Source organism: Onychostruthus taczanowskii, unplaced genomic scaffold, assembly GCF_017590055.1.
Source record: "Onychostruthus taczanowskii isolate IOZ18803 unplaced genomic scaffold, ASM1759005v1 scaffold55, whole genome shotgun sequence".
Taxonomy (NCBI): Eukaryota; Metazoa; Chordata; class Aves; order Passeriformes; family Passeridae; genus Onychostruthus; species Onychostruthus taczanowskii.
This window is the reverse complement of record NW_024503124.1, coordinates 2,948,846-3,020,934: the sequence shown is the minus strand read 5'-3', so window position 1 is coordinate 3,020,934 and position 72,089 is coordinate 2,948,846.

Genomic DNA, 72,089 nt, shown 5'->3' with positions numbered 1-72,089 from the left:
ATGGCAGAGCAGCCTCTGCTAAGTGGATGAGAGAATCCTGTGCCAGATATTTTATGGTATTCCTAAAGGTTTCTTTAATTATCAATTAGTCACTGCTGTACATTAGCTTCCTATTGGCTAAGTGCTCGGTGTGAGGGCCTGGATCAGCATTTGCAAACAGGTGTAAAGATATAACTGATACCTAAATTGCCTCCTTCCTGTGGGCACCTGGCTTGCTAAGAACACTTAAGGAATTCCAAGATGACACCTGCTAGCTGCTTTATTGGTGCATATTTCATGTATTCGGCTGTTAGCTGATCCACCGGCTGGAATTCTAGAGAGCTGTGCCCACTGGAACACACTGCTTTTGTTGTGGAAGCCCTGGGGAAAGCTGGATCTACTCAGGGGAGTAAACTAAAAGTATTCTCATGCCCTCCCCGTGCGTTACATGTGAGTTGCTACACGTGGTATTCCTCTAGTACCCACTATTTAATTTTTTTCCTCACCAAGAATCAGTAACCAGGAAAGTTCATCACCTGCTAATGTCCTTTGAAATCTTTTTGAACCATTGATTTGTTTGGAAAACAAGATTGACTTGTTCAAAACCTGTCCTGGCTCCCATTTATTTTACAGAAGGCAAAAAATTGAGGCTTAGCATCACTCTTCCTTGTGTTGGGTAATGTAGATTTGGAAGCACCCTCTCCACAAACCAAGTCTCTGGTGTGTATATGGGTAGAGGGTTTTGAAGATGTATATATATAAAATATGATATTTTAAACTTGTTAATCGAGACTCTCTCCTGAATGTAGCTCTGTTTTTTCATGTTTATTCATATGCACCTGACAACAATGAATTTCCCCACATTAGATTCTTGTCTCATGTAACATTCTGGGTATTTGAAGAAAGAACAATTGTCCCAAACCTGTTCACCTGTGGCACGTGTGGGGCAGGTACATCCTGAGCCCCAGCTCTGAGCCTGGCTGGTGTTGTGGGGGCTGGACCAGCACAAAGCCATGGCAGCAGGGATGGGGACAGCCTCATCTACTCCCCATCCTTGCTGTGAGGTGTGTCACTTCTCACTGTCCCACAGGGCTCTCACGAGGCTAAAAATAGAGACAACACTCATGGATGTGTGCTGGGGATGTAGCTGGATTTAGTTCCCATTCCTTCCTCTTCCTCTTTTGCCTTCACACACGGGCTGGGCCAGCCTTTGGAGCACAAATGAGGATGGTTTGGTGAAAAGCGTGAGCAGCAAGGTCCTTAGAAAAGAGATGTTGAGACATTTTCAGCTGAAATAATTGGTGATGCCCTACAGTTATTGCACACACAAGGTGTAAATTTGCCTAGGTGTTGCTGCTCTAATGCAGCCTTTCCTGCTTATTTTATCATTTTCTGTATCATTCCCTACCAAGTGCCAACTCTGTAACTGATATAACTTCAGGTCTTTTTTTCACTTGTGCCAGCGAGCTGAACAAGTGGGATGAGGTTACAGTAAACAAGAGGGAAATTATTAGAGCCAGAGGTTTTAAGAGTCCACAAAGCCCAAGAGCAACAGAGAATCTGAGACACGAGAAGCTCTCTATGAGGAGAATGCTCGGAGTTATATCCCTCCTCGGCATAAAAACGTACAGACAAAAATGACTCACAATGTGAGTCAGAGAGAGGAGGTTTTATTTACACCACAGCACTTGGAAATAACATTTCCACTGATTCTATTCTGTTCAGCAATTGTGGGTATAAGCAAAAGGCTGTTAACACTTCTGTATGAATCAAATTTTTAAAAATCACTCCGCCCTTCAATCAGAACTGTTTTCTCACTTATGTGAATTAACCTACAGAACTGGCTCATGAAATAATCTGTTTCAGTATCTATTACTGAATATGTCTTGGCCTGGATCCATAAAAGCATTTAGAAGTTGCAATGAAATCACTGAACAGAGGGGGAAAAAAGTGTGTTATTCCTGGTTACTACAAGGAACTGTAGCACATTGCTCTTTTCTCTGGGCACACTGCAGGCTCTAACTCCCCAGCCAGGCTTTGTGTCTGTGCTGGGGCTCTTCCAGGCTGGAGAGGGGAGGCAGCTGCCCAGTACTCCTGAAATGAGGTTCTTGGAGGTCCTTGGATGAGGGACCCTCCATGATGACATTCTGTGGTTCCATGTGTGCTGTGCCAGGGCAGCAAAGTGGTAAAAGGCAATTGCCACGGGATGTGTCTGTGAGATAACACGGGACAGAACTGTATAAAATACACCTGTTTGCTGTGGAAGGGGAATGGAACTGAAATGTATTCATTTTTTTACAATATAGATAGATTTCTAGTAGAAATAAACCATTTTGGAGGAATTTTTTTCATCTAGTAAAAAGTCTGCGCTGCTGAAATATATTTTGGTAGACATTTGGTTGCCATCCCCATCAGCCTTTGTTTTTCTCAACAAAATACACTATTTGGGCAAACATTTAGGGTGTGATAAGAGGCCAGGTGTGAGGAATGGGTGGAAAGGTGTGATGTCTCCAAACAGAGCCGGCCTACAACACAGTCCAGGAAAAGGCCAAGGCAAATAAGTCGCACTGAAACTGTCACAGCCCCCCACAATCCTCATGTGTGGGTTTACACAAACCAGCAGAGCCAAGTTAACCTTAATTGTGTCTTGTTTAACTTGGCTACAAATGGCTCACCCTTTCTGTAACTTGGCTCCAGTCGTAGATATCTCACCTTTCCATTACTGACCCCTTTTGTTTAAATTGTTTTCTTAATACATATTAAATGGTTTTGATCTGCTTTAATTTCCTAGGACTTTTTACAGCAGAAAATATTACAGAAAATATTTCTGCTGATAGAAAGACGTATTTTAATAGCAAATGTTTTACATTTTCAATGGCCAGACAGGTCCGTGATTTTTAAAACCTGGTTCTTTTTGTAGGAAGTAGTACCAGAAAAACTCTAAAATTTGGTGTGCTGGTTTTTCTGTACATTCATTGGCAGAGGGAACAGGAATGCAACTTTGGTGCATTTCTTAAATAATAAATATATTTAAACTGCAATAACCAGTCAGTAATTCTTCTTATTTCCCTTTTAGCATCATATTTCTTAAGAGTGGCTTTAACATGTTAACAGTTTATTACCATGGTTCTGTGAAATTCTGAGGAGATGAAATGTTTCCCTGTTTGAAGGCTACACGTTAAAACTGTGCTCCATTTAATTGCCTTTTCTGGTGGTTTTATCTGTACTGGAAGCTTTAGGGCTGCTGGTTAGCAGAAGGTTTTTGTCAGCTCTGCAGGCTGGGGAGCTCAAGGTGTGCTGCTCCCCACGGCAGCATTGGCACTCACAGCCCTGGGACTTGGCCCAGTTCTTGCAAAATTCAATTGAAGGGCTTCTGTTGACATGGGTGCATCGGCTCTTCCGTGAGGAGAGGGAGGAGTAATTATTTTCTGCACGTGGGGTGTCTCCCCAGGAACTGAGTCACTTTGTTTGCGTGGTTAAGTTTGCTCCTGAGTTCTCCTTATAACTCTCGTGCTTTAAAACCCCCAGAAATGCCAGGCTGGACTAAAGGGAGCCAATCTGTCTTTAATCCGGTGAGATACAGGTTAGGTGGTCTTGGAACTGTTCCCACTAAAGCAGGGGACAGCATTACAAGATCTACTACCATTTGTACTAATTAGCAACTTTGCTGACAGCCTCTGGTGGGTAACTCATTACTGTCTATTTGTGAGCTTGGCTTATAAATCCCCGAGCAGCCAGACTGTGGGCACTGTTGTAGCACAATATTGTTGTGGTACAAGACCTTTTTCTCGAGCCTTAGCGAGTCTCTCCAAGCAGAGTGCTTCAAGTAGAAGTAGGTCAGTGGCATGGAGACACAGCCCCCAAGTAAGGAGGACTTCCAATATTTCTTCCCCCCCATCCCCCTCTTTTGGTCCTGAAGTAGAGATGAATAAAATCTGTTCGTTCTGGCACCGCTCTTGCTGATGCTGCTTGTTTCTCGGCACATTTTAAATTTTCTCTGATTCGACCTTCACCCTTGCTTGTAGGCATGATATCACATATTTTAACATGCTTTTTTCCCCTCCCCTCCCTATCTGCGTTAGTCAGGCCCGTTGGAATTTTGAAGTACTTCTGCCACAATTCAACAAGAACGTTCTTTTTCAATTTCTGTAGGTAGATTCTGCTATTCAGTGGTTTCCCCCCATCCTTTATCATAGGCTAGGTCTTTTCCATATGGTAATGAATCATTCCCCCAGGAGGAGTATCATTTGCTCAATTCAATGGACTCCTCACAATGCAGATACATGCATTTCTTTCACCTATCATTTTGATTTTAGTTTTCCTGCAGTTTATTGGCTTCAATCCGTATTTTCTTTGTGATCTGTTCTCTTCCCAGCTCTGGTACGTATCTCCCACTCCATTGTATTGTGTGCTGCCCTGATGGCACCACCTGCACTTTCTGCCTCGCTCTGGAGCTGTTATCTACATATTTAATTCAGTCATTTCCACCATTCCCTCTCATGATTCCATTTTGTGTCTGTCCTGACCCTCTAATCTGGTTTGGTTTGGGCTTTCTTCAGCTTGCCTGTTGAGAAATAAACGTGTTGACAATATTCTGTGCTGTGAAACTATTGCTGTGTGTTAAATAGAATAAAGAGGACAAGAATGAACAAACATCTCTCAAGTGTGGGCTTGGGTGACGCTGCAAGAACAGAAAGGAGTCGCAGTTCTACAGGGCAGATTTTGCCTTTTATTTACACAGTGATTGGATGAAAAGGATGTGCCAGAATCAAAGTGAGGTGGGGATTTTTATTGTTTTCATCATTTGTCTTGTTTAAATCAGCTTTTGCACAAGAGCTGAGATGGGCTGATGGGCAAAGGCAGTTGATTGCAAGCCAAGAGTCCTATGGTCAGTCCTTTATTTCTGCCTCATTGCAAGACTGTCAACTGGAATGTTCCTTAGCTGTGGTTCCTCTAGTTTCTAGAACAAGCTGTGTGTTTTTACCCGTTTTATTCTCTTTGGAGAAATGGATCCAGCATCGTTGCAGCATCGTCCTCACCCCTGGCTTTTGTAGGGGCAGGTTTTGGAGCATTTGTCAAAGACTTGTAAATTACTTATGAGCTCTATGGACGAAAGGGAATTTACCATTAAAATCCCCTAGTTTTGGTACCTTAAAAATACCTCAAGACTGGCACCGGGTTCTTGAAAATAACAAATGATGGAGATTTTACGTCAGGATGTCCCCATGGGTTTGGCTGGATGGGTTTCTAATGAGCAGATCTTTTATTTCTGTGATATTCTGTATCTCCCTGCCACAATTACTCATGTGTGAGTCCTAGAGCCAAATCCTGCCCTGAGATGCGTGTTTGCTTCTCCCATTGGCCTTCTTGAAAGCTGCAGGCATTTTTCCTAAACCATCATTTGGCCTCCAGTTGTCCTGTGGTCATATTTGTCTGTCCAAAATGACTGTGGCTCTCCATTTATAATCTTGTAATTTGTAATCTTTATTGAGATACTGCTGCGGTTTTTCTTTCATTACTGGCATCTTATTGTAATATTGATTTTTTGTTAAATGGAACTGCATTGGTAATTTTGGCTGGCAGCTTCTTGGTTTTGCTTTCTTTTGTACACTTTTTGAAGGTGGGAAAGTATTCCCTGCACTACATTGAAGCTGATTTCTTTGATCTGACTCTCGCATCTTATCTGTCTAAACTAATTTAATTTTTGCCTAATCTGTCTATGCAGTTCCCAGTCACTCTGGTATCCAGGCACTAAATTACAGCCCTCTTCTGAGCGTTTTCTTCTCAGAACGATGCAAACTTCCTTCTGGAGTGACCCAGTCATTGTCATGCTTCTGTAAACAATCTCTTTTCTACCTATTGATTTCGGTCTAACATCAGTGACCACCCACTGTTCGGGATTGGGAGAGAAAATAATTGTTCCACAGACATCCCCAGGCGTGCAGACACAAAGCCACACACCTGCTCTCAGGGTGGACACCTCCTTTTGCACAGCAGATCTCCTGGAGACTGTCACAGAGGGGCTCACTTGGTGCTTCTGCCACCAGCGTGCTCATTTGGGCATCTGGAGGGAGTTCAAGGATCTGGACATTTAAAACTGCCCCACGTGTAAACCCTGAAATGTTTGCATGCATTTAGCAAGTAGCTGGTGCCAGTAGCTGCAGCCACCTCGGAGATTGTCACTTGCTGTGACAAACAGGAGGTAAATTATTGTTGCTCTCAAGGGGCAAGTCCAGCCCATATTTCTGAAGAAGCAGCACCCACGTTTTTTGGTCAGAAAAAGAGGATGAAGCCGTCTCAGAGCTGGTGGTGCCCCTGTATTGGCAGGAATGCAAATGCCCATCCCCAGTCGTGATCTGGAGCATGAAGGCTGTGCCTCCATGTGTGCCAGGTGTTTTTGTGGAAAGCACCAAGCCACCATTGCCGGCATTTGGTTAAGGAAGTGATTCGCACACCACAGATTTATTGTCAATTTTGTTATGCTTAAGGCAGGCAGTAATTTCAGTTTTCACTGCTATTAGCTAATAATAGTAATTAATTAGTAAATCGTGCCGTTGGGATCTCAGGGTGAACTAACAGGGAAAATGTAAATTAAGAAAAAAAAGGCCACTAATGTTTCTGAGTTCCCCACCACAGCTGAGGGTTTGTGTCTATCCCAGCCCTCCAAACTGAATTTCTGAAGAGCAACTTACATTGCCCACAGCACTGTCGGGGAAGTATTGAAAGTAAAATGAGGAGGTGCATCAGACAAGAGGTGTTTGGTTGTTTGGGGTTTTTTTCCTGATTTTGCTGACTTCCCAGTAAGGAAGTTTTGGATACAGCACTAAGAAAGAAAAAAATACTAAGATAAATCCAGGGTTTTCAATTCAAGGTCATTTTGAACCCTTTATCTGTCTGCAGAAGAAAGTGGGGGAGAAAATAATTAAAAAATGTGAATTAGGCTGAGTCATTTTCACTATGAATTGTTTGCAGCTGTCAGAATCAGATCTACATAGTTCACTATAGCTCAATTTCCTTTCTGAGTTAATAACACATTGAACAAACATACTACACCAGACTCCTTCTTTTCTTTCAAATAACCTCACAGTGGATCTGCATTCTGAGTATAAAGAAGTCTCTATTAGCTTAGGCTATTTATAGAACATCAAAGGGCTGAAAGATAGTTAAAAATTAATCGATTACCATCAAATAACAGATGCTAAAGCTCACTGTATAAAATGCCTTCCTCCAGTGGATTAATTGATGGGGAGAGGAGGAATGGGCACTGCTGATTTAGGGACTGTGCAGAGGCAGGTGGGCACTCCCCAGTGCAGCTCCTCAGTGCTCAGCTGGGGATTTAGGGCTGGCCTGGACCTGATGGGGTGGGTGGGGAACACAACGTGCTTGGAAGAGAGGAAATAAAGGGTGCAGGTGTCCAGCTGCAGCTGGAAGACCTTTGGAAGGACCAGCTCCTGGAGTTCAGAGCCTGCTGCTGAATGGTTCCTGTCCAAAGGTGGCACTGGGGGATGCACAGGTGGGAATAACTCTTTCTATTCTCAGTTTCATGCTCTTTCCTTTCCACTGAAATAGTCAAAAGTGATGGTGGGGAAGTGGCACTACCTGTGTGTGGAAGGTAAAAAACTTTGGTTTGCAAAATATTAAGGTGCTTCTCTGATAATCTTATTTGGATTAGTCAAATGCTGCTGTGGCCTTTATACTCCTTGACTATAATCATGCTGTGAAGGGAAATAAAATGTTTTATCAGGCCAATTGGAATTGTGGAACAATTGTGAAAGGGAAAAGAAGAGCTTTGGGAAACAGAAGTCATTCTTTGGGTCTGAAAGGAAGCAAAAGCTTCCACTTAGTTCCCAAGTCAGAGAAAGCCCAGGATGCCTTTGATGATGTGCTGATGTGTCTGCACAGCTCAAGTGAAGTGTAGATTAGACATGGACTGGTTTTTTTGTGATTTTTGGGTCCATCTAAGTCTGGGATAGTTTGTTATCACACCTCTGGAGAAAATGGCTAATGGATATGCTGGACCTCCTGGTTGAGAGATACCTTAGGGGAGAGAAAGGCATTGGATTAATTAAAGACCAGTTTCTAGGAGAAAATGGTGAGTTTAACATCTGCCCCTGTTGATTGCTAACAGACTGTAACACAGAGCTTACAATGCAGGGGAAGCCTTTATTTCCTCTTTTCTTGCCAAATATGCACATTTCCTAGCAGAGGTGACATTTTTGTATGTCAAAACAAAGGTGGAACAGCAGAGCCTTTGAAACATCAAACTCAGATGGAAAATGAGGATTTGGCATGGCTTAATTTGGGCTTTATTAATGCCTTTGGGGGAGAGGGATGCAAGAAAGATTAGGCAGATCAGAGCTTTAAAAGTCATAGATCATGCATTTAATAGCTCTAATTCTTAAATACTTGAAGGGTTTCATAAAGCCATTCCCCTCAAGTGCAAACTCCTTCCCACTTCTCACTGTTGCATCTGGATCTCCCAAGTTCTTAAAATTGAAAATCTCAGACCCTTCCATGCAGCAGTGATCCTGCACCAAGGGGATGTTTGGAGCCTTTGGAGGATCCCACAAGGAGGTCATGTGCACCACAGATTCTTTCAGTCGAGGTGCAGATTGCGTTCTTTTTGTTACTCACCAAATGGGATTTAAAGCTGAAAAAAACATTTTTCCATTCAGCTACATTTTCTGAAGTGCAACAGACTTAGAAAGACTGGATTTAAATGAAGTTAATACTAGATTTAAAAAAAAAAAAATCAATTCTGGTGTTATAAGAAATTGATGGCTAGATTTCAAGGTGAATTTTATCTAAAACTGAAGTATTGACTGAGGTGGTATTAATATTTTCTACTGTTTCCTTTCTTGAAAAGTGGTGTTTTACCCCGCACTGGATTTTGTCCTTTCCAAAATCTTAAAACACTTTGTCCCACATTTATTTTAAATATTATAGGGCTGTTTTTAAGCCAGCTGCACAAAGCAGTTTTAATTGTTTCTATTACACAGTAAAGGAGTTTTCTGTAATAAAATCAATATCATAGGATAAATACTCTGAGCTAAGAATAGCAAGCTACTGATAATTTTGCCCATAGTAACCATTTTTAACAGTCACAGGAGCTCTGGGAGAGGCTTTTCTACGCCAGCTCTTCATCTGCACCACCCAGCACAGACCAGTGCTCTCAGGTGTGGCTCTGGGGCCACCTGGTTCCCAAAGTTGCCTGGTTTATAAACAGGGGGTTGTTTCAGTCTTTTATTTAATTTTTTATATAGTTCTGAAGTAAGGGAATGTTGGGTTTGAGCACTGAGACTCTGGGTCACAGGGAGCCAGGAGCTTTGTTCTGCTGGTGTTGGGGCCGTGGGGCAGTGTCCCCTCCCTGGTCTCAGGGACAGAGAAAGCCACCTCTGACTGTCTGTAATGTATGGAAAAGGCAATTCCAATAACTCATTTTACAACCAAGTGATCATTTATCCTACTAGCAAAATCTGTTCAACTCTGGTTGTATAGGTTAGACAGTAATAAAAGTTCAAGTATCCATAAAATTGCCATTGAACTGTAAATTAATGTGAGGTAAAGTTGTTGCCCAAGGGAATAACTGAGCTCCAGAAAGTTGTGTCCTAAATTAATTAATGCTGAGTTCAGCTCTGCCTAGGAAAAGAATGGGGTTTTGCTGGCCTTTGGTTGTTGAGCTCAGATTTTTGTCTTCAAGCAGAAATTGCCGTTGTCATCTCCGCTCATTTAAACAGGATTTTGAAAATCAGAAAAAACACCAGGAAAAATTAGGAATTATATGACCTATTTTTTAAAATTGTTTTTTTAAATTTATTGTTATATTTGTTGGAATGGGTAACCCGCTCATTTAAACAGGATTTTGAAAATCAGAAAAAACACCAGGAAAAATTAGGAATTATATGACCTATTTTTTAAAATTGTTTTTTAAATTTATTGTTATATGTGTTGGAATGGGTAGGGACAGTTAATGTCCACATGTTGTACTGGTCAGGTTTCTTGATTAAGTACAGGTGGACATTTGCACTTCATGGGTGCTGCTCATCATGACTTGGCTGTCCTCCTAAAACTTTTGGTTTGCCTTTTTTCTTGGTTTCTTCTTCTTCATTGAAAAAAAAAGAGCAAAAAATCCCAAATCCAGTGGTACTTATTTTAATAGGTCAATTTTAGTTATTATGGATGAGGATTAATAAAAATTATGTACTCAGTCCCATTGCCTTGGGAATCAGTTGCTTTTTTAAGAAGTTGGGTAAAGAAGCAGTTGGGATGTCCAGAGCTACACAAAGCATCACTGATGGATTTGTACCATTCCCACAAGTGAGGAATCCCAAATTTTCCTGACTTCTCTTCTTTCCTCTCTTTCTCTTTCCTTTTCACCTTAACTTTTTAGTTTTTTCCCTTCATCCTTCTATTTTTCTTTCTGTTCAGTCTCTATTTATTTCCTTTGCTTCACAGATTGTCTCTCTGCTTGGTTTTCTTTTTTCCCGGCACTTACTATATTCTGTGTGTTTTTGCAGCTCTAATGCTGGCTTGTCTGCCAAAGAATAAACTCCTATTTATGGCAAATATATGCAGCTCTATGCACTGCTAAAACATCCTCAGACTGTTTGCTCACAGCCGTCCTGCAGAGACAGCACGACGCTGTGAGCACACGAGCTGAGCAGCTCCTGCCACCTTCACCAAAATCAGGGCCAAAACCACCTTAGAACACCTGCCCTCAACGCACAGACCTCTCTCCTCCTCTTGGAGTTTGGGTTTAGCTGGGACAATTCCACGGGTTAGACCTTCAGGTGTGACTGCCCTGCTCTTCCTGCCCGGCAAGGGAGAACAGTTAGTTCTGCCCTCCAGTGGGAATTCCTGAACTGGCTCCCTGACAGGTCAAGTGGTACTTTTAGAATGCCCTAGAGCTGAAGTTCTGAGCACTCGGTGTTAAAAGCTGATTTTCGGGACATTATGGAATGTGTCTTGGGGTGATTTCTTCTTGTGCCTCTCAATTAGAATCTCAAAGCAGCCTCACTCCAGCTCCAATCCCTTTTAAACTAGATTTTCAGCCTTGGTTTTACCAAGGTACAGTAAATAAAGGGGGAGAATTTCAAAGGCATGAGGAATAGTTCTGTCACTGGAAGTCGACAGAAGTTCTGTGTCTAATTCCCACTTGTGCCTTTGAAAACACACACGGCCCTGCTCTGCCCATGCCTTTAAATCTCATGCGCACACAAACACGAGCCCCACGTTCCTGTTCAACCTTCCACACACATTTTCACTTCCTTGTGGTGTCACAAACTTTCCACAGTAGCTGAAATATGTCAAGGATGTTTTTGGCAAATGGCTGAGACCGAGTTCTTCAGCTCCCACTCTGCACTTCTGGGGTGATCAGATCACGATGTTAGAGTCGCAAAAGAGCTTATTAGCAGCTGGTGCAGACACTTTCTGTGTGCTCTAAAAACAACAAGGAGAACAACAACTCAGCTGGGAAGAGCATATGCAATAGCCTTTTAATCATTGCTTCAGCTCACCATGTCATCACGCGCAAGCTTTCTCATCAATGAGCCCAGGAATACAAAACCACAGAACTTCTGAAATTTTTCAAACACCTGCATCTTGTGAAACGAATTTATGCTACCAAATTAAAAACAAAACAACAACAACAAAAAAAAAAATCCCAAAACAAAATCAAAACAAAAAACCCCCCAAAAAAAAACCCCCAAAAAAAAAAAAAAAAAGGAAGAAAGAAAAAAATCTCTTGGATCAAAAGCGTCTCCTTATCAGGAAATGAAGGACAGGAACAAAAATACCCTCCTCCTCCATCTCCTCCTCTTCTTTTCCCACCTCAAACTTGATGATAAGATTCTGTAATCTGACAACCCCCTGCCAAATGATAGCTGGGTGTTTACAAACGGGGCTCTTCGATGCAAGCCCATGATTAAAAATCCCCCCAAGCAGCAGCAGCAGCCATGTGAAGGCTGGCCAGGCTCTGCCTCGTCCCTGTTGCTCCCTGTGCCGCCCAGCTTTGTGTCCTGCTTTATCTGCCTGGAGCCTCCCGAGGGGCACAGAGGCAGCTGGGGGATGCCAGTGCCAGCTTTGGAGTGTGTTTATCCAGCAGTGGCAGGGAAGTGTCCCTGGTCACTGGGCTGGAGTGGTGCCCACGGCCGTGAAGTGGGTTGCTGCTCAGCTGTCCCGCCTTCCCTGCAGTCACAGGGATGGATTTGCTTCCTTTCGCAATCGGTCAGACAATAAGGATGTTGCTAAATCCTTTATGGAGCCCAAAGGCAGGGCTGTTGGTTGATCCTTGTTTCCTGTGCACTTATGATTTGTGTGACCACCAAGTTGCCCCTTGACTCCCAAAGTCCCGAGCCCCAATTTCAGCGCCTGCAGTGGGGGACCGGAGCTCGGCGTGGCCAGCAGATGTCTCCCAGGATATTGCTTTGCAGACACTGCTCTCCCAACTCCCTCTCTTTCCCGAGGCTCCCGAAACTGGGCTTGGTGGGTTTTGAGAAATGCTGTCGCTTTGCCCATTCTCTGCAAGTATTACAGCCCCAAAGACATAGCTTTGTGATGCTGAGGTGTTTTTTTTTTTTAAGCCACAGCCTAAATTAAGGAAATGGTTTATAAAGATAAAGAAAAGGCAAGGGAAGGGAAGGCAGCTCCTTTGTGCCTTCAGAACATTTCATGATTACTTACAGCCTTTGAGGAAAGGAAGCAATGTCAGTCATGGGGGCACACAGCATTTTAGATCACGTCTGATTGGGAAAATCATTAACATTGCTGGGATTCTGCTTCATTTTCTGTGGGAGGATTGGAAGATGGCAAGAAAAAGGTTCTGTTTGCAGGTGCAGGCTGTGTTGACACGAGGCAAATCTGCAAATCAAGCTGTACCTGCCGGGCTGCACTGGCACATTTTTCCTTGGCTAGGCTTGGCCGAAGCGTGAGCTCTTCTCGCTGGCTGTGCATTATACTCTGCATTTAGCAGCAGCAAGTGCAGCAGTGAGGATAAGAGGTTGCTCACGGCACTGAAGGAATTAGTTGTGGAGGTGGAAGGGGAGGCTGGAGCCCCCAGTCCCAGTGATGCTCACTCTGGGGCATGGCATTTTGGCTGGGATGGGCTTTGAAGCCCACCACAGGTCACAGGGAAAATGCTGGCGCTGTTATCGTTCCGCAGGAGCTCTCCGTTGGCATCAGCCATGTCTTTGAGAATACAATAGTCCATCACCAATCCAATCATCTTTCTGTGACTGAGGGGTTTAGGCAATTATAAAAAAGTGGATGATTTCAATGTTCTATCCCTCTTGTGGAATTATGTTTGGAATTTATCCGGCGAGACAGGGGAAGGGATTTTGTTTGTTTTGTTTGATCATTTCTTATCACAGAACTTTGTTTGACTCAAACCACAATGATACAAGCATTCAAACACCTCCTTCAGATGTAATATTGATTTATAAAACAGCAGTGCACAGCTGCTAAGCTTCACTGTTTCATACAGAAGGTCTTCAATTCCCAACAAATTACTGGCATTTCTACCTATTTACAAATTAATGTTTCCTGTGAACCTTGTGCATTTCTTATTATTCTAGTCTTCTTTCTTCAGTTTCTGCTTAGAAACCTCGTGTGAGTGTGCATTACGCACTGATAGGGCAGCTTTAGAGCATCAGTTAAATTGGAGTTAAATAAAAAAAAATCTAGATCAACGTTTCTCCTTAGGCAAGTTATGCACTGAGTGAAATTAAACCACTATATGTACTTGTAGATTGAAGAATCAGAGGTGGAGGATGGGTCAGAAACACTAAGATCAAAGTTTTTCTTCTTTGAAAAAAATCTCTTTGAAAAGCCCCCATGCCACCTATTCTGCTTGTTAATGTTTTGACTGGAAGTGTCTGGCAGTGTCATCATCAGCAGAATATTTTTAAAGACTTTTTTTTTTTTTTTTGAGCCGAGTCTAATAGCAAAGCAATGGATCCTTAGCAGCCTCTGTTATATGTCTCTTAAGGGAATATTTTTGTTAATTGCAAATATTTGATTGACAAACATGGGATGCAATTAGTAGGCAGGCACAGTAGGAATGTGCAGTGAACTGGATCTCTGAACCAACAGATCTCAACTCTCTCAGCTTGATCTGAAATAGGCTAGAGCCTTTAAACCATATGTTTCCCTCAAACTTTTTCTTTCCTCTGAAAATTCCTTATTTCCCTCAACTAACCTTCTTTCACTCTCTGCACCAAGGGAGCTAATTCATCCACTATGATCACGTCAAATAAAGACAGAAAATTCTACACAAGCTGCAGACTTGTGCTGCTTTTTGACCGTGGCAGTAAAAATTAATGTGGACAAGACTATACATGCCAGTTGTGCCTTACAAAAGCCCTAGGTGAAAGAGAATACAATCTAATTTAACTTTAGACATTTTGAGCTTAATGGTCTATTTAAACAACCTGGTACCATCTGACTACATTTATCAATTATATTTCTTTTTATTTATACAGAGTACTGTCTTTCTGGAAAGGCTGTAATTAAAACTTATCTAGATAAATTGTGCTCAGATTCTGTAGCATGAGAAGGAATTCAAAGGATTTCAGTGTTTTTATGTGTTCTTTTTCATTAAAAAAAAAAAAGGTTGCTCTGAAATCTTTAAAAGGAAATAGATTTTCATAATTAGAATAACCTAATTGCAATAGTTTCCATAATTACAGCTAAGAATTGCCAACAGGAAATGCAGTGTGGTCTTCACAGTGAAATTCTGGCACCCTGGATGTTTTTTTCCTGGGTAAGCAATCCCTTTTCTTTCAGAGGTGGGGCACTTGGTTCTCCATTTCTCATTGGCAGGAAAACCACCTTGGGGGGTTTCAGCCAGAATTTGGGTTTTCAGGAGATTTCAGCTCGTGCTTTGTGACATCACATAATTCCTACAACATGACATCACGCGCTGGGCACGGTTGAGGTTGGTGGAGAAAGAGCAGCAGAGCTCTGAGGAGTTTCAGGCCCTTCTGTGGACGGGTCTTGGCCCCCACCACAACCTGCTTGTATTCCTGGAATTCCCAGATCCCTCCCAGATGTGTGGCACGAGTAACCTGAGTTTGGCTGTGCCTGCATCATCGCTCTCCACTGGCACATGCCTGCTTGTCAAGGCACATGGAGGGGCTCATGAAGATCTGCTCCTTTGGAAGGGCCCGATCCCTGCTCCTGCTGGGGGCTGCTCATGTGATTGAGGCTGACTCAGGGACGTGTGGCAGGATCCAGCCTTTAATTTGCAAATCCCAGAAACGGGATGTGTTAATCAGTCGCTTCATCGGTGGAAGGAGTGCGAGATCCGTAGTGGCTGCACGGGGAGGATATAAATACAAGCTGGATTTCTCGAAAACTTTCCTTGCAGAATTTTGTCCCTAGAAGGGAAAATGTTATTTCGCTGGCAAGTCCTGGATGTAAAATTTCAGATTCATTGTAAGAAGCCCCACAGAACTAACAAAAAAAATTAATTTCCATCTGCGACGTTTCATATCATGTATTTGTAGCCCTGTTACTGAAGCAGTATTTGACAGAGGCACTTAAAAATACTCTTTCTGTAGACTAACAGTGTTTTTCCATAAGGGCAGTTAATGGAGGTTCTGTGCAAACCCACAGTAATTTAGACAGGGCTTCATGATGAACCTCTTTGGTGTGGCAGGGTTATTTTAAATGCTGCTCCAGGTGCCTGCTTGGACTTGTCAAGCTTGCCCTCAGTGAGGACCAGTCCCCCACAGATAATTCCTTTTTCACACTGGAGCCGTTGTTGTGTCTTTCTGTTTAAGTGCTTGACAGAAAATGTCCACAGTTAGGCTGTGCATAATGTACACTGTCAATTTGTAAGATCCTTCTCCGCAACTGTGCTGAAAGAGGGACTTTGTCACAGGTTTTCTCCTCCTCGCAGCTCCACAATTTAAATGTAACTGTTTTGTCATGTTAATGTAATTCACTTAAAATATTTAAATTGTCCTTAATTAATTGAGGAAGGAGATTATCATGGTGGTGGACTTGTAGGCAGCGTGTGGAGCAGAGCTGCCGGGGTTTTGGTGAATACAGGTGATGGATGGTGTTGACGTGAGCGGCTGCAGTCGCACAGTGTGCGTATACACAAATTACACCGCCATGTGTGTTCCTCCCTGTTAGCAAAGCCTTTTGTTTATATATACCCAGCTATACATTTACACATTATGTAAATAAACACACATATGCCCATGCAATTTAATTGAATATATGGCTATGGGTTAAGAGGCATGTTACTCTGATGAAAAACATCTTATGGTACGGAGTGAAAATATTTCCGACGTGCTTTTGAGCCTCCTGTAGAATTTAAGAAGGAACTGCAGAGATTTCTTTAAGGTAGTGGTTCAGGGCCTTGAATAAGAAGGCCTGGTATTCTTCTAAAACCTCCAGGCTGTTGAGTGGCATTCTCAGAAACCCATTGAGTTCCATTTTCATTCAACTCTGTTTATTCCTATTCAGTCATGGGATTTTCCATCACTCCTGGTATATGCAAAATGGACATTACTCTGTCAGTTTTGTTTCAAATTAGGTTCATATTTCTAAGGCAATGGGCAAGAAATTAGGCATGTAGATCAGTCTTTCCAACCACAAATCCCCAAAAACTGACACGAGCACCTCAGAGTGTAATGAATAGTTGCCATTCAGTCATTCTTGGAGGTGCAACATGGGCTTTGATGTGCTGAGAGAGGCACAGAGTGATGGGTTTGTGGTGCTTCTCACCTGCTTATCCACACTGGTGGTACCATTGGAGGGGCCCATGGAGGTGGTCTCCACTGGGAAAGTGCTGTGAGGAGCTGCAGGAGATGGTGAAGCCCCTGGGAGGGAGCTGTTGCTGGACTTCCCCATGGGGTTGTGTTGCTGCTTCTCCCTGGCACTCCTTTGGCCACGGGTGCTGGGACAGCAGTGCCCGTTCCTCTCAGTGCAGGGCACCACAGGCCACGCCGCAGGTGCCACGTCTGGCTCTGGCAGAGCCCAGAACCGGGTGTCTGCCTCACAAAGAAACTTCTGCTTTTGCTTTTTTTTTGTTGTTTTTTCCCCTCCGTCTCCGGCGCAGCCGGGGCGCCTCTCCTCCAGCTGTTCTGTGACACCGCGCAGCCATCAAACGCTGGAAGCCCAGATCAGAGAGCAGCAGTGACAGATTCCCTGGTGCAGGCAGGCCAGGTCCCAAATCTATTGTTCATACCAGAAAGCTCAGCAGAGTGACATGACAGGTTTTTAAAGCACTGGAGAACTTCACCAGGAAGTTTTCTTCCTTTCCTGTGCCTTTCCCTCGCTCTGCCAGAGGCCAGGGGCTGAGCGTGTGCCATTTTGGCAATTAGCAAAAAGGGGGATATTGCTGGTTCTGAGCACAGGTACACAGGGATAATCAGGTGTGTGGGAATCAGCAATTCCTCTGCATGCAGGGGCCATCACTGGGCTGCTTTGTACTATTGCATTCAGACTCCGTGTTCTGAGCGTCTTTGTTATCGTCGCCTGATAAATAAACAGCCCTAAAATTACAGAACTTATTATGGTAATTGAGTGAAGAAAAGGAAATGCAAACTGTGCCTCGCTATCTATTACATTGCCACTGCTAAAGTTGCCTAAACCTGTGCTACTCAAATGATATTGTAATATTAGCCTTCTTTCTTTTTTCACAATGATTGTTTTCTGTCCATCTCAAGCTGGATGTCAGTTCATTTAGATTTACATCAAGTAGTAAATTAAAATAATCACTCAGCAAACACTCTCAGCTCAGTTTTCTCTTTCAGTCAGGAGTTGCGAGAGATGCTTGAAGCATTCAAGCAGAAAATATTGCTGTCTAGATATTTGTCCTCTGGGTGATAAAGGAGGCATTGTCTTGGGACCCACTCAGGCCTCGGAGCTGATAGTAGCTGTGCATCACAGCTGTGAAGTGCGCTTTGTTATGTGTCTGAGGATTAGGGTTCAGGACCTTGTTTTTCTTGAAATACCAGACTGATCAGAGCTGCATATGTTCGGGGGAAAGCAGAGGTCGATGGTTCTCTGTCCACATTTTTACTAGATTATTTTTGGACAGAACTCTGGGAGAATACCCTGCAGCTTAAACCATCCCAAGAGTTTTTCATATTCTGCATTATAACCGTCATGGAAAAAAGGCTGTAGTTTATCTATCTGCATTTGAAACAAAAGGCTACAGCATCACAGACACGCTGGGCTTTGGACCCACGCTGGAGCAGGCTGAATTTTGCTCTTTTGTGCTCCATTTACAGTACAGCTGCCCATTTAGAAGCACAAATGCACCTTGATATAATAACCAAATTCAAAGAACGTCTGGCCTCAAGGGTAGCACAGACTGACAGTTAATCTTAAAGCAGGGGTGGTGCACAGAGCAAGGGTGTGGGGGGACAGAAAAAGGCTGTTCTGTGTTTCTCAGCTGTCTGTTCCAGAAAAAAAAAAAAAGTCTGTCCAAAAAAAAAAAAAAAAAAAAAAAAAGAAAAAAAGAAAAAAAGAAGAGTGGATTTCTATCTACATTTTTTGCTATTGAAAAAATTAACCTCCATTTTTTTCCCCACCCCATCCACTAAACAAGAAAACCAAACCCCCCCAAACCAAAGCAGTGTTTATTTTGGCAAAGGTGATATGGACAGAAGTACTCGTGGTGAAGATGCTGTGGTGAGTTAAGGCAATACTTCCATGGCAGTTGAGGTCTGAGTAAAGGCTGCAGGATCTGGAAAAAGATCTGCTCATCCTCCTCTTTGTGGCAGCACAGTGTGGGAGTTTGTAGAGTGGAGGCTTTGGGGCCAAACTGTTGTCTTTTGGTGATACCACAGGATCTAACTGGATTTTACAGATGAACAGAGGGCTATCTGTGGTTCTTTTTTGGCAAGTCAGTGTGCAGAGACAAATTGCAGATTCAGCTTTCAGTGTCAGTCTGAATCTCTCCCTCCCTGAATGGGGCTCTGATCAATAGGCAGAATATTGCCTTTGAAATTATTTGTGTTAATCACAGAACCCCACTGATGGGATGCAAGGGAGAACACGTGCAGGATAATGCCTGGGGCTTGCTTGGAAACAAGTGGGCACAACTTTTACCCCATCAAGCTTCTACACAAATTCTGAGGGTCACCCATACATCTTTACTTTTAAAATGGAGCCTTTCCATCCACTATTCTTCCATGGGACCCCATCCCTGCCCAGCACTGGGCCTGCACATCCCTACCACGGCTCTTCAGGTCAGTGGGGTGGCTCAGGTGCTCCTCTCTCCATGGAAAACTGAGCTTGGAGCTGGGCTCCAGGGCACTCAGAAGGCAGTTTGGGACATTACTTTGAGCTTAGGGAGTTAAGGAATGACATGAGGTCACTGTCGTGACAGGGCATCAGCCTGGGCTCAGCAGTCACCAAACAGCTCCTGAACACGTTCGTGTCAGTGTCGTTCCACTCTTTTTGTGGATGCCATTGCCATTCAGATGATGCTGTTGGCAATTTTCACTTTTGGTGGGTGTGGCAAGAACAATCTAGAAGTATTTTTTCTGCCTAGACAAACCCGTGCCCAAGGCACAAAAAGGAGCAATTGGAGCAGGACATGGAATGAGGAGCTTTGATCAGAGATGGACCTGTGTAATCATTGTTGGAAGGAAGCTCCAGGCTGCCAGTTAAGTTCTCCATTTGTGTTCTCCTCCTCTGTTCTGCTGGACACTGCTGCCCAGTGCTCCTTTCCTGAGGATTTATCCTCAGCCTGTGCATGGACCAGGGCGTGCCACGTGCAATGGGGGAAGTGATTCCTTGTCACTTCATCTGCAGCCTGGCAGAACTGATTTGCTGCAGTTATGCCTGCAGAGAGCTGGCATCATATGAAGGCATTTATCATTGGAGATATGCTGATAGCAAACCTTCAAAAATCATGGGCTAGCAGCCAATGTGCCCTTTGTTTATATGGAGTTTTTAATATTTAGGTATTTTCCTTCACTTCTGCTTCCTCTCTTCTTAGGAAATGACCATGGGGCACTGACCTCCGCTTTTGTACTTTTGGAAATCCTTCCTGTCTGTTTCATTTGTCTTCTGACTTTTCTCTCACTAGTTTGTTTGTTTTTTGGTTTTTTTTAATGCAATTTGGTTTCTTTTTTTCATGCTTTGGAAAGGTTTGTTTTACCCTTCCTCACTCATGCTAGCCCAGCTATCCATCAGTCCTCTTTTCGCCTCGAGTTGTTCCTATTGATGGGGTTCCTTTATTACTACACCTTTCATGTGTTTTCCCCTTTCTTTCCTAAACTTTCTTGTTTGTCTGTCTCATATTTATCTTCTTCCTATATCCTGGTAAAATGTATTAGAGGTGCCACTTACTTTCCTCTCTAATCCCTTTCCCACCATATCCTCTCATTACTTTGGGAGGATTTTTAGCTGAAAATATAAATCAGGCTCCTCTTCCAAAGCTGGACAACAGAAAGGGAAGTTCTCTTGTTGATTACATTTTTTTTAAAAAAGACAATTTCTTGAATGAAGGAAAAAGAAATCCTGCTGGGGTAAAATCAGCTCCTGGTGCAAACCAACACCAGGGAGGCAGAGACATGAAACCTTCCCTTGCTGGTACCTGTTCCCGCTGCTCACATGGAGGAAACAGGGGGGCCAGGACATTTCAGAGTGAAAATTTTCATACCAGTAATTACATTTTCTTCAAGGGTTTTTACATCAGCTGAAAATCAAGTCTCAGAATTTAACCTGATTTGAGTTCTTTTGGGAAGAAAGTGTTCACACAGGCCCATCGTGATGCTTTCTGAAATACTTGAAGCACAAATTGTTTTCTAGATATCTCAATACCAGTAAGAATGTGGAATAGCTGAAATTATCAAAATATTGACATAAAACCCTACACAAAGTGTGGCACTGTTGTTTGTGAGTGGCATGGCTTGGGTTTTTCTGCTGCTGTCACCAACCACTGCCATCAGAGCCCTGTATGAAACCAGGCACAGGAAGGGGGAATTCCCCTAGTTCTTTTCAATTAAAAAAAAAAATAATAGCCAAACAAAAAAAGAGAGCTAATTTCCTGACTGCAGGAAAAGAACTGCTGGGGTAGAAGGTTACCAAGGCCTCTGGCTCCTTGTGTGGAGCTGAAGAGAGTATCCAGAGAGTTCAAACACAAGTAGGAGATCTCTGAGCACAGGAAACAACAACTGAGTGCGGGGTGAGAGAATTCAGCAGAGAGCAGGAGGGCATTACCTTACCCCGTGTGCATCCAGCCCTGGCAGGAGAGGGATCCCACAAGTCCTTACGGTTATAAGCTCTTGCTAATTTGAGAAGTGTCAGGAGTGGCAGTGAGATTTTCCCCTCAGCTGTCGGGATCTCGGGTGTGTATCCGAATAGATGGCACCTTCCAGGAACGCGAGCGGTCTGTGACAAAGTCTCTGTGCACAGCCTGGCAGAATGGCATCACTTTGCTATAAATAAAGGATCTTTATTTGATTTATTTGATACCTAACATCTTTGTTAGGTAACAAAGTCTGTGTTGTGGCTGCTGCTGTGGGACATGAAGAACTGCACCTGTTCTCTGGTGTAGCAGTTGTGAATTGACATGAGGATAATAAATGAACCCGTCCCTGGTGCCTTCCTGCTGGAGATCCACAAGGATCTCTGAGGTACTTCTGGTTCAGTCTTAGGAAACGCTGGAAGTATGCAAGCTGTAGGGAAAAACAGGTGCCTTGCATTTGAAGGCTTCCCCCCTCTAATAACACAAATGTTACCTTGGTGTTCTCCTTGACAGTGGGCCCTCAGGTTCCCTTTTGCATGGGAAGTCAGGAGGTTTCTGAGCAGTGCCTGCATATTCCATGCTAAAAGGGCAGCTGAAAAGGCAGCCTTGGCTGCAGCTGCTACCTGGAAATCTGGAGGCTGTTGTTTTCCTTATTTCATCTGTTGCTAGTCAGCTGGAAAGCACAGTGACCTATGAGTAATGTGGTCATCCCCAACTCATGCTGATAAAACCTTTACACTGCTGCCTCTTGCCATCTCTCCTTCTCCATCTCTCTGAGATGTTCTGATCCAATCTTGACTTCCTTTGAGGTAGGGCATTCTGTCTTAATGCCCTAACCCCCTTGGAGAGTCAGAGAGAAATGATTTTGAGATGGTTTTTTGTTATGTTTTTGCCTGATCGACTTGTCTGCAGGGCTTTTATACCAGAAAGGACAGGACTCTATGGCCATAACCTTGGGGCCCTTTAGGACACTGCTCCTCTCAGTTAGTCACTACTGCTGAAGGCAGAGCAGAGAAATTTCCAAATCCCAGGATATCAGTTTGGCCCTATGGGCAGCAAACCACCCGGGGCAGCCCCCTAGAGTTGGGAAGTAGCAAATCTCAATTGGTTTTTGGTCTCCACCTTTTGGGCAGCACTGGGCAGTCACCTGGCACATCTGTAATTTTTGTTTCCATCACTAATAAATTTTTCTTGCTTACTCCTTACAGATCAGCATGCTGGATTTTATGGAACATTTCTGGAGCTGAGGGACAACTGTCTGGGAGTTTCCAGGTAATTGCCATTTCTTCTGCTTTTTTCATGAGCTGTTCTGGATGTTGTGACATTCTCCTTGATCTCAGGCTGCAGGTCTCTCTCCTAATCCTCTCCACTGGCCACCTCATGATTAGATTGTTGTCTTGAGTTGCATCTTTGAACGCAAAGTGAAGGATGTTCTGGGTCTCACTAGGGCAGTTTGACCTGGTGGGTCAAACAGACTCCCAATTCTTACCTGAGGGGATTTTGTTTGCACTTCCTAAAGATATAAATGGTGGAACACTTGCTGGATAAAGAACTGTTTCTGTCTGGGTGATCCTGCCTTACCTGTGCTTAGTATTGGAACTCAACTTTCTTGTCCTGACAGAAAAGCTGTCACTTTCTGACTGCACAGTCTTCACCCATTTATCACCCTTCTAAAGGGCTGAGTTGCACCATGGATTTTTGTGGTTGCTTCTAGGCTGTTTCATATTTACATCATCTTAATTCCTTTGAGAGACTCCGGATTCAAGTGGGGCAGTGTTACAGTGGGGACCTACAAAAGATCACTGGGTGTGATGCTTTGAGGGCCACCACACCATGGGCACACCAAGCCCCAGCCCTGGCAGCAGCTTTGTGCCCTGCCTGACAAGGTTGTCCAAGACCCAGAGAAAAGCAGAGTGTTTTCCAGGCTGGCACTGCTCCATCCTCAGTATGATAATGTGGGTATTGTGAGTTCCTTGGGGCAGGGACTGTGGTTTTCCATATGTCTTGAGTTGCTCCAAGATTGTGGCTGGCATTCTGTGAACCAGAGCTAATAAATCAAAGCCAGTTTTTTCTCATGCGCTTCAAAACCTACTCCATTTTGGAACAGGAAAACCACGTACAGCTCACTGCAGGCTTTGTCAAATTATTCCTCCCCTTCACACTTGGACTCTTCTTCATTTTCCACACACTTAATACTCACCCAGCTCCTTTCTGTAACTGGCAGCTGATCCAATTACACACTAGAGGTAGAAATACTGAAGTCTTACAGTTCAAATGTGGAATGATATGCATAGTCACTTTGTCACTCAAATCCTTTTAAAAAAAAAAAAAAGGGAAAGGAAAGAAAACTCAGACTGGCTGGCCATAATTAAGGGCAGAAAACAGAGCACACAGTTAACATGTCCCTGGTTTGCCAATACTGGGATGTCACAAGTACCATTCAGGAAGCCAGAGCCATGTGGCTTCCCAGATAAAAACGCTGGCTTTTTTACTTCTGGGGCTACAGTTCAAATCCAGCTTAAAGTTCTGAATGAGATGAGACCCTTAACCTATGCCAAAACTGGGGATCCCTCCAGGTCACAGCTGAGGTTATTGGCAGGTCACTGTGATTAAGCCTGTCTTCTGTTGCCTTCAGCACACTTAATGGCATAAATGAAGGGATTGGGGTCCAAGCCCTGCCACAATGCCCAGAAGCCTGAAGAATTAGACATGATAATTAAGGCCTGGCAATAATGACCCACTTTGAGTTAGAGGTAAAGTTAAGATGAGCCTAAGAGGTACCCCTTGCTCACCCTGTTGCCATTGGACGGCTGTGTGTGTTGTATACCTGCTTCCAGAATTGCATTTTTGGAGAATTCTGGTTCCGATTCTCAGCTGGATTTGTGTTCAGACAGCATTTTGCATTCAGCTTGTAAAACTGCATAGCAATACCAAAAATGTAGGAACCTTCAAAGTCTCCAAGCTCCTCCAGCTCCCACCAGAGAGCCAGTGATGAGAATCCCACATGACAAAAAACAAGCAATAATTAAAAATCCCTATTTTGCCCAAAGAATTCCTTTGTTCAAGGTATGTAAATGTCTTTGCCTGCTTGTAAGTTATTTCATTTTTGATAGTTCCTTAGCTCAGTAATGTGAGCTTGGGAATAGAGGAGTCTGAAAGGAGTGTTACTCTGAAACAAAACACCTGTCTTTCAGTCAAGGCTAAATTGACAAGCAACAATTTAGTTGTCTAAACTCAGAGCTTTCAGGACTTCAGACTACATAAATGTCAAGATGCCTAGGTAGGGCTCAAAGGTGAGCGACAATGTAGGCAAATATACATTGGAACTTCAATTATCCAACCCCTGATCACTCTCAGTTACCTGAAGTTTAAACATGTCTGCTTTCACTCTAGTTTCTACATTTTTCTGTAAAAACCCTTTGTACTGAGTCACCTGTCTTTGCCCAGTGGAGTCTGTAAAGTTTTAAGAGCTCGTCTCCTTGGGAGCTTGGAGTGTCTGCCAGATCACAACCCCTCTCTGATGGAGCCTGTAATTATTCCTTCACGTTACCTGGTGCATTTGGATAGAAGTATTAAAATCAATAAAGTATTGTTTTCAGCTTTGCTCTCCCAGCCATATTCCCCATTTCCATAGGTTTGGTGTCACTGAGGCACCTTTCTCCTGACAAAGAGTGTACCTGCACGGAAATGCATTGAAACCTGATTTGAAATTCTTTAATGATTCCCTGAAGGGAGCTTGTGTCCTCTGATGAGTAGGGGATGGATTTGCTACTTAGTAACAGTCACCATTATTGCACCAAATTCTTGCCTTCAGTGCTCTCCTGTAAATCTTTGGCACTGACTGACATCCAAGAGCCAAATATCCTTGGTTTCCACAGTTTAGAAGATTATAAAGCTGCTGAGATCCCAATCAAGACCTCTGAGAAATTTTGCTTTACGTTTTCCTGGCTTCAACACTTTTTCTCAATATATCCCAGTTGCTTTTCAGGGGTTTGCTGTGACATGAGAGGCAGCAGTTCACATTGGCAGGTGCCTACACCAGCTACAGAATTAAAAGTTTTGAACTGGCAGGAAAGTATGTGAGACCTCCTCCCCTCCTTTTGCATCTTTGTTTTCCAGCCTCATTTTCACCCCGTTCTTGCCTTACACTTTCCACTTTTAGTTTCTCCCAGCACTCCCTACCATCACCTCTTCTCTCTGAGGGGGGAAGGGAGTCCCTTTCCTTTTCTCCTTGTTACCCAGCAAGCATCTTCCTATTTATCCTTCAGGGGAGGCATCTAAACCACAGTAAGGAGAGGAAATGTTTGTTTCATTCCCCAAAGAGAATCTGAATAGGCAGGTGTGCTGGGCAGAGCCTTCTGGGGAATGAGGGATGGAATGCACTAATCTGGGCTGGGGTCCCTTTCCAGAGGCATATTCCATGGTGGCACTGGGGGATGAAAGCTGCTGTGCAGGTGCTGCTTCCTCTGCACTGTGGGATTTTGGGGTAGGATGAGCCCCCTGAACAATAAACCAGCCCCTCTGAGGAAGAAAAAGGGGATTTCAGGCCAGGTCAGGCAGCGTCTGCCTTCCCTTTAGCTGAAGGCAAAGAGCTTGATCCCAGCAGAACAAATGGCATAAGGCATGGAGGATCCAGCATTGCACAGGAAAGTGAAATCCTGTTCTCCACTGAAAGCAGAGTTGCACAACTGAACCAAAAGGCAAAATGCAATCCAGTCATCTGTTGCCTTGGGAATGGGAAGAAAGCACAATTAAATGGGGATATTAAATTGTAAGTTTTGTGGGTAAAGAGAAATCTCATTTGCCTGGCAGCAAACTAATATTGCCAAGAAAATACAGCAGCACAAAAAGAGGAGAGAGTGCCCATTTCAATGTTTAGGAAGTTCTGGTTCTTAGGTGTTTCATGGCCATCAAAAATTGAAATAAATTAAAGTTCCACTTTAATTGAATTACACAATGACATCAATTTAAACATTAGTAAACAGATGCAATTCTGTGCAATGCTTTAAATTGCGTTTTCTCACATATGCATTTAATTTAAATTTATTGAGATGGTTATTTATGTTAATAAAATAATTAAAAGCAGTTATTTAAGACTAACTATGAAGTAGCTGTGTAACTACCTATATTAATAAGACAGTTAGTTAAGGGATAATGTCTATTGCTTTATGGTGTAATTGCAATAAACAGCTGCTGAGTTTGATTAAGAGCTGAAGTGGAGCTAAAGTGTTTGAGCAATCTCAGAAGCTATTTGTTGTAAGTGTACTACAAAGCAATAGCGATTATTCCTATTATACAAAAAGCCATACCATAAACATTAAAATACAGCACATAAGTAAGATGCTTTTTTCCTGGGTTGTTCCAGCATCTCCATGGGAATGGTGAGACTGGAGAATGAGAGCTGGGCTTTAGTGGAAAAGAGACTTGGGAGGGGCAATAATTTTGTCAGTTTTGCTCATATCCAGGTTCACCCCTGTGTGAGAAAAGCCAGGAGGGCTCAGTCTGTGCTTGTGAGCTGTGTTTTTTCAGGGGTGCCATCATTTGAAAGTTTCTGGCTGAATAATTTTCCAATTTTATAGAAAAATTTCAACCGTGGCTCCAGGTCTGACTTAGGAATTTCTTCAGCTTTTTGTTGGAGTATAAACAGGAGAGTTGAGCATAAAGAAAAACCCCTTCTTTAACTTTGACCTTGAAATGGCCACTGCCACTCCATAAGTCCATCACTGACACATGGAGCACCCAGTTCCCATGAATATCCTGCTTTATGGCACTGACATACCTAAACCACTGACCATTTATTTCAGCGGGATCAAGGAAGAAAACATTGCCATTGTTATTTACAAACTCTTCATTCTTCTGCTTCTAGACTTGTACATAAGACATTTACCCTCAAAATTTCTGCCATGTTAGTGTCCCGCAAATTTCATAGCAAGTCAGGAAAAGAGAGGCTTAATTACTTAGAAGTAATCTTTTATTTCAGCTTTCATGTGAGAGTACCTTTGAATGGTGAGTTCTGAGGCTTCGATTGAGGCACAAATGGACAGGGTGATCCTCAGCCTTCTGCTGCTCCTCGTTCCTGTACCTCTCTCAGAGACTGGCAGGGCTGTGAAACACTGCCAAGCAAAATACAACTGACAGGGATCTTGCATATTTAGGGCTTTGTAATAAGCTGGACAAGTCCCAGAACAAGAGTTTGTGGGGTTGGGGTTAAGAACATGTCCTGGATGTCCCGCTTCAGCTCCTTTTGACATTGCTGGGAATCATTCAGGGAAGTTCTCACTTTCAGCCAAACCCACACATCCCTGGGAAAGGTGGGTGGGTCCATCCCTGCTGTAAACTAAGCTCAGGGAATATCCCAGTCCATGTCATCAAAATGCACTGGGCTATTTCCATCAGGTCTGAAGGGTTTTCACATACAGATGTTAAAAGCACAAAAGGGAAGAAAAGAAAGGCGTTAGCAGCACAGTTACACTGGTTTCCTCCTGTTGCATGGCCTATCCTGGAAGAGATAAGGCGTCTCTGACCAACCAGTTGTGTGTGGGGGTTTAAAAAAGCCGACAGGAAGAGGCAGCTTGCAAAGTCCGATGCACAACAGTTAATCCAAGTGCCAGCTCGCTGCTAATCTTGTGTGGAATGGTTTTGCTCCTGGTTTATTGAGGAGGCAGAGGTGTCTGGACACTGAGAGGGTGTGTGTGCATTGCAGGCAGGCTGGGCACAGTCCCTGCTGGCAGAGCACCGCTGCCGCCAGGATCTTCCCAAATAACGCCTGGGATGAGCGCGGGACCCGCTCGGCTCCAGCGGCTCCTTCCTCGGGAGAAGCTTAGGCAATGGCAGAAAAGCCCACCCAGTGTACTCGCCTTGTTAAGCTGCTGGGGCTTGCAGGCCTTCCTAACTCTGCCCTGGGGAAAAACTGTGTAACAATGGATAAAAGACTTGGGCCTCCCAGCTTAGTTACAAAGGATTCTCTTCACTCATCCTCTTAGTGAGAAATCCAGTTGAATGCTTTTTGAAATCTTTCAAATATTAAAAATAAAATAAATCTTCTTATTCTGTTTCCCGGAAAGATTCTTGACTGCAGTGCCATGTTGTCACACACTTCAGGTCCTTTAAAATGTCGAAAGGACCCCCCTCAGTGATGTGGCTGTAGCCAGGTATGCGGAGAAAAGGTTATTCAATTCTTTGTGCGCCTTCAGAAAGTTAAAGGAAAAAAGCCCAATGAGCCCTGAGGGGAGGAAGATGTAGTGGATATTAAAATAATTGGGTGTCAGGCTGCAGAAGGCTCACTGCTACTGCCTGGCTTGGTTGGGATCTGCTTTGGAAAATAGCTGGTTTGTGTTTATTTGTTTCAGAGAGAGGGAACTGTTGCTGCTTCACCTGGGCACTGGAATTACTGCAGTTTGCTGCTCTGAGCAGTTACTGCAGAAAACACTTGTCAAATCTGTTGTGAAAAAAGCCAAACACTCTTTTGAGCTGCCTGAGAAACTGGTTTGCCTTCCACTTCCTTCTCTCCTGAAGTGTTACCTGCTCCCCTCCCTTAGTGCCAATGTCAGCCTAGAGATGCACCACTCCCTCTTGGCACAGCTTCCAGCCCAGAGGGGATGTGATATTCAATATGTAATCTTCACTAAAGTGGAGGTCACTTAAAACCTGGAACAGTTGGGAAAATGAAAGCTGTCCATGTGGGCTGTCATCAAGGGAACCATCACATGACTCTGCTACTTGTGATCTTAGAAGTCAGGTTTGCTTGCACAGAAATCTTTGCCCGCGCACATTGTTGTCACCCCTCTGTAAAGACAATTTCTTCACTTGAAGCTCTTGCAGGCAGTAGAGCTTTGTTCTCTCTGCCTTGCTGTCTCCTTCTCCTCACAAGGAGTGGTTGAATATTCAGCATCCCTTGATTTTAAGCTCTCTCTTTATAGTCCTTGGTGCTTCTCAGTCATTTCTGAGATCATGCTGGTGTGCTGCTCTACCACTTCGAGTTAGAGTACATGGGAACCAGATTCTCTTAAAGGGAGGGATTTCTTGCTAAAGTTTATGTTTAGATTTGTGTAAAAAACATCTACTTGCTTGTTAGGTATTGGTTGGGGTTCTTTTTAGTTTGGAGCTTGGGTTTTTTTGACATCTTGCTATCTCTGGATTTAGTGTTGGTTCATTAGTTAAGGGAATAAACATTTCCTATTATTCACATTATTATAGTGTATTCCAAGCCCCGTATATCCTGAAGCTTGTTAAATAATTCTCTGTCTTTTAAGAAATTCCCATTAATCTCTGACCAAGAAGAGCAATAATAAGTGAGTTAGTCATCATATATAAAAATCTGAATCATTTTTACAAGTATCTTTAATGGCTTCCTTTAATTACGTGTCTTCATAAAAATGCTCCCCCTCTCAAACACAGCATCCTTTTATTCTTCAAGAGGATCTAATTTCTGAAACAACGGAAATTAAGGCACTGATGCTTTATTTGGGCAAATGAACAGAAAAAAACACTCACACAGCTCCAGCAGAAGGTACAGGAATTGTGTTCTATTACCTTTTCAGCTACTTTGATACTGTTAGGAATATTTTCCATGTCAGTCCAGAGGACTGCTGAGATCAGTGTTACACTGACAGCGAAGTGGGCTGGGATGGGATTTTGGCAGCAGCCCAAGGGAAGGTGGGATGCCTTCCCTGCTGCTCCTGGCCTTGCCCCACAGGGCCTTGGCTCAGGTTCTGTGGTGTTTCTGTGGTGGTTCCGTGGTCACCAAGGGCAGGAACCCCCTTGCCGTTGTCCCGCTCCGAGGAGCGCGGTGATCCCGTGTGCTCAGCGGCACCGAGGGGTGTTTTTAGGGTCGGGGAAAGTTGTAGCCTCCTTGTTCTCTGATAAATGCAGATCTTCAAGTGGGCAAAATCCTTCCCGGGCGGGTGGGCAGGCCCAGCCTTTTCAGGGGCAGCTCAGGTTGCTGGGGATTAACGTGGCTAGGAAGCCACAGCTGCGATTGTTGCGTCACCCGCTACTTTTTCTTGTTCTTTGTTAATCTAAGTATGAGTTTGCCACCTTAAACCCACAATAAAAGGCAACATTCACTGCCCTGCCACCAGAGCTGTGCTGGACAATGTTTCCAAACCTCATTCAAAAGGCATCTCCTCTGTGTTCATCCGTCTTCCTCTGAAGGCACCAGAGGCTCTGAGTAGGGGATAAAAAGGTCAAATGTAAAACAGAGGCCGTCTCTCACCCTTCATGGCCTCTTTAAACCCCTCCATAGTCCATAGGCTGAGAAACACTGAAAAAGGAAGGATGGTACTGAAGCCTCTTCCTCCCCTGTTTTATTTCAGGTCAGGTAACCTTGCTCACTCTTGTAGAAAGCCTGAGGAGCTCCAGGAGGGATTTAAAGAAGAGATCTTCCTCTCCCGTTCAGGTGGCTAGTCATGAATTAGACTCTTGGGAGACTAAAATGGGATAAATACATGAGGAAATCTTTTGATTACACGTAGTGTTAAAAAATGCTAAAAATACTTCTACTACAGTTAGTGTTGAATTTTTATGTATTTACTTATTTATCTTAATTTATGCAATTTTTTTCTCCTTCCTTGGGAAGTGAAGACTATCAACAGACAAGGGAGAGAATTTTGTTTTTGCATGCAGTATGAGTCCAGTACTTGGCCAAGACCCAGATCTATTGTGGCAAGAAAGTAATAGCTGAACTGACTAGGGACTCAGACTCTCTGGCCAGCATCCAAGAAACATTAAAAAATGTAGTACTGCACATAACAAGTAGGAAGATGCATGCAAATGTTGATGTCTTATTGAAAACTGTTAAGTTATTAATATGTTGGGTTTATAGACATGCATTTGGATTTTAAAACCTGCTGCCAAAGTTCATGCCCTGAAATTACCTGCTGCACTCCATGTCTGAAATAATATTTAAAGTAGTGTCACATTGGTGAGGTAGTTGTGGAGAAAGTGACACATCTGGATCCCTGGAGTGTTTCTCTTGGGAGCACTGAGACAGCAGCAGGGGTCCAGTTCAGCTCTCAGAACAGTTTCTAAGCACTGGTCCATGTTTTGCCTTCACTGTGTCTTCCCCCCAAGCAAGTGTTGCCCTCGTCACAGGGTAGGAGAGTTCACTCTCTGTTGGTTCCTGTGAAAGGTGTGGGTCAAGAGCTTTGTGTGGTGCCCAGGGATCTCCTAAAGCCTTTTAGAAAAGAGATGCCAAGAGCATTAGGGGTTGGCTAATAGAGGATTTAGGATGACTTTGATGCCCATGAAGTATGAAACTAAACTGTATCAGTTTCCTGGTATCAGGATGGGTATCCTGATGGGTGCAGGATACAGCTCATATTATCACACTTGTGCTTTTTGGGAAAGCGTTGAGTTTTTCCTGTAGGTCTGGTTTGTCATCCAGCCCTGGTAGCATATAAAGGTGGTTCAGCTCTGGTCTTGCAGACAGTCCCCTGAGCAAAGTGTCTGTGACTCCACAAAGCTACTGTCCAGGAGAAAAGGTGAGGAGAGATGCTGGAGCCTCTGTTTGTGGTGGATTCCCTGTGTATGCAACTGCCATCCTGCACTGTGTTAGTGTCACACAGCTCATAATGCCACCCAGAATGGTTTATTGCCATTGCCAAAGGTGTCCTTGCCAACTTCCACTAGATCCCAGCATTCCTGAGGGTTTTTTGTGGCACACTCAGCAAGTTACTCGCTGCAGTTGTGACCACAAGAGTGTGAGGAAGTGCACAGAAAAAAAGAGGATGGAGAAGCAGAGAGCTCTGTTGGGGCAGCTCATGTGGAGCAGGCACTGCTGTCCTGTGAGGCACGACAGGAAGCTGAAATGATAATTTCTTTCTACCACAGCAATAAGCAAACAGTTTCAGTGATTGCACTTTATTCACAACCATAACTGTCATCACTGACATTCACTGGAGGTGTCAAATCCCAGGGTTTTATGCTTTTGCAGTAGTATTTTATCTCTTTCCCTCTAGAATTATTACTTTTTTTAGTACAGAATAGCTTAATGTTAGGGCTAAGAGGTGAATGGTAGGACTTGGTTTCAGATTTTATTTTTTTTTTTACCTGACCTTCCTTACTCCCTATTCCTCTCTCATCCCTGCTCAGAGCTTTGTTTGAGCTGGAGAACCAGTTTGATGGTTGTTGTTGTACCAAGTGAGCTTGCTCCTACAGTGAGGTTTTTTTTTTCTAATCTCTCAACTCTTAATTGTTGCATGCAAATTGTTTAATAAATAATGTTGGACAGAAAAAAAAAAGAATAGATATTAATTAAGAAAAGGATTTAGGCTGACTCAGTCTCATACATGAGACAAAAGGTTAAGTAAATGCCAAGGCTGCTATGCCTCTTCAAACAATGAATATTAGTTTTAGAATCATTAATGTCTGCTTAGAAAACAGAGTCATACTGGAGTCTTGTATGCCAAAATAACCAAGGCCAGGGCTGTTTCTTTTCAATCTGAAGCTAAATTATTCTCCAATAGAGGGCTAAATGTATGCAATTAACAGTGCTAGGTAGGACAACAGGGAATGGCACTTCTAATATGTAGCCAAATTGAGATCAAGTTTTTCTTTAAATCTGGTAACTTAGACATTTAATATGCACAACTGAGCTCTGCAAGAGAATTAGTGAAAAGAAGCAGATAATTAACTCCTTCCCTGCTTGTCAATGGTGACAAAATTATTAGCCCACTGTTCACTCATTCCTGACTTCTCAAGTTGCTGGATACAAAACAAAAGTGGGTTTTTTGTAACAAGTGCCTTCCATATATGAAGACAGTTGTGAAGTCTTTACTAAAAATGAAATTACCACATTATATTTTTAAAGAAAATTTCATCCCAAGAGAGGTCAGTTTTTGGAGTTGAGCTTAGAATGAACGCAACCACGAGAGTTTAACTAAAATTGTGTACTCTGGGTTGAAAGCTTAAGAAGAAATGTTTTAAAAAATAAATACCAAAATCCATTTTAAACAAGTAGGTAGCTCTGACTGGTACACAGGCAAAAGAAAAGGTGCTCATTAAAACTTCCCAGCACCCTCATGTGCAAAAAAATGCTCTGTACTGACCATGTTAGCATCACCCCTTAGTATGAGTGTACCTAACAATAATAACATTTAATTCTCAGTCAGAGATCTTCAAGAGGTTGAATATGGTTTTTCCCAATTTACTGAAACTGGGAAAAGGAAGGGAAAGGGAAGTAAAAGATGGTGAAGTGACTTCTGTTTGTATCTAAACTAAGTCTGTACTTCCTTGCTCTGGGTTCTGCTGAGCTGAAGCAAAAGGGCTTTTTCCATTCCATTCTCCTGCTGAGGAGACTCTCAGAGCAGAGCCTTTGGTGGCAGTGGTGACTCCTGCTGAAGGCAACAGCCACGTGCAAATAAAGCCTCAGGTCTGAAACTGGAACACTTAAATAGCTCAAGTTTTGTTTCTAAGGCTGAAGTGCATTACAGCTCTCATTTAACTGAGTAAATACCATTATGCTGAAGTCCTTTGGTTGTCACCAACAGGAAGAGAGAGCTTTGCTCTAGGGCTTGTTTCAGTGAGGGTTTGTGCTGGAATGTGTTGTATTTACATTTCATATTTGTGCCTGTCTAGGTCTCCCTCTTCACTTTCTGGTGTTGCTGCTTTCAAGAGTGAAGGAAACGTGAAGACTGGGCCTGTTTGGGGGCACGTGCCCAAGCCCAACTCTGAGCCTTAAACTTTTCTTTTAGGCTTTTCACACACTATTTTTAGGAAAAAGCAAAGAAGCAGCCAAACACCAGATTGTTGCTTTTTGGTATTGAGCTCCTCTCTCGATAAAGGGTTTATTAGTTTGTGCTCAGGCTTGAGTCTGTATAAGAGATCCATAAGGGAGCTAACATATGGGATATTTTAACTCTCCATATTTAAATAATCTTCATTAAGACCATTTGGAAAGAATCTGTGCATTTTCTACTTGTGAGTCTTTGTCTTTTCCTTTCGAGAATTTTATTTCTGGAGACTCTGGATGACTAAAATTGGCTCTCTCCTCCCCAGCTGGCCTGAGCACAAGTAGACTCCAGCAATCTGAAGGTCTCTTAACTGAGACCACCAGAGCAGTCCTGCAGGATCTGCTCAGGCTGAGGCCACCTAGGAACAGCTTCTCTCTGGCTGCAGTGGCCTTTTTCACCACTGGGCAAATATTTGACTTTGAAAATGTTTAGCTTTCACTTATTTTTTGTCATGAGTTCATGCCAAAAGGCCAGACATGATGGCCCTTACGTTTGCTAAAGGTCTGGCTCTGGCTGTGTGGTGTGGGAGGATCTCCTGCCATGCAGAACCCAAGGTCACACTGTCCTCTTGCATTCCTCACACGGGCAGTGCTGTCCTTGCAGCCGGCCCTGGGTTGGTGCTGCTGATGCCATCGGAGAGAAAATGTCTGGGTTGCTTTGTGTTCTGGCACAGTCCCTTATGGACATACCTCTGTCCTTACAGGTTCTGTTCCTGACAGGTTCTTCACCCATTTAGTTCTCTTCTGGCAACGCTGTGTGACCAGCTTGGGGCAGGCAGACAGTCCCCACATCCTCTCTCCTGAGGTCACCAACCACAAAGCCAGGTGGGAATAGTGACTGCCATAGGCATAGGGGCTTCTGGGATATTTTTGTGCATAAAGATGTGTGCCTCAAACCAGCAGAGGAATCCTTAAAGGAGTAAAGGAGAAGGGAACTGAGGCTGTGTTTTTGTAATTCTGCTTGTAGAGGTGTCAGAGCCAGCAGGGCAAGATCAGGGAGGGCAGGCAGCCCTCAGCCTGTGCTGCCCCAGCTAAGCCAGGCCTGCATTTATCCTGGCAGCTGCTCCAATCCTCTCTTCCCTCCCTGCAGGCTGCTCCAGGCCTTCCTCTCAGTGCCTTTGCAGCCAGCTCTGCTCTGTGCTCCCTCAGCTCCTGCCGGTGCCTCCGAGCCCTGTCCGGCTACCCTGCTCGTGTCCCTGCTCCACCAGGATCCTCTGTGGCTTTGCTTCCCTGCCTCCCTGATCTCAACGAGCACCCTCAGGGCCCCTTCCCTCATGTTTTATTTTTTCTTTCCTCGTGCTTCCGCTCCCCCAGCTGAGCCCTGTCCCACTCCAGGCGTGACAGCCGTGTGGGCATCCCAACCCCAGTGCTGCCACACCCAGGGCAGGATTCCACCCTCACACCTCCCAGGGTGCAGAGGTGCCTGTGCTGGGCTTGGGCATCACCCCAGCGCTCACCCCGCTGTGCAGCAGAGCCCATCCCATGGATCAGCCCATCCCTGAGTGCTGACAGGCAGGACAAGGGCCAGCTCTGCTCCTGCAGCATTTAATCCCCAGCTCCGAGTCACCAGGACACCGCAGACTGTTGGGTTCCGCTCGGGCATAATTCCGTCATTACCATTGATTTGTTCGCCCGCGCTCCCCACGGTGCTTTTAATCAACTCTCCATCTTTGTGCCTTCACACCTTTACGCTTCCCATGATTGGCTCTGCTCCCTTCTGCCTCTGCAGTGAAATAGCACCATAGAAATCCTCCTGCCTCTTACATACATTAACAATCCCATTTCTCCTCTCTCTGGTCCAGTGAAGGGATCTCCCTCACCACAAAGGCACCACTGTCTCTGCTAAGCGCTCGGGGAATAGCTTCTATTCATTATTCCCAAAGTCCAGTACAATGGGTTATAATTAGTTACTGGCCTCTTTGGTTTACTCTACCTTCAAAGGCTCTTTTATAGTTTAAAAGTGAAGGCAGATGCTGACATTAATTTTGGCTGCCTCTCCATGGCATTGTGCAGACAAGATAAAACCAACATGCAGGTACAGGGATATGTAACTCACTAGCCAAAAAAAAAAGAGAAAAAAAGTGGCAAATAGGGCCATCATCACATTCATTTCATGAAAGTAGTGTGGTGTTGGGGAGAACTCATTAGCCTTTTTGTTCTGCATTATCACCATCATTTATCAGCAGTTGTATCACATGTCACAGGCACTATCCTTTCTGGCATCCAGTGTGGGACCAAAGGGCTCCGGGAGAATGCCGAGTTCCGACGCCGGGGCTGTGCTGTGTGATGCACTAGGCACTCTATTAATTGTGGCAGATAGAATTTTTTCCAATATACTCCTAAAGGGACACTCAATAAAGCACTGCAGTGTGATTTACCAACTCAAAGAAGCATGGACAAATAAAAGCACATCATGGGCCTGTCCTTCCCTCTAAACCTTTCTTCATCTGTTAGCACTGAAAGTGTTGGAAGTTGTTTAGAAATGAAATAAACAAACCCAAACCCACAAGTGAAGAAAACCCAAACATTATGCTAATCAGTCCTCACAAACACGGGCTGCTTTCAGTGAAACTCTTCCTTTGCTTATGTCTCAGTGATGGTGGCCTGGTAAATCTTAAATCTGCTGCTTCTTTAAGCTGTGACTCTGATCACTTTTGTGTACACGCACACAATTCTCCGCTACAAAGCAGGGCTTGAGGAGTAGTTTTAGAATTCCTTCATGATCCCAGTCCTTCAATCAGCTGGCAGTAATTGCCCACCTCTCCCATCAGTGCAGAAATATGTGGGAACGGAGAAAGCTGCAGCCTTGTCCAAGCTGCTGGAGTTGCAGTTGTCAGTTCAAGCCAGCACTTTAAGAAAGTATCTCGTGTACAACAAAAATGGTGCACGTTCACCACCCCATCCAAGAGGAGGGGAAACACCATCTTTAAATATTTTGGGCACCAGAGCAGGATGTGCAGAGGCTGATCCTGACCCTCTGGACTTGAGAACATCAGCTAACCCTGTGCCTCAGCTCTGGGAGCAGCAGCACTTGCTTACCCCACAGGCAGACTGAGAATTAATTAATATTTGCAAAGTGCTTTGAAGATGAAAAGTAGCATGTTAAGTACTATAAATTATTAGTAATAGTGACAACAAACTGATAATTTTGGAGTATATGAGTCTTTTCTTAACCTTTTCTAGCAAGACCTTACACTGCAAACAACTGAACAAGTGGCAGCACTGCAGCCAGAGTGGCTGGTCCTCTGTTTTCCAAAGCACTGGGGTTGTGCTGGTTGCCAGCAGCACCTTCCTGCTGGGGCAGTCTCTCCCCACCAAAATCCTCACTCTGAAAGGTTCACCAAACCCCAAGCTCCTGCTGGGCAGGGAGAAGGGCTTTGATTCTCACCAGTTCCATCTGTGAGCAGCTGCATGGGGAAGGCTGAGGGCCAGAGGTAGCAATGTGGGACTGGATGTGGCTCCTGCCCTCACCCTTTTAGGTTTTATGCCAAGAAAATCAGGCCCTGGTGTCAGGCACAGTCAGGAGGAAGTCTGTCAGTGTATTTAATTTGAAACAAGAAACAGTTTCAGGCCTCTATGGCCCAGGTCTTTCAGGCCAGTTTTCTGGCATTATGAAATATGTTTTTCCTCTGAAAACTTTGAGATCTAAGAATTTTGTCTCGAGTGTAAACAGTGGGACTCTCATGAAGAGTAAAATTTATTTCTTAGCTTGATAGGGTCAAGTAACTCTAACTGGGATTAGCTAATGTTTCACAGAACCTGATGTTTTTGTGGCTAGGGAATCCCTGCAGGAAGGAAGATATCCATGTTTGATGAAAAGCTCCTAATAAAATTAGATACTGCTCCTGAGCTTATCAAAGGAAGATGGAAAGTAATGAAAATTAAAAGTGCAGCTCTGGAATCTTGTAAAATACTGTCAAGACAGCAATCCGGAAACGAGTGTCCATATTATTTTCCCTTTTTCTGTCCCACCTCCCTGTGTATGCAAAATCCTGTCTCTTTCTCTGCTCAGATGATCTTTGTTATGTCCCTCTCATTTTCCCTCTCAGCATCCCCACCAACCAAAAAAAAAAAAAAAAAAAAAAAAAAAAAAAAAACAAAAAAAAAAAAAATCAAAAAAGAGCATCAATCAGACCACTATAAATCACCAAATCCCAAACTTTCTCTGATGAGGTGTTGCTAAAGACAGGAATTGCCACCAAAAAAAAAGGATAAATTTCAGGAGATCAAATAAACGTGTCATACTCTCTTAATTTCTTTCAGAATTGTTGAGTGAAGACCTGAGACACTTCCAAAAAAAGCAGGAATCTTTTTATGAAGGGGAAAATGGTTGTGGCTTTGACAGTTTGTTTGTTTGTGGTCAGAAAGCAAACATGGGGCTCTGTGTTCTTCCTGACTTTTACTTGAGCAAAATAGGAGACAGAAAAAAGAAAGGAGAAATAAGAAAGGATGTGTTGAAGAAGGGGAAAGAACTCTCAATACTACTAAAAATATATATTTTTAACTGTTTGCTTCCCTCTTTTGAGACCAATTAACCTTTTAACTCTGTGCAAGAGTCTGAATAGGAAAGACTTCCTGATTGTTTGTGCTGTGCCTGTTTTTTGTGTGCCTGGACCTTTCTTTCTTTGTGCAGCCTTTATCAGGAAACCTGTTTGTCAGAGACACCAAAAGGAATGCTCTGCACTATTCCCTCCTTTTTAGTAGGACTGTCCCAAGGTACTCTCTACTATTCTTGATACTGGTTTCTAAAAGCAAAGTGTCTGCTTGAACAACTGGGGAGGAATACGTACTGTCAACATCCAGGTGGGAATGGTGATTTTGTTATTGGCTGGTGTACAGCATGGATATAAAACTAGAATGGCCAAAATCTGGAATGTGATCATTGCTGGTGCACCCTGATACCTGTAGCTCTACCACAGATGCTGCTCAGGTTTTCTTTCCCCTTTTCCCCCTCTTTATTCCTCCCCTGGTTGCTTTAATGTGTAATATCAGCAATAATCACTGTGGTATTGTTGCTGAGGCATTCCTGAAGAGTTAGGAGTGGACTGTAATTGAAGAGTTCATTACCAAGATCAGTTGGCTCCTTGATTACAGTGGCAAGGTGAAATATATATCCTCACCAAAAAGCAACTGCTAAACCTTTAGAGAAGTCACCCACTTTTCACTCTTTTTCATTAGGACCCCGACAAGCTTGTCAGCAAAATTAAAGGTATGTCATTCACATCGTGCATGCATTGCAAAGGACTATAAACCTGCCAGCCTCTTTGATGAAATAAAAGGGTTTTATTTATGATTCATGTAGGAATATGAGGTTATTTTTATTCTGTCAGTACACTAATAATCAGACAAGAGCTCAGGAAATGAGAAGGCAAACTGACAGGGAAGGTTCTGATAAAGGGGAACCCTCGAGGGCATTTTGCCCCCTTTGTAATCTTCTTTCTAGTGCGAGGTTATATTATAAGCATGGCATTGCATGATCTTGGCTCACAGCAACAAAGAGAGGAACTACCTAGCAGGACTTGAGGTATAATTCCACCAGAAAAAGAAAACAGTTCCACCAGAGAAAGTCTGCATTGCTGCAGTGATGTGAACAGGAACTTCCAACTTGGTTTTCCAAGAGCTGGAAAGAAACCCTTCTTTTCTCCTTGCAACATAACCAGTCTTAACCACAACAACAACGAGAGACTGTAATTACAGAACCATTGCAATTTGTTACCTATTAGTTTCTATACTAATTTTTCTTCACAGTCTGGCTCAACATGAGATGTGACTGCGCAGAAAAGAGAGGATGGGGAAGTTGCTCCCTTCCCAGTCCTTGGTCAGTGTTTGTGCTAGCAGAGGAGCTAAGGAGCAGGCTCTATTTCCAAACATGTCTTCCTCTGGATGTCTCAAATGTCTTGGCAGCTTGAAGCTGCTTTAGCTCTGTCCCAGCTCAGCAAAGCTCCTGGAAGTGCGTTTTGTGCTCCTTGGTGTAAGCTGTCATTCATCCCCCAGCACAGCCGTGATTACGGAAACACTCCTCGGGAGTAAAAAGGAATCACTGTGTTAGCTGGCTGGCCTTAAGCACGGTAGTTTGCTGAACAGTGGTGTGCTGGCAGGAAAACACAGCCCAGCCAAATGTATGCAGGATGAAGTGAAACAAAGTTCACTGGAGGAAGGAAAATAATACTAATCCTTCATTCAATAAGCAGCGAGTTAAGTACATTCTGTGTGTGGAAGAAATGTAAAAGCCAAGGGAGGAAAGCACACACAGAAAGGTGGTGTGGCTGCCTCCCGCTCTAAAGACAACACATGGGGCATTTAGGAATGAATAATACAGGGAGGTGTGCCCAAGGTGCTTGAGAAAAATGCAGCTCCTGCTTTAAGGCTCTGCTGAGTTTTGGGGTGTTTGAGCTCTCTGTAACCAGAGAATCCCCTGAAAGCGAGGGACACTGCTCCCTTTTCCGTGGGTTGGTAACATGCAGAGGATGACAGCTAGGGTTTGAGATGGGATTATGTTCACTCTTCAGTGCTGCAACCTCTGTGATAGTTTTCCGTGTTCAGGAGGTTTGGGAAGTTTGGATTTGGCTGCATGGGGCTGACTTTGCAAAGGTGAGCCGGGTATCAGAGATGCACTGAGCAGCTACAGTCTGGTTGTTGGACTTGACTCTGGTCTCTGTGGTTGTTTTGGGATACTCCAGTGACACCTTCCAGACTCTTGTTGCTTGTCCCATACCATCCCACTGATGCTGGGATTAGGGGTGATTTGTAAGGCATGTGCTCCCTTTAACGGAAATCATAAATCACAGAGGGACTTGGAGAAATATAGAGCCTGATTGCCCTGCTGCCTACAGTGTTTTACCTGTTCCTTTTCTTTGTATCCAGTGCTTTCTGGGTAGACATGGAATCCACCTTTCCTCTTGTTAGTGTGGGAGGTTGCTTTGTTTGTTTTCAAGCAGCTACAGCAAAAGGATTTATAACAATTTGAAATTCTTGATGGCAGAATCAGCTGCTGTTAGTGGAGGAGCTTCAGGACAGATGCACTACTTGAAAGTATTTTCAGTGACTTCTTGAAAATTAGTGAGATGTCAGGGGCTGGAAACAGGATCCTGCTGTTTGCAGAACATTTGGTGCTTGTCCTTGCTGGGAAGCTGTTGAAGTGGTGAGAGCCAGCAGGGTTTTTGACTCCTGTGTGATGTTGGAAGGACACAGAGTAGCCTCAAGGTGCTGCTGCCCCTTTAAAACCCTCCTTTTGTCTGTTGACTCAGTGATTTACAGTAAAACATAATTTCATTTCTCTCAGCTAATTACGAACTCCTCCCTTCCAAACTCCTGATCTCTTCGCACAGCCCAAGGCATCGATGGCAGAGCAGAGCCCGGGTTTGGGAGCTGCTGGTGCTGCACCACTATTCCTGCAGCAGCTGGGTGCTTCTCCCTGTGCCTCTGGAGCCTGCCATTGTGCTGGGAAGTGGAGCAGGTAACCACTTCATCAGTCTGAGATTCCATTCTCGTGGAGCACGGAGGTTCATTATACTCACTTTATCAGCAGTGCGCTTTACTGCCGAATCCATGAGAGATATTCATGTGAAACATGAGCAGAGAGAGAGGCATTGCATCTTTTCATTAATAAGCCCTCTTCTGGGATCCGGCATTAGTGAGATTCAGCGGATCATAGAGCACAGGGGTATCATTTTTACATGATTACTCTAAATTCTTAAACCAGAGGCTTAAGAGAGAGGCTTCTCACAAAGGCAGCTGTGGGAATTGTTAAATGATTGGCACAGCACTCACGATGGGCTGAACCACTCTGGGTACCTCCAGTCATGGGGGGTACCAGCAGGCATTTTATTACCTGCCACCAAGGGAAAAGTGGAAAAGAGAGAGTGTATCAGACAGAGGAAAACGTGCTAACCCTACAAAATATCTCTGTAGTTGCATCTCTCCTCCTGGAAAAAACTCTTGCCATAATCCTGATGCAGTGCATCATCCCACCACACAGGCTGAGCCCTTCCCTTCCCTTCCCTTCCCTTCCCTTCCCTTCCCTTCCCTTCCCTTCCCTTCCCGTCCCACACCTTCCCGTCCCACACCTTCCTTGTGTCTATGCTTATTTTTAACCTATTCTATCCCACCTTCATTAGTATGGCTGCTGAAATAACCCCCTTGCAGCCTCCAGCCCCAAATAATCCATTTTTGGCTGGGCAGAGGCTCAGTTAATTCCACCAGACTTCTGAGATCTATTTCCCATACACAAGAACCCTTGTATGGCTCACAGCACGGGTGCCCGGGCAGCAAACCTCTGCTGGGTTGGGAGTTTGGTGGCATTTACATCAGACAGAGGCATCTGTGGGTTTTGGAGACCCACACTGTCTTTTTGAGGTCACAACATGTAATTCCATCCAAAATTCCTGCACTGCATTCCCTCTGCCCTGGCTGCTCAGTCCCACCCCTCCAGGCTGCCTGCAAACCAAAATCAGGAACTTGATGTGGCTGAAATAAAAACTCTGTTGTTTGGGTTTTTTTCTTCCTGGATTAGTTTTCAGATGGATAGGTTCCTCAGTCAGTTCCAAAATACAGATGCACAAATGCTTATCCCAGCGTGAGGAAAGGGACCCCACAGGGACCAAAGGGACTGGGCAGCTTCTGTCACTGACAGCCAGAAGTGTTGGCTGAGCTCTGGCTTCCAGTCCCCGTTTGCCAAAGGGAGATAATAGTAATTCCTTATTTCCTTACTTCTTCTGTTAAGGAGAAAAGGCTGCATTTGCCACATGTTTGCATTTGTCCATGGAGCTGGATCTTAGAGCAGGCATCAAACAGCAATGACTACCAGAGTCTTCCCAAGGTATCCTTAACTCTGGAAGGCAAAGGGACTGCTGCTCCCTTTACATTTCCTTGGTGAGTGTTAGCAGGAAAATCCTTCCTCATCTATTTCTCCAACATCTTGAAGTCCAGCAGCAAAAACATCCAGTTTCCCAGTGATGCTGATCCCGATTGCTAATAGGAATTATTTTGAGTTTTGAAGTTTAAAAGAGGTGAGAGGAGAAGGAGGAGGTGAAGGAAAAGGAGAAGGCCAGAATAGATCTATGAAACCAAGAAGCCATACCAGAGATTTCTGAGGTATCCTGCCACAAACTGTTTTCAGCCCTGGTGCAAATCCATCAATTTTCAGGTTTTTAGTTTCAATTTATTTTAGGCAGAGATGTTCCTCTTTCAGAAGATTTCTTTCAATCTTGTGCTTTCTACAAGTCCGAAAAGAAAAAGAAAAACAAGAATCAAGAAGGCGAGGTCATATGGGGGGCTGGAAAATCCAGATCAAACAGCAAAGAACACCCGATTAGAAGCCAACACATTTCTCTTTTCAGTATCTCTGAAATTGTTTGGCAGACTTAATTAGAAACAGGTGCAAGCTATAATATTTATTGCAACAATGCATCATTTTTGTCTGTTTCCAAGGTCATTGTTCCAGCCAATGGGAAGCCAGCAACCCACAGGGAGTATAACTTAGTCTATATGGGTAAAATGTGAATTCCTTAACCCTTTATCTAATGGAATGAAATACAACATTGCACAAAGAGCAACGCTGGCGAAACAGAAAATCCTGTGAGGAATCTGCCATGATAACAGGTTCCAGTGGAGTAAGTGACATCACCAGCTGAGCTAATAGGGAGCCTTAGGTAAAATGGAGTGGGTACAGATAAGGAAGGAGAAAAACACTTTTTTTTTTTTGCTACTCTTCTTTCCAAGGCTGGATTTATGTGGAATTGCTGCAGCAGGAGCCCATGATCGTGTTACCGAGCTCTGGGTCTCACGGGCAGGGCTCAGCTCAGCTTAGCAATGGATTCCTTTGGCTATGTCTGAATCCAGAGGGATGGGCTGGGCTGTGGATGCTCCTGCTCTGAGGCACCCACAGCAGCCTTTGTGCTGCCAGGTGGGTGTTCTGGGGCTTTCCAGTGAGGGAAGCCTGGGAAAGCCTCCTGCCTGTCCTGCAGCAGGTTTAGAGAGACAAGGTCCATGTGCTTCTCTCCGTTTGAGGGAGTGTCCCAAGCAGGATTTCTCCTGGTGCCACAGTGATTCCAATAGTTAACAGTGCCCTTGGTTGTGAAAAAAAGCCCCATTTTCAAAGCCTCCACTTAATTCCCTCTTGTGAGTTTTTCTCAATAATCTTTGCATGACTTCTTTGTGGCTTTGCGCTCATTTGGGAGTCAGGATCTTCTTTTAAACTCTATTTTATTCCTTTTAAATGTGACAAATATAAACATGGAAGCAAAGCAGCACACGTTAATAGCAGAGATGTGTGAAATCGTGGTATTTTAGCCTTTTTGCAAGAGCTGCAGGAAGTTGCCAATATTTTTTGCAGACAGAAACTATTCTTTTCACCTTCAAATCATCATGCAGCATAAAATCTGTGAGTATTTGTGTGTCTTTGAATAAATGCTAAAGGTAGTGAGGAAATACAGACTCTCTCTTGAGAATTTCCATACCCTGGGTCCTCATTTGTTCTTTTGACACCCACAGCTCCCTCAGAGACACCTCAAGTCACCACCAGTGCCCAAATCACTTGTCCTGTGTCTGTAATTAATTACCAATGTTCTGTGTGATCCCAGGAACCACTATTGAGAGAGTATCATCTGTCCATTAAATGCAGAAGTAACATAATCCAAACACATCCCATTGATGGATTTGGGATTGAATTCTGAGTGAATGTTTAGGGAGAGACCCTGCAGTCATTTTTAGAGAGCTCAGTAGAAGAAATTATGTTTTTGAGAGGACTCCTCCTCCCCAGCACCCCCAGCAATTTCCCAGCACTAAATTCTTGGGAAGTTCAGACCTAGCTGGAAACTTTGCAGCTCAGCTTCCTTTGCTGATTTGTTCCCTTTGGTGATTCTATTCTCTCACACTTTTTAACTGAGCCTGACTCCTGGCTTGCAAATCCTTTCAGTGGTGGGCTGGTGCTCTTGTGCATCATCCTGTGCACCAAAGCTTTGCTTAGGTAATCTGATTCCTGAAGAATTTGTGAAATCCCTTCCTCTGTCTCTCCTCCTTGCCAGGAGCAGAGGGCTCCTGCAGGGCTGCTCTGAACCTGGGAATCTGTCACGTTCTACAAGCCCAGGCTCTTGCCAGTGTGTCCCAGGTGTGTGCAATGAAGAGCAGAAGGGAAACAAGGAGACTGCCCTTGTCCACGGCCTGCTGGGATGGCAGCTGACATCCTGGGAGCATCCCTGGGCCAGGGAGGCACTGCAGTGAGGGGAGGGCACTGGGCAGGCGTTTCAAGCCCGTGTTTGCACAGCCCTGCAGGAGAGTCCAACATGGGTAAATGTTGGGATGTGGAGGAGCAGGAAGGGCTTCTGCTGAAAGAACCAGCACTCTTGGGACTTGTAGGAGCACACTGGGATACTGGGAAGATGCAACAGTAATCCTGAGAGGCTCTGGTCATTTGGGCTCTTCTGCCTTGTGTCCTGTGTGCTAAACCATGCCAGGGTTATGTTTTACTGGGAATCAGGCAGCTCAAGTTACAGGTGAATGGCTTCAGTCTTGGGACATTTCTGCATTGTACCTAACTGAATAATTCCTTTCTTTCTTTCTTTTTCTTTTTTTTTTTTTTTTTTTTTTTGGCTCATTGATCAAGCTGCTTTTGAGAAAAGTGATACTTTGCATATCTGGCTAAGTGCTGTTAACAGCCTCTGCCTGCGGTTTGTTAAAATTAAAAAAAAAAAAAAAAAAAAAAAAAAAAAAAAAAAAAAAAAAAAAAAAAAAAAAAAAAGAAAAAGAAAAAAAAAAAGAAGTGTGATCTTGCTGGAGAAGTAATTTGCTTCTCTCCAACCAATGATGGCTTGCACTTTATGCAAATTGGTATCTAGGGACAACAAATCCCATTTAATACATATGCATAGTTCATAAAAAAAACGACGTGAGAGAAAGAGAAAAAAGATAAAGCAACGAGTCAGCAAAAGAACAGGTTCCGAAGAAATTTATTGTCCCAAATTGGACATTTGTAACAGATGATGTGAACAAGTGTTAACTTTGTTTTCAGCAGCTCTTCACGTACATTCACTAGACATCACACAGATTATGTTTTAAGGATCTGAACTGTAATAAAAAAAAGTGTCTGTGGGCTTTGGAGTGTTGTGTTCCATATGGTCGGGGAAGTGCGGAGTTATTGCGACAAGCATCTTGTGCAGCTCATTACGTGCGGCGGTGTGAGCTGCGATGGCTGCGCATCGCTATAGGGTACGTACATGACATCCCACAGTCAGCAGATAGCAACTGGAAATGAAAGATATGAAGGCACAGAGTACAGCTTCAGGGAACATGTTAGACAAAACATCTGCTGGTATCAGAAAGCTGCATTATCAGATCATTGTGGCCATGAATTTTTTATAAAGACCTTTTTTTTTTTTTTTTTTAAGCTGCAACTTTGAAAGTGACATTTTGCGAGAAAGTTTTTGATTGAAGTGTGATGTCAGGAGAAAGGCCAGTCTAGTTTATTATCTGTGTAAGAGCCAGCGTTGGCAGCGTGAATCAGCTCCTTTCTCCGAGCAGTTGAGCTGGCCATTCATGTACTACAAGTGCTGCTCCCCTTCTGATCTCCCGGCTGATAAAACCTCGGCCCGGGTTACAGGTTGTAGCTTCAGTACCGAGGAGTTTGCAAAGTTTTGTTGCTGTGGTGTGGCTGGGGGCTGCTGAACAGAAATCACCCAAGAGGCAGAACCTTTCTGTTGATAGCAAGGGGCACAGAATGTTTCTGTGTGCAGAGCCCGGAGAGGAGAGCTCAGCATCCTCAGCTCGTTCCCCCGGAGCAGGATGCCCGGTGCTCTGTCACCCCTGCAGCGCCGAGGATCAGCCACTCTGCCAGGGATAACCACAGTTAAAAGTCAAAATCTTCCTCCCAGGCTGTTCCTTGGAGGTGTTGCTGTGAGCTGTGGACACCGCCCTGCTCAGAGGGGCCTCCCACCTCCTCAACATTCCTGGTGGGGCCGAGGGCAGTGGGATGGCACGAATGTATGTGCATAGTGTAACTATTTACGTTAGCAGGACAGGCATTTTCCATCCTTTCACCTCTCCTGACCCAGCTGTGAATTTTCCTGCAGCAACAGGTACCAGTGGAAAACCTGTCTCGGGCTGACCTGCAGATGTTCTGTCTCTGTCCAGTCAGCTGCGTCCAAAAGTGAGCAGACTTTTCTGTGCTGTGTTCTGTGCTGTTTCACAAAGTTGCCTCAGAGAAAAGACATAATTTACCCTGAATTTTGGGTCTTCCTTAGTCTTTTTCCTGTTTGTGTGTAACAGAGGGTGGGAGACTGGAGGGACATGTCTAAAAGCATTCTGACTTATGAAAGAATTTAGTTGTCACTGTGTTTTTTTATGCAGTGCCATTCATTAATGTAATGGGGCTGCAGAGAAGCCAGGGGTGGTTTGTCCCCCATCACTGGTACTCAGGGAGTCTGGAGGAGAGGGATTTTTCTGGCCTGACCTGTTGCTGAACAAGGCAATCCTCTGCTGAGGGATTGGGCTGCTGAGAAGAACGGTGTTCCCTGGGATGAAACCCACCCCAGCCATGGCTGGAACAGCATTTTCCCAACTGCTGCCTTGGAGAAGCAGCAAAACCCAGCAGGTGTTTGGGACGTGCAGACCTAGGCTTGGCTGTGCCACTTACCCACACAGGAGCTACATCAGGAAGGTAATTCAGTGTTCTCACTGTGGTATAAAAATAACCTTAATGGGTTTTTGTGATTGCTTCCTTGGGAGGAGACTTTTAGAAAATGCTAAAAGAAGTATTTAATGAAAAAGAAACAGATCAAAGCTGAATAGTTTTTCCTCTTTTGTTGTTCGGTTTTTGTTTGTTTGTTTTAAAGAACCAGTTTAATTAGAATTTGGAGGTTATTATGAGTGAAAATTTTGATTTTAAACTTGCTCATAGATGTGGAAATAAAAACCTGAATGTGGATCTGCGTGTCCCAGGGGCCTCTCCACCAGGCTGGCTCATATCCCTGAGTCCAGGTGAGAAGCTCCCAAAGCATGGGATGCTCTGAGGGGGATGAGGAATAGAGCTGGCTTTACCTGAATCCCAGTCATTGAGGACATTGTTATAGCAATTAAAATGTACATCAGGGGCTCTCACATTTATAATGTTCTTTAGGAGTGCAGAGCTCTTTTATCTGGAACTGTTCCTGTCCTGGCTGCAGGAAGCCCGAGGAAGAGCCTTTGCCAGGCTTGGGCACTGCTTAACTGGGAACTTTGCTGGGCAAGCTCATCTGCTCAGACTGGAGAGGTTTCCCTCTGTCCCAGCATCCTGGTATGTCACAGGACACATCCCTGTGTGTCTGGAGTTAGGAGTGTAGCAGTGCAGCCCCTCAAAATGAGACATCAACCAAATTTCATCTTGACTGTTGTCGTGTGCAGTGACCCCACGCTGAGCCAGGCTGGCCCTGCAGTCGGTCCTGGCCACGCCACTGTGAGTGCAAAGCCTCAGAGACGTGGAACTGCCTGTCTGGGCAGGTACTGATTCACCTGCAAGCCAACAATTCCACATGGACTAATGGGTCTGTGCTGGGCAGAACCGTGGGTTTCATTGCAGAGCCTGACACGTGCACATAGAGTCCAACCCCTCCCCTTTTTACACCTTCACTTTTAGTTTGGGCTCACACCACGTTTGAAAGATTTCCTTGGATATTCTTCAGCTTTTCCTTGTCTCTATGAGCTCTGTCTGGTAGCAAAAATATTTCTCAGCAGGTAAGTGATGGAATAGACATGAATCCTTTTTTTGCACATTTGTGTATGTGTGTGTGTATATATATATATATATATATATTTACAGATGTGTATATACGTATGTAAATTTGGCAATGCATAGAATAATTCTGGCCCACTTATAGATGGCTTTAATCTGGGAGCAGGCAGAGTGGGCACTGCCATGCAGCAGGAGTGTGGAAGGATACATGGACACACAGCTAATGAGAAGGGAAGTGGCTGGAGGCTGAAGGGATATAATGGGTCCCCAACGTGGCAAGCACATATGCTGCCACACAGCAAATGCAAAGTGCCACCACCAGTGACAAGTGGATTGCACCTAAGGAAAACAGCTGTGCCCAGTGCCCAAACCCAGGCAGCCTCCCGACCCCGCGTGTCCCTGCTCTGATGTGGATTAAAGTGGTCAGGTCTGGGAGCCTCTCCGAGGGTGCCTTGCACAGCAATAATGGCTCAGTAAATCTCTGGCATACCCCTTGCACGGCTGCCTCTTTTGCAATCTTGCATTTGTGGGATTGTTTTATTTTGTTTTATCTTAATTTATTCTGCTGCACTCAGCATGTCAGGAGCACTTTGATTATCTGTGTAGATCATTGCATGGTTTAGTGCAGTTCTGTGTTACAAACCGTCCCACTCAACCCTGTTATTTGTTCATAATTTTTCTATTTTGAAGAAACATCCTTTGACACCTGAGCTGGATCTGCTTTTCTTAGGCATAAATATAATTGTCCCTGGTGAAGAGCATCTCCCTGACTGGTCCCATCCCCTCTGTATATATTTGAATATATAAAATATTAATAAATGATGCCAAATGTTTAATCATATCCGTTTGACTCTACAAGGCTCGGTATATGTAGGCTTTCCTGTTAACTGCCTCTGTGATATCTACATACTGCTGATTTGTTGTTGAGCTGGAGTTTTTAAAGCAAAATAAAACTGAGGTTTGCAGTTTGATTTGAATTAATCAGGTCTGATTAGACAGGAACACATCAGGCTGTTCTGGAAATCCCTGAATCTCTCTAATTCAATTTCATGTGTTATTCAAAAAGAAATAGTTCATAGCTTAAGCAAAAGTGCTATTTATTTAACACTGTTTTTTTCAGAGTGCTAAATCTTATGGAGGGGGCATTGTGACGATGTTCAGGGTGTAGGAAAGAAAGCATTTTGTTTTATGAAAATACAGATATTTTAGAATGGAGTCACCTGCTGGTAGATCTCATAAATGTACATAAAAGGATGCTCCCTAATATTATTAGTTTGGGTTTTTTTTCTTCCCGTCACCCTGGCTGTCCATCCAGGAAGCTTTGATAGCTGGAGCCACAAAACCAGAAGACTGTATTTAGTTTAATAAGCCAATTTAAAGAGAAAGGTTGGAATTATGTATGGCAGAGGACAATTACGCAAACTAAATGATTCTTCAATTAATAATGAGATCCATGAAAGGCGAAGGAGACAGGATGCTCCTGTGAGAAGGAGAAAGCTCCTGGTCCCCACCACGGCGTGGAGGGACGGGAGCGGGGCAGGGGCAGCTCCCAGACAGAGCCTGGAGGGGCTCTGTGGTGGCATCTCTCGGGGGAAGCTCGGCATTCCTGGACAGGATTCCCTGGGATGCTCTCCATCTCCCAGAGCTCTGGGATGCTCTCCATCTCCCGGAGCTCTGTCAGGAAGCGGCCAGCGGGGCTGGGTGAGCGCACATGAGGACGGTGCCGGGGAGGTCGCAGTCCCAGCCCTCCCTTCCCTTCCTCCCCCTCCGGAGCCGCCAGCTCGGCCTCCTCCAAGAGCTCTGGTCCCTCTTTTCCGTGCCTGGCTGAGCCAGAGCAAGCCCTAAGTCAGAGATGGTGAAGAGCCAACAGTTCGCAGCCTGCAGCAGCGTGAGGAGCCGGGGGGAGAGCAGGAGAGCCGGGAGAAGGGGAAGGAGCGATTATCGGGAATGATTGTTCGGGAGGGCAATAGTGGGAGGTGCTGTAAGTGACAGGGATTCACTACGGGACGCAAATCACTGAAGGCAAAGCCATTAGGATCAATTTAAAATACCAAAGAGGGAGGCTAAAGTGACAATAGAATATTTTAATTGAAATCACAACTATCATTCTGGCTTAAAAGACCAGGCAGAGTTACTCTATCTGAAGACGGGAAAAACTTTTCCTTTTTTAATAAAAAAAAAAAAAAAAAAAAAAAGATCAAAATGGAACTTATGTTTTTTTTTTTCAAAAAGTTCTTAAATCCCATATATATATATATATATAATTTCTAACGTTCTCTTTTCTCTTGACTTGATGGTCATATTATAAATGTAATTAACTACATTACTAATGCTTTTACTTTGATTTTAATAGAGCCTAGGGCTGAAGCATGGATTCAGCACATGTCCCATTAAAACAAAAACAGTTAGAGTGACAATAAATAGCACGTCCAGATAAACACTTTTATCTGTCTGTTAGTTTTCTTTATTGAGCTGAGTAGCCCGTGTGCAGAGATTGGGGTTTTTAAAGACATTTTTCCAAAGCTCAAGTCCACATGATGAGATTGTTACTGGTTTTGGCAGCAACAATGTGAACTTGGTAAAAGAGCCTGGCATGGGAATCCACCGAGCCCTGACATATCCCATTTGCCCCGAACTCTTTGATTTCTGCTCACAGAATCTGACATGTGTTGGGCATTGACCTTGCTCTTTTAAATAAGCTTATTTTAGAAGACCTCTGCAGAACGCTGTGTGTTTGGCCTCGATGTAAGCTGTTAGGGAAATGTAGTACAAACACAGAAGTTGTATGTTTTGAATGCCAGAGATGTTAAGCAGCAGAGCAGTTGGTAGAAGCTGTACTTCTGACTGCTTTCTGTGCTCTCAACACGTGTCCTGAAAGAAAAGAAAAATTATTTATCCTGCTTTCGTGTGAAGGTTGTTATTCATTTATTTTTAGCAGGAAGTTCAGGACCAGACTGCTTTTTCAGTCCTACCTATTCCAACTTGGGCTCTCAGACACTCAGTGGAGCAAAAGCAGGCTTTTGGAAAAGTGGCTGTTGGGGATGTGCTGGGTCAGGGTCTCACTGCCCTGCAGAATCACCCTAGAAATGTCTCTGCAGAGACGTGCTCAGGTACAGGAGTGACTTTTCCTTATGGAGCAGCACCCTCACCCTGCGTTTCAGGAAGGGCTGTAACTTTCAGTGTGGAGCTCTGGTTTCCATTCATTACAGGGGAGCAGCTGGGGTGGAAGTTCAGCCCAAGAGCTGCAATCTTGCCAGTGCCAGCAAGGAAACAAATCCCCGGGCCCCAGCATGGCAACACACATGGGAGAGGGATTGGAACTGCCTTTAAGAAACAGGTACAAAAAATGTCCCTCGTTCAGCCTCTCTCCTCTCAAGCCACTGGAAAGCTACCAACCCCAGAAACAGCAAAAGCAGAAGAAAACTTGGAAACACTTGGGATGTTGATGTGGTGCCCACACTCCTGCAGCCTTGCCTTGGGCTTTGAGCTTTGGAGCCTGGAAATTTCATTAGCTGGATAATAGCATATTCCCAGAAAGGGTTGCTGTGTCACCATGCCTGAGGAAAAGGCAGTAATATTCTACAAAAAGGAAGGCAGGTATCCACTCACCAAAATAAATGTAAATTTCAATTTGTGGCCATGTGCAGCTCTTCAGGACAAAACCTGGCTCGGTGTAGAGCAAGGAAAGGCAGCTGAGCTGTGTCAGGACATTGATATCCCTGTTCCATGGCTCTGAGCACTCACCTCAGCTGGCTTCCCAAGCCCCCAGGATGGCCATGGAGACCCACCTCTGAACGGGGGTGAAAGGCTGTGAGCGTTTCAGGGAGCATTTCCTTGGCTAAAGGACTCCGGAGTGGATTTCCCCCTCTCTCCACAAAGCCTCCTCCCCGATTCAGCAGCAGCACAGGGAAGCCCTCCTGGCCCATGAATAATTCATCTCCAGCGTGTGCAGGGGTTCAGAGCCTGACCCAGGCAGTTTTTAGGGAAATAAGTGAGCATCCTGCCATCGGTGCCAGTGCTGTGGCTGCTCCGTGGAGGATGGGCTGGAGCGGTGCCATGAGCCAGCGGGAGGGATGGCAGAGCTGCTGCCCCTCCTGCAAAGGGGGCTGCCTGAGACTCCCTGAACCGTCACTCACAGGCTCATTTTGCCAGGGAAGTGGCTTTTATTTGTTGTGAGTTCTTCATACAGAACAAAACCTAAATAATGTAACATATTCTGGGCTCTGGGCAGATAAAAATTGAAAGGGCCAGGGTGTTTGTGCAAGTGGAATGATAGCGACAAGCACCACATGGGGTCCCCAAGGATGGTGTCGGGGGACTCGATCCCCATAAAATGATGAAAGACTCTGATGTAATGGTGTTCTGTGAAACAATTTGAACATAAATGCTACTTTCTGTCCCATTAGCAAATGACTGCCATTGTACCAGGATTTTTTATTTTTTTGATATGTGTTTTGAGCACACTGAGACCAAAAACTTGCATTGTGATAGTGCTGCAGGAAGATTTAAAGGTTGTGGTTGACTAAAAATTGAAATGCAAATCACACTTTCCCACAACCTCCTGCTGAGGCCCAAATTTTTATAGATCAGGTCATGCAGTCCTGATGAAGAATCAGCCTTTCCTGGGATTCACAAATTAGTTGCAGTCCAAGGCATCATTTCCTACAAAAGAACTGTACTTACCAAGTGAAAGTTTGTCACTGAAGACAGTCTCCTGAACTAACATTAATTTTTCCAGCTGCAGTGCCACTAAGGATCCTTTCCCAGACAATGCAAACACACACATCACAGTTCCCCACTCTGCAACATGCTCTCACTGAATATAAACACACTGTATGTATTGATCCTCTCCCTCTTGCTTTTTTTGTTCCCCAGCGTGCAGGTGGTAAAACACTGACTGCCATGAACTTCATCAGGGAAAAAAAAAAAAAAAAAAGAGGAAAAAGCTATGGTTTGGAAGCAGCTGGATGGCAAACTGCAGGCTGGGAATGTGGCTGCCAAAACCACCACAAGGAGAGTGGGGCAGAGGCATTTGTGGAGCACTCCGTTTGCTAATTGCTCATGGAATTTCAGGTAAGGAACATCCAGTGTGATTTGTTGTAATAAGGAGTGGCCTGGGTTTTGCTTCCCAGGGTGGCTTTTTTCCATCATTATTATTTTTATTGCTATCATTACAAATGCCCATCTCTCTCTGGCTGGGAGCACAGTTCACAGAGGGGCTGTGGAGCAGCACAGGGCATTTTTAGCCATGCACATGCCAGGCAGTACCAGCACATATCTCCAGGCCCTGCTGTATCCCAGGGCAGGATCTGCTCCTGGCTGTGAGAGGACAGATCCTTCTCAATGCTTCACCTCTCCAAACACAGGAATCTGCTGGGGGTTCCCAAGTGCTGCTTGTGGCCTCAGTTTGTAACAGTTTTGATCTGGATCTCTGTGCCCTGAACCACTGAGGATTCCCAGGAACCATTCTGGCCACTCCTTTCCCTTCCAGCTATTTAGAGGCTCCTTCTACACAAAAATGTGCTGGAAATTACCACCAGCAGCGCATCTCTGGTTTGCATCTGGTTGCCATCCTGCAACTTTAACCAGTCCTACAACTTTCTGCTAATTAGCTCCCAGCTAATGGTGATCCCTGCCGGTGCTGCAGCGTTCCGGAGTCCGTGGGCATTAACGAGAATTAGCATTTGTTGAGGGCCATGGTGGGAGCTGCCTGTCTGCAGCATTTCAGGGGTCCCTGTCGCTGGAATGTTTGATTGCCTCCTCCAGTAATTAGCACTGACACTGAGCAAGTTTTTCAGAGGTCTCACTTGGCTGTGCGGAGACCAAAGACACACAGGGCTCTGTCTGTGGTGAGCAGAGGCCAATAATAATGTATTCCCTAATAATGATGTATTCCCCAATAATAATGTATTCCCCAATAATAATGTATTTCCCTGCTTTTCTCCACTCCCCTGGCACAGGTAACAGAGTGCCAAGGATGGAGTCAGTGGCTGTGCTGCTGCACTTTTCCCTGCTTTGTTGTCCTGCATGAAATGCTCTTTCACTACTTTTTTTAATGCGTGGAGAACAATTTAAACATTTTAAATTAAAGTCAATTCCCTCTTTGTGAATATGATGGTAGTTAAAATGCTTCAGGAATTTGGCACACCAGCAGTGAATAACTCTGGTGGGCCCTTCCATGCCTGTTCAAAAGAGGGTGCATAATCAGAATTAAAGCCCAGGGAATACAGAGAAATACAGGCCCCTTGTAACCCTTGAGGGGTACATGAGCACACGGCTGGTGCTTCTTTAGGGGCACCAACTGCCTGTTTGGAAAAAGAGGTGCTGGGAATGTCGCGGTGTCCCCGGTCGGTTTCCCAAACGCGCTCAACGGGGAGAGGCGCGCGGCGCACATCCCGCCCGCGGCTCCAGCCTGGCCTGGCGCTGCTAAAGGAGCTTTTTCCATGTGCTACTGTGCAGAGGAAGCTGCTCTCGCCCTCACCCTGAGGAAGATGAGCTCTAGGAATATACAAGGGGCTTTTTTTATAGCTCGGGGCCCAGGAGGGGAAGCAGTGGTCATGAGCAGAGGCTGGAACTTGGCTTGTTAAGTAAATCTCAGACTGTAGCTGGTTTTAATTTATTTTTTGTTTTATGTGCAGGAGACTGGGCCTTGCAGGCCTGGCTAATATCAAAGCCTGGGGTTTTGTAGATTTTTAATCAAGGTCCACTTTGGGGGGTTCTGCTTTCGGGGCTTGCAGACGTGTAGGATTTTTTTTGTCATGTTTTTCATTTTTTCTTGCTGCAGTGTCTGGATTTCTTTAGTTCAACTTTTCCATTCTTCAGACTCGAGCCAAGTGAGCGATTTCAAATTACCCAGCACTTTCCAGAGATGTTTTTTTTTTGGTTGTTGTTTGGGGCTTTTTTGGTTTGGGATATTTCTTTTTTTCTGAAGCAGACTTGCAGTCCAGTTTCTCTGAAAATCACAGATGGCATTGCAATCCTACCCCATTGCCTCTCAATAATTTGGCATTCTTTGCACTGTCTGAATAGTTTATTGTTCATCAAATCTGTATGAAAGGAATTTTATATAAATTTTTTGTTTGTTTCGTCCCTCTGCTGGCAGGAAAAGTAAATCCCAAAGTATTTCAGCAGGTGCTATTAATATGCAAATAATGGAGAGTACACTGGGTCTAATAGACCTCCCAACTACATGGGAGGTGTCGCTGTTGGAGCAAATTAGCTTTCTGTAATTTGCATGCTTTTCACAGCCTCCTGGGATTATATTTTAGATCAGAGACAATAAAAGCATATGCTGTTAGTTTTAAATGTAACTAATTTTAGACTTTGAAACCATTTTAACCTAACTTCTTAGTGTTAAACTGTTATTTGCACAGAAACTTTCCACAGAGCTTGTAATTTGCACACCCTTTCTATTCCCCCATCAACTGCTCCATCTCTCTTTCCAGGTTGAAAAAGAAGAAGGGAATCTACCAGGTGGCTGCATCTGAAAAACAGGTATTTTTCACCAAATCCAGATTGTCCTACCCTGGTTCTGAGTCTGCATTCAGGTCCTGATGGGGTCTAGATTGAGCTTTTTATGTTAAACTTCTTCCCTCCCATTTGGCATCCCCGTATGGTGTAAATCCATCCCAGAAGGATGCTGTGGCTCCTGCTGGCCGCTCACGCAGGGAAGAGGCTGCTCCTACCATCAGAAAATCTTTGCTCATCCAGAAAAGCAGAGTCCCTGAGCTGCTGTGGCACTAATGCCCAGTGTGGCTGTGCCTGGTGAGAGTCTGTTGGGAAGCTCTGTTTGGAACAAATGGGAAGAAAAGCAGGGGTTTCACAGCAGGCTCAGTGTGTAGAGTCACACATTACTGGCTTGTGCTGGCACATTATCCATGGCACTTCCCAAGTGGTATTGAGAGCAGAAATTCCACTGTTGATGCCTGTGCTTTGGGACAGTGGGAATGATGGGGCCTATGGAGCTGTGTCTGTGTTCCAGGTGCTGCCATGGCTGCTTTGTGTTGGACTGGCCAGGTGGGTGACACAGGACAGCCACGCAGCCCTGCCCCTTGTCCCCACCCTGCCCTTGTGGAGCTGGTAGAATGCAATTTCTGCTGCATGGAAGGAAGGCTGTGAGGGCTGTGAGAGGAGCTGCAGACAGAGCTGTCAGTCTGGGGAAGGTGCAGAGGCAGCCCCTGTGTTTTGTCCCAGTGCCCAAGGGTGAAATTTGGGAGTTCCCTGTGGCACAGCTGCTCTGTTGCCCATAGACCTCTGTGCAGGGTGTCCAGGTCACTGGGGCTTGTGGGGTGGTGGCCATCTTTTACTTCAGAGATCAGGGGCAGGATCAGATGTGTGGAGGAGGTGGCAGGCAGCTGGAGATCAAATTAACCTTATCAAATTTATTTCTGCCATGGGAAAGGTGAGTGTGGCATGAGAGAGCGATTCTTAGAGGGATCCTTTGAGACAAGAAACTCTTGGGATACAGCTTTGGCTCTACAGCAATGTGTGGTGAGACTCATCTGAATTTTTGGGGCCACAGCTTTTCCAACAATGTTTCATAGGTGTGTTTCACACAGACAATGTATAGAAGCAGTCTGTTTCCTAAGGAGTGCTCTTAAAGCTGGAAAATGCTGGGTGCTAATTTTTTTCTCTCATCTCACCCTAAATATTTTCTAGCATTAGTACCAGTGACTTCCCACTTCTGCTGCTTTTTATTAATGGGATATTTTTATTAATGGCTTGCCTGTTATAAGCCTGGGCACTGGAGTTGGAAGCACTTGCTTAATTTAAAAATGAAAACAAAAAGAAAGAAAAAAGGGCTCTGATTACTCAGGTGTCGACAGAAAAAAACTGCGATGTTGTGCCAGATGGCTGCATTTGTGAAGCAGAGTGTAGTCAGAAGGAAAGTGGAAGGAGACAAGGCAAGTGTACATCAGGAGTGTGAAAACATGACCAAAATACCTTCAGCCTTGTTTCACCAACACTGGATTAGGAGGCAACTGTGGTGAGATGCAAGCAAAGAAAAGCAGAAGGGGACACTGTTTGGAAAACAAAAATGTCTTTCACAAAAGCTTTGAATTAACAGAAATCAGGAGGTTTTGCATTAAATGGGCCAGTGCCTCGGAGCGCTGTGCCAAGTGGCACTGCAAAGTGCCACACGTGACAGAGTAAAGCAGCGATGGCAGCAGGTTGTGTCGGGCCCAGGGTGCACGAGGTGCTGCTGCCAGGCATTGCCGAGTGCCCGCTGTGCCCGGGGGCTCCAAGGCTGCCCAGCGCCTGCCATGGCTCCATGGAAGGGTTTCCCAGGATGTGGGAGCTGTGCTGGCTCCTCCCTCTGCCCGTGCCCACAGGTGGCACCCGGGAGCCCTCGTGGTGGGGGTCTGGGTTGTGTGCACCCCAAAGTGGGCGCTTGTGACACCAGCACTGGCTGGTTTGTGCCTCAGGCTCTTTGGAGTCGTTCCCCACCTCCTGCAGAAGCTTCACTCAACTTCTGCTGCCAGGCAAAGTCCGTGCCAAGCTTGTAAAAGCTGAGCCCTTGGCAGGCCCTTGGGCAGGGGCTTTGTTACCCTTTTATATCCTGAAACAGAGTCTGGGCACTTTCAACTTTGCTTCCATCCTGACACTTTTGGCTGTCACACAGGGAAAAGTTTAGAGTAGTTTGATCTCAGATCACGAATCCAAATTTTATTTTTTTTCCATGCTTAAGCATGGCTGGCTCTGCCCACACTGCTTTGGGGTTCTACCCTCTCTCCTCCTCTGTGGTGTCTCAGGGGAAGAGGAGGCTTTGACATGGGCACAGAGGGGCCACTCTGAAGGTGTGGCCTCTTGTCTCTTAGCCTCGGTTGTCTCTTGGTTTGGTGGTGCTTGGGTTTTGTCACCAGAGTCTGAAATCCTGGTGTTCTTAGGCTGCATTTGATTAGAATACGGCCAGGAAAATCTGTGGTAATTTTCACCCAAACCATTTCCACACATCTGTCTCACCTCCCCAACCCCAAAACTACTTCCCCTGTTCACAGATACTTTCTAGCAATGAACTTCATCCAAAGACACTGAAGGTAGGTTATGTTTCCAGCAACTGGTACAGAGAAAGTGGCAGGAACATGGATCTTCCTCTGATCCCTGCTCTGGTACAGCTAAAGCTTGAATGTGAGTTTCATTCTTTTATTTTTATAAAATCTGAATTTCTACACTAACTTTGGATCAAAAGTTTATTCTCCACACCAGGAAGATGTTTTGGGTTTTTTTTATTTGCTACAAACTGCATTGTCTTATTTGGGAAGTATGTTCACAATTGAGAAAGAATTGCCTTTATTAACAAATCAAAAGCCTGTGCTGTCAAAACTGAAATCGTTCTACCTTTTTATGTGCAAATTAGAGCTTCTGTCAAACCTTCAGCCATGGTGCATTTAATTTGTGGAAATATAAAAATATCTGGCTTAATATTCAAATATTCTGCATGAGGAAGGAAATATTTGAAGTGATGCATTGCAGTCAAGATTCTAGAAAAATCAGATTTGAAAGAAATAAAGTAGTGCTTTAACAAAATTTATTTTCCCTACTTTTGCCAGAGTTCAGAGCAGTCCTTAGAAGTGTGTTGAAGTTATACAGGTGTCTGAATATCTGGTTGGATCATGCCCTTTGGGAGTGAACCAAGCTAAATCAAAGTGGGTCCAGGGCAGTGGAGCTACATCCGCTAGGTTTTTCCTTAGGAAAGGGTCACAAGATGTTTATTTTTTTAATTAATGGCAAAAGTACTGAGAAACTTTTCAGTCAATTCATTGAAGTTGGGGTTAAACAAAAAAAATACCAAAAAACCCAACAACTATTGGTTCCAGCATTGTAACTTGTGTTTTGGAAGTAGAAAGGGTAAAATTCTGATTATCTGAAGCTGGGCCCTGGTTCTATATTTAGGTTTCCAAACAAGGAGCTGTGTGCCCAGCAAGGTGGGACACTGATGGACTGAACCTGAGCTCCTTCCAGCACAAACAGTTTGGGTTTGAGCCTGAGGCAGCCCACACTCACCCTGAGCCTGGAGCTGATGGTTTCCTTCTGCTCTTTGAAGCAGCTTCTCCTGCTGGGCCTGGTTCTGTTGGGAGGACAAGGAAAACCCTGCAGAACCACCTGCAGAAACCCTTTTCAGTGTGCTCAGTGTCTTCAGCTGCATTTTGGCTGATTAGGGTTTTTCCTGGCATCCCAGTAGGTACTTCCTGTTGAATTCCCAGCCCTCCTGTGACCCAGGAGCCTTTCCCATGGCTCTTTGAGAGGAAGGGCCTGTCCAGGCAGGCTGTGTTTGCCCATTGTATTTTCCAATCACATATCACATACCTTATCCTGTTTTGGGGAAGTTTTAATGGGGTCCCTTTCACCTCATTATTTCCAAGGCCTGAACCAGGAATTTTTGCTCTTCTGCAGAGCTGAGAGGAGAGGAAAGGAAGGGTCTGTTCCTTGAGGAGCAGCTTCAGTTCCTGAAGTGCCAGTGCCATTATCCCACAGAACAGGCCACTGGAGCAGTGCATTAGTGGTGCCTGTGGCCAGGCTGGGATGTGCCCACGGAACCCCAGTGCAGGTGTTGTTTCCAGCCACCTGGCTCCAGCAGAAGAGCCCTTCCCACCACACCAGTCGGGTCACAACCACCCACTTCTGTGCAGAAGGTGCAGAAAATAGCCCATGATTTGCTGTGAACTCTCAGAAGCTCCTTTTGGGGGTGAATTATTGTCTGCAGGCATCCAGAACACTTGGTCCCCTACAACTTTATGTTGTTGCTAATGTTGTCAGCAATGCAGAATTCCAGCATCCAGGGTTTTTACATTTAGTTCTTCTGGCTCATCTCTCCAAGGGGGCTCCTACAGGCTGAACGTGCAGTGCACTGCATGTGAAGGTGTTTATTAGCCCATTACCCATAATTAATGGCAAGGCAGCTACTGAGGCTGTGGGCTGTCCCAGGCAAAGCCTGCACGTTCTCTTTTCATACCCATGCCCCAGCATGAATTATATCATGTTCATATTCAGCCTCTCACCATCAGAGACCAACAAAGTGGTTTGGGTTGGGAGCTCCTCTTTCAGGCCATAAACATATGATCCAGCCACCCCATAAAGTACATTCCTCCAGATTTCCATGCATTCTCAGGCATAGCTGTGGCACACAGCGGGGTTTGAGTCTGGTCCCTGCAGCTGGAGAAATCCTGCCCAGCACAGCTCTAAGGCATGGAGTGAAGCAGCCACTGGAGCTTCACTGGTGAGTTTTGCCTCTGCTGCGGTCACAACTTCCATTATTTTGCCAAAATAGTGGATACTGTGCTGTCCCTCTGCTTCCATGCAGGGACTCAGGGACAAAGCTCTCTGAATGGCACAGTTTGCTGTGATGGGAGGTGAGGGCACTGGTGGGCCAGGCACCTTCCTGGCAACTCCTCCCCTGCCAGGAGTGCTGCAGCCTCGTGCACTTGATCCTTTAATTGGCCCATGTGCAGGCTGGACAGCTCTCTCTTTATTATTGTTATTATCATGCAATCAGACACTACTTACCTTCAGAATGTGCTGGAGATGCACTATTTATACAGAAACCATGTACACCAAGGCCCATTTTCTCCATGGTGATGGCAGATAATGTGGAAAGCTCTGCTTTGATTCATTAGTAGAGCAAAAGACATAGTCAGGATTATTTGGTATAATTCACAGCACTTTAAAATGCATATCTTTTCATAATACTCTAACTCTATCACTTGGGCTGGTAACTCAAGCTTTGCTGTAGTGCTGTCATCTTAAAATTAGGGTGGTGCCATTTTTTCACTGGAACAGGCCAACCTGGAGGCTCATTAAGTGGGATTTGTGGTGAGTGACCATTGTGCAGTGTTTGTAAAACTGCTCAGAGCTCAGGAGGATCCCTGGCACCTCCAGAGCCCTCAGAGTGAAGGGCTTGGGGAAGCAACATGCTGCAAACTTGTTCTCATACAGCCGTAGAATGGTTTGGGCTGGAAAGGAACCTTGACAATTGTCCAGTTCCAACCCCCAATAAAGGCACAACTCAGGGAAGAAAAAAAAAAAAAAGAATTTTGTTTCTTGGGTTGAGAAACAGAACCACTGAGTTAATTTTAATGAGTTCATTTAGTTTAGGAGAAAAGTATCCTTTAGTATTTCTTTTGGATAAAAGTTTGTGCTGCATATACTCAGTGTTGTTTTCTGACAAGCTCAGTAAGCAAAACTCCTCAGATTAGCATTTCTTATTTCACATCCTTGCCTTTCTTGCCTTATCAGGACCATCCTTGGGCTGCACTGACCTGGGCATGACTTTATCCAAGCCAGTGCTGGATGAGCCTCCAGATTCTTGCCACTTACATTCACACAAACATCCAGTTCCATCCTGTGAAAATCTCTGAGTTTAAGCCCAGCTTAAAGACAGTTTCAAAAACTCTTTCTAACCAATGGTAACCTTTGGCAAATCCTTACCATTTCCAAGTGTGGGTACAGATTTTTTTTTTTCTAAAAATGCAGATGGCAATTTCTGACAGCCATTTACAATTTTTTCACCCAACCATCATGTGCACATAGACCTCACCACCCTCACAGCAAGGCTTGTCCACTGGAGACAGGATTTAAAATATCACTGCTTAAGTGATTAAACACACCTGAGACCACCATGTGGGGGTTTATCCTTTTCTCCTTTCACCACTCATCTCTCTGGGACTTTGCTGGGCACTGTGGGGTATTTGCCCACCTCTGGAAATCAACTGTATAATTTACATGTCTGAATTCAGTTGCTTGGTGACCAGGGCTTTTCTTTTAGTACCATGGATTGAAATGGTACTAAAAGATGGTTACTAAAAATGGTACTAAAAATGGTACTAAAATTCTCAGGTTCCAACTGTCACCTGAAAATCTTCCTCAGCCCATCCTGGGAAAAGGGAATGTGGTCAGACAAGCTTTTTCCTCAGTTCCCAGCTTTTTCCACCTTGAAACCTGAGGCTGCCCATGTACCTCATTTCCCAACTCAATCCCTCTAATGAGTTACATATTTTTAAATAATTGTCTGAAAAAATGGACAGAAATTGTGAGGATCATTACCAGTGAGAAGCTGCCTTCACTGCTGCCATTTCCCCATGTATGTATTTGCTTCTCTGTCTTAACACCTGAAATGTTTGGGAAAAAATTTAAACATGGCCAATGACCGCATTTAATGCAGGAGCTTTCACACCTCTGGGCTCTGTATTTATAGCTCTGTCATGTTTCTTTCTTGTACTGACCTGGAGAAGAGGATTTTTTTTCTTATCTGATGAAAAGGTTGTCTGTCATGATGTGGTTATTGCAGCACAAAATATTGCCTAAAACTTGACCCTGAACAAATTTTGTACAAGGACAGTTTACCCCAGAATTCCAAAGGAGGTGAAATCCTCCTTGTGTTCTCCAAAGAGGGAAGCTGCTTGGGGTAAATAAAACCGGGGTGAGTCTCAAAGTCTATCATGGAGCCTCAATTTTAAATGCAGTGTCTGATCCTGGCTGAAGCTACTCTGCTCCTGGTGTTAGTCCACTGTACTTGGAATTTGATGGGGATTGACAAGGATTTTCATTGATGGGCGAGTCAGAAATTTAAAAATTACATGTAATAATCATTGTGTGTGGCTTGAAAAACATTCAAGGTACTTTTAGCCTTCTCAAATGACAATTGTTCCATGAGTGTTGCCGACTAAAAAGAGGAATAATTTCTAATGAATTAGGACCTTCACAAATTTCCCATCCCTTTCCATTCACGCTGTCCATGAACAGACTGGTTTTTTTTTCTTTTTTTTTTTTTTTCCATTAGATATAATTATTCCCAAAGTCTTTTGTGGAGGGAGAATAACTTTTCCTGCCTCTGAGACATGGTACATGTGAAGCAGACAAGAGGGGCTGTGCTTACAGACTGCTTACAGGGGCTGGTTCTTTTCCCTGGTTGAATGGATGTGACTTAGGGAAGTTTCTCCATTTAAGCTGTGTTATTTGTTCAGAATTTCTCTCTGCAAATATTTTAAGTGTTCTGATCCATTCACTGTTAGAATGGCTGGAGGTAGCAAATGCAACCCCTGGCCCGCTGAAATGCACAGGAAATATTTCATATAGCAGTGCAGGACTTTGTTCTTCCAAAATGCAGAATCCTTAGTTAAGGGCTCAACCATAAAATATTTACTCAGTCTGCTGAGTCCCTCATCTGCCACTGCTCGTGGGCCCTTTATGAGCAGTTACGTGAGCTCCTTCCCACCACTGTAAACAGGAACCTTCACTCTGGTAACTTTTTAAGAGGGGTAGTAAAAACAAAAAATAATAAAAAATGAACGTAATGAACTGCTGTCCAGTTCCTTTTAAAGTCGAGTGCGTGAGACAGCCCCACTCCCCTGGCCAAAGGGAGGGCTGGGTGGTTGGTTTTTCAGTGAGACACAAAGCCAAGAGGGCTCTGTTTTCACATGCTAATGAAGCCCAAGGTGACAGGAATTTGGCAGAGCCTGATCCCAGCAGCTGCAGGCCAGGATGGAACTGGCCAGGGCATTACACTGAAGCATCACTGAACACAAACCTACAGCCTGCTCCTAGAACTTCATCAGAAATTAATCCAGTGCCAAATGCCCTTGCCATAGCCCAGGTTTTTGGCTAAGTGTTTTTCAGATTAAGTGATAAATATTTTGGTAATTTAAGAGCCCAGTGTCCAGACCCTGGATCATTTGCTTTCTTTCCAGAAATACTTTGGAGGTGCCCAATGCCCAGTGAGCTCCCGGGTGAATTGTCAGTAAAGGGTACACTCACCCAGAGGAGATGCATTTCAGAGCACTTGTGCTGTGCATCATTGGAGATCATCTTCAAACCTTACCAGTGCTCCAGAAAAGAAAACTAAGAAAAATGGTCAGAGCAAATTATAAACTTTAAAAGCAAATTTTTGAAGTTCAGCTCTTGTATGACAACTTCATCTTTGTTTGTGCCCCCTGAGGCACAAACAAAATCTGCTCTGAATCCCAGTTTGGGGATGCTCTGACCACTCAGGTGCCACAGGAGCAGTGGTTCTGTCCCAGGAGTGCCACACACTGCTCTGGGCACAGGAAGATGTGCCCACAAACAGCTCCTGCACAGTAAAACCAAACAGAAAGGCCAACCTCTGCCAGACCAGGTGATTTATTTACCTTCAGGTGATGCGTGGTTGTTCTTTGCCACTTCTTTCTGGACAGGAATTCAGCTCTGCATTTTAACAGAAAACACTGGAAATAAAACATTTTCAGGTGAGAGGATAAATTTCAAGTACCTTAAGATTACTGTGAAATCAATAAGTAAACAAACACAGGGTGTGCTATTCAGTCACCTCTTTCCTTTTTTCCCCCCAGAAAGCCATTTCCAGCTGGATTTTCCCCAAGATGTTAATATTGTGCTGGGTTTAATGCTGACTGAAGCAAGGTAGCAAGTGGTTATTGCAGGCCTGACATGCCTGTTCTGCCAGGGAACAGCGTGAGCTTTCAACTCAGAAAACAAGGTGAACTTTGTTGGGTCATCAATCTGCTTTTGCCTGCCTTGGCCAGGTATGTGCTCACAACGAGGATGACTTTAATTCAGGATCAGTTTATTTGTACTTTCCTTAGTCAAGGCCTGAGTGGTAAGGGTGGAAAGTGTTCAACCCCAAGGTTTTGGTTTTTTTTCTGGAAAACAAGTTCTTCTTTTGAAGAACTGGTCTGAAGCTTGTAGTGGTAGCTTTGTAGGCAGTTTGCTCACAGAGCTGATGTTCCCAATTGTGAAAAAAGAAGCTGAAACATTTTTTGAAGAACTGGTCTGAAGCTTGTAGTGGTAGCTTTGTAGGCAGTTTCTGAAACAAGAAGCTGAAACATTTTAAACAGAGCCAGGCAAAGGCAATCTTTCCATTTTCTGCTTCCTAGAGTGCGCTTGCGAAGGAGAATCACTCTTTAGTTGTTCCTCTTCAGCATGAATTCCTGTTCCATCTCCTTCATTGCTCAGATCTAGTCCATCAGCTCAGAGGCAGGAATACAGCTCCATGTCTCTGTAATGTGATACAGAACCAGAAATGAAAATTAATGAAATGAAAATTAAATGGTGCCACTATGTTGATTTAGTTGGATTTTGCCTGAGAAATAATATGCAGATTAAAGCATTACTCACAAAGGTGTGCACCGTACTTAAAAATATACCTTTAATGCTCAGGATGCAAACATTCCTGTTTTCTGTTTCAAATACTTCATCATCTCCATTTCCCCTTGGTTTTCTTTCTTTAAGCCTGATGCTGTTCCTAGGATGTGTGTGCTTGTATTTGTGTGCATGTGTAGGCCCATGATTGTTTCCACTGCTAAAGCTGGCAACGTAGCTACTGTTTTCCAAGCTCAGTTACTATTTTGGCAAAGCATGGGTATTTGGGGATATGAAAACTGCTCAGCCGCCTTAAGGAAAAAAATTCCATAGGTTTTTGTTTCCATAATTTCCAGTTTTCCACTCAGCAGTTGCAGGCTTGTGTTGAAAAATGTCTTTCAGTGTCAGAACTTCTGAAGAGCAAAGCCTAGCGGTGGGGAGCAAGTTCACCCTCTCTGAGCAGGACTGGCTGCTATAAGGGGATAAATAACAAATAACACAAGCAGATGAATATTAACTAATACCAAAGCACACCTACCCCTCTGAATTGCTTTCTCTGTTCACATTCTTGCCATTTGAGCAGCAGGGCAGCACCAGCTCTCCTCACATATTGCAGCCTGAGAAAACAGCTCCAAAGGGCCAAAAGAAGCAAATAAAATGTATTTGTTATTACGGCTGACCTTAGGCAGGCAGTATGTGGAGCTGCGGGAATCATTCACGGAATCTCTGATTATAAGTATGGTGATAACTGGTAAGACTGTGCTGAACTACTGTGAAACAATTCAGGTAGTCAGCAAACAGGGCTAATTGCTAGTTTGGGGGAGATTATGGGTAATTTACTGCCCACTGAGGGCTTCTACCTAAAAATAAGCTTTTTTTTTCCTCCCTTTGGACAGCACTTGCATGTTAATGTAGAATTCCTGATGCAATTACATGTGAAGAGGACATTCAGATGCACTTCCATAAATGCCCTTCTGCTTCTCAATTACATTAACTGTCTTAGTAGATCCTTTGATAGAAACCATATTCTTCACTTTTTTTAAATAGCGAACAGGCGCTGAGCTAGACTTTGCTGTGATCCAAGATGTCCCGATCAAAGGGCTGAGGGTAACACAATAAACACACGGAAAGAAACTCCTGGTGGTTTCCAACACAAACCAACGGGGAAGTGTCAAGCGAGCAGCTACTGACAATTCCAGTCCCGAAACCAAATGTTCGTGTGCGAAACTCCACCTTTGAGAAGGAAGAACAAACACCCACAGAGTGTTTTGGCTGTAATTACTTCATTTAGGGGAAAAAGAAAAAAGTGCTGGATTTGGTTTGTTAAAGTCAAGACATTAATATTTTTGGCATGTAAAGATGTAAACCAAATGTTTAAATGAAATGTCATCCCCTGGGTTCGCATTTGCCCACTGAACTATGGTGCACACCCTCCACAGACCTTCATACAGTACACATTTTTCAGTTCATTGAAGAAGGCCCCTGCTGCTTCTCAAGGAAAACTAACTTGCAGAAGCAAAATAAATACTGGCGTGGCACTGCAGCAGCGGAGCCTCGGAGCACAGATGTGCAGCACTGCCGGCTTTTCCATCAGATAAGGAGCATCCAGACATAATCACTCCAGTGTCTGGGACACGGTGCACGCTGCGGCGCTGCCCAAGTATGGCCTGACAGACACATGCAGGGCTGGGAGGCAAGGAGCTGACAGCGCTGCAGAACAGGCCTGTTATGTCTATAGCCAAATGTTTGTGTAATTTAGCCTGGGCTTTGAAATAGCCTCAGAAATCGGGGCACAAATGGAGCTTTGTGAGATGTACCTGCTGCACGGGGACCTTGGCCGGAGGAGGGGCAGCCTGGGGCTGTCACACTGGGAAGCTTCCGTCATCCCCATCCAACCAGCGGGGCTGTTCCTGGAGAAAAACTTTATGTATATGCATGTGAAGGCCAGCAAGATGGTTAGAGCACCCCTATGAGGAAAGGCTGAGAGAATTGGGGTTGTCCAGCCTGGAAAAGAGAAGGCTCTGGAGTCACCTAATTGCGGCCTTCCAGTACCTGAAGGGAGCCTGCAGCGGAACACGGAGAGAGACCATTTCCAAGGGCCTGGAGTGACAGGACAAGGGGGAATGGCTTCAAATGGAGAGGAGGTTTAAATTGGCTGTTAGCAAAAAAATCTTCTCTGTGAGGCTAATGGGACGCTGGGACAGGTTGCCCAGAGAAGCTGTGGCTGCCCCATCCCTGGAAGTGTCTAAGGCCAGGTTGGACAGGGCTTGGAGCAACCTGGGACAGTGGAAGCTTGAGATGAGCTTTAAGGTCCCTTCCAACTCAAACCACTCTGTGATTCTGTGATATAAATGTGTATTTATGTCTACATATACACACACACAGAGAAATTCCTACAGATACACACACACATGCACATACATACACACACATATATTCGGCCTCATGTTTAATATTGTGGGCCCTGGCCCTAACTGCACTGTGGCATGCAAAGGGTTATTACTGGAAGCTTGAGATGAGCTTTAAGGTCCCTTCCAACTCAAACCACTCTGTGATTCTGTGATATAAATGTGTATTTATGTCTACATATACACACACACAGAGAAATTCCTACAGATACACACACACATGCACACACACACACACACACATATATTCAGCCTAATGTTTAATATTGTGGGCCCTGGCCCTAACTGCACTGTGGCATGCAAAGGGTTATTACTGCTGGCTGCTTTTAGGCAAGACACCTCTAAAAAAGCAAAAAAAAAAAAAGAAGTACAAGTAACCCTACAGAAATACAGCTCCCTGGGCCTGTGGTAGTTCCTATTAAGATATACAAAGTATCTCAGCAAGGGAAAATTTAACTTACATACAACACATGATTTTAAGTAAAGAAATATTGATGGAGCGGGGTGGGGGGGGGATGGACAAGTATTTTTTTAGCTCTAATTTATGGCTGAGCAGCTTCATTTTAGGTACTTCATGGGAATATTTTAAACCAAGCCTGCATAATATTAAAATAAGTTAAAATGTATGTAAAATTTATGAGAGCATGTCAGGTGCAATGCTTGATAAAGTAAGTTTAATGCTTCAGAATTTTTTTCTTCAGGCAGAGAAAGCTGAATCCTGCAATTCTAGGTTACAGTATAATTTTAGAAACTCTTTTCCATTATACCGTTCTTTTATTAATGAGATCCAACCCAATTTAACAAAAAGAGGTAAATTCCTAAAGAGTTTGTGGAAAGTCCTCAGCAGGTTGGAAGCTGGGAGTGTGTGATGAAAAGGGGTATTCTCCTGTTCACAGGATCTATTCCATTTTACAAAAACACAGAGGAAATCAATTCCCAACAAACTTTCCAAGGGTGCCTCTCCAGTGTGGTTTTCCTCCTGGAAATGCCGCCTGGTTCCGTGAGCAAACAAAAGCTTTGGCAGTTGATAGGGGCCGTACATCACTTTGAAAACTCTTCATTTACTGGGGGTGTGTCATATTGCTTCATTGTGTGACACTCCCGATTATCGTGACAGAGCTAAGTGACAAAGTCACCCACTGCAGATCCAGAGCAGCTTCTTCCCGTTCCTCTGCCTGGTCATGGGAACGTCGCTGAGCCGGTACAAAGGAGCTGCAAGCGGGGGCTGCAATGGCTGCAAACTGCTCTGCTCTATTAAAAATTCAGCTCCTCGGCAATATTAAATCTGAATTTACTTCCATCAAACAGAAACTTAGCATATCTCATTCTTCCATTATAAAATATTGACATCAGGAAGAGTGAATCCTGAAATGAAGATTATAGATGAAAACTATGTGCTTGGTAATTATCATTTTTTTTCTTTGTTATTATTCGTTTCCTCTGAGGATTGCACAGGCTGTTGCAAACAGTAATGAAGTTAGCATGCAATGGCAATGCAAAGTGTGCTGCAAAGTTATTCCTTCCCTCATTATGGATGAGGGAGGCGAGACAGTGGGAGGAGGGAGATTTCCCCAGCCAAACCCACACACGGCGGGACAGCCCCCACCTCACGTCTTAATCAGCATCCCTGGTGAGGAGCCCCTCAGTGCCATCTTGTTTCTGTCTCCTTTTGTTCTGCCATTTCTCTGCGTTTTTTTAGTCTGTGCTGGAGTTCAGAGCTATTAATATCAATGACACTTTTTTTTGTCACAAACCAAGCAGCCGGTTCACAAATGCTTTCACTGCCCTCTGCCCTCTCAAATAACCAGAGCACTGGAAAATACAGTTCCAGGTGTGGAAATGTCCAGCCCCTCATCCCAACAGCCCTTCTTGAGGCCTGACACCACAGTGTGGAGAGATCAGCATGTTGGCCAACCTGCACTGGGACAACCCTTTGGTTCCTGCCTGTGGAGACAGCCCATGGCTTGGGATGCTTCCACCACAAGAGCCACAGCATCACCCCTGAAATTCCCACCTGGCTGATGAACTTAGTCCCAGCTGGTGCCTCTCTCCGAGGTGACCACACAGAGAGGTCCCACTTGCTGGGATGGGGTTCTTTGAGGGCCTCCTCACATCCTCTTGAGCCCCACTCGTGGCCTGCAGATGTTCTGGAGGAGTGTGATGTATCCCAGGTGCGACATCACATACTGAGTCTGTCTCATGTGCTTCCTACCAAAATCAATCCCAGTCAATGAAGTGCCCACCCTCCTCCCACTGTGCTTGCAGAGGTTCAAAGCAGGACCAATTACTCTTAAGGTGGACTTGTCAGGTGTCAGATGAGAACAGAGAAATTGAAGCGTTATGTATAGAAACAGATTTATTTATAGGACTTGAAGAATTTGTTTTGCTATCAACAGGTCTATAAGAACTGCTTTTATAGTACAGTCCAGTAGAAACTGAAACCTTGCAAGATCATAGGGGGATGTTGTTTGGGGGTTTTTTCCCTTTTCTTTTTATACCCACCAAACACAGAGCTGCCCCCCAAAGCACATAAACTCTCACCCAAGCTCAAGGCAGCCATGGCAGTAAAGCTCCTGACCTTGAAGGGCATTGGTCACAACCCTTCTTGCCAAACAGATCCCCTTTCTGGTTCCCATTTCTCCAGGTTTCATTTGTATTTAATATATAAATATCTTTGCCATGCACTCAGTTTTTTGTGTTTGGTTCCAAAACTGAGAACCCTGCCAGTCTCCAAGTCCAAAGCTTCATGTGAACCTCTCTGTCCCTGCCAAGCCCACAGCATACAAATATCACAGCACATTATAATCACACAAGATGTTCCCAGGTTTAATAGTTCTCATCCCAGAATACCAAACCCCTCTCCTAGCATTCCCAACAAATCAATATGCATTATTATTACATGCTCAGATACTACATCAGATTTCTGCTCATGCCAAAATTTCAGCTAGCTGTTCCCTGGAGTATTTATGCTTGTGTACTGTATTTAACAACAGCCCATTCAAAATGCTCACAGCTCCTAGGAATGAAATGCACATAATTTAGGAATAGCTGTCTGGCTATTCAGGCATCATGCTGTGTCAAGGGAAAATTAAATCTCTGACTCTCCCCCTCTTCTAAAACAAACCTGTACTTTGCATCATATTTTGGGGAGCTGCACAGAAGTTTCATAAAGACCAAGTGGCCTTGACTCTTTTTTCCCTGTTTAATGGCAGTGCCTCCCCATTAATGCTCCAAAATGATACAGTAGATTGAAAAAAAAAGCTCTCAGCATGCAGGCATTGTATCACATTAAGAAATCAGGATTTTCTAGGCACTGCACAGCATTAATTACACTGAGCATGCTGCAAATTTAAATTAAATGATATGCCATGTTCTGTTGTAAATATCAAAATGGATTGCAAGATAGAACCCCATATTGGCATTTGTGCACTGAACGGGATCAGAAAACCTCTATGATATGTAATTTCTTTTTATTTTAAGCATATGTGATGCAAATGTGTTTTTTATTTTCAGGAGTACCTAAGAGCACACACATGTACAGGTTAGAACTTGTCTGTACTAAAAAAAAAACCCCTAAACAAGCCCTCTCTTAATAATAACAACAACAATAAAAGAACAAAAAACAATCCCAAAAACCCTTTTTGCCTTCATTTCCTTTCCAACATAAAAAAATAAATTATGCTTCTCTTCCCCTCCAACAAGTATTTACAATGTAGGGAATGGAGGGCACTGAGAGGAAAATGGGGAATACGAGGGGCTGGAGCAGGAAGCAGGAGGATCTGATTTGTTATGTGGGTTGGAGTACCAGGATCCCATGGAAGCAAATGCTGAGGGGTTCAACTCACTCAAGCAGGGAAGGGCTGCTCTTCCAGCTTTAATTCCAGGCAGGAGCAGAGTGAGAGGTGAGCTGGGGCTGTCTCAACTCTGTGGTGATGAGGAAAGCCTGATTTGGTGATGCCTTGGGAAGAAGTGTCTGAAGAGAATATA